At 36.4% G+C, this 72,089-nt stretch overlaps 2 protein-coding genes and 1 long non-coding RNA gene across 7 annotated transcripts in view; all 3 read left to right on the top strand.

Moving 5' to 3' along the window:
• LOC106883648 (uncharacterized) overlaps positions 1-6,231 on the top strand; it is a 654,180-nt gene extending 647,949 nt beyond the window's left edge. For all 5 annotated transcript variants that reach the window (XM_014934744.3, XM_089351157.1, XM_089351155.1 and 2 more), the window contains 2 exons: positions 4,379-4,444; positions 6,025-6,231. In XM_014934744.3, the coding sequence (XP_014790230.3) occupies positions 4,379-4,444; positions 6,025-6,099 (141 nt within the window). In that variant the 3' untranslated portion in view covers positions 6,100-6,231. The remainder of the gene's footprint in view (positions 1-4,378; positions 4,445-6,024) is intronic.
• Positions 6,232-38,919: 32,688 nt separating this feature from the next.
• LOC106883649 (putative cytosolic iron-sulfur protein assembly protein CIAO1) lies at positions 38,920-56,907 on the top strand. The gene is made up of 3 exons (XM_014934746.3): positions 38,920-38,999; positions 48,224-48,632; positions 55,641-56,907. Exons 2-3 carry the CDS (start codon positions 48,236-48,238, stop codon positions 56,249-56,251), a joined length of 1,008 nt encoding a protein of 335 aa, XP_014790232.1. The 5' UTR covers positions 38,920-38,999; positions 48,224-48,235; the 3' UTR covers positions 56,252-56,907.
• Positions 56,908-59,805: 2,898 nt separating this feature from the next.
• Positions 59,806-67,193, top strand: LOC128247618 (uncharacterized). The gene is made up of 3 exons (XR_008263986.2): positions 59,806-59,926; positions 61,937-62,114; positions 65,226-67,193. It is a non-coding gene; the product is annotated as an uncharacterized LOC128247618 (long non-coding RNA).
• Positions 67,194-72,089: the final 4,896 nt, after the last annotated feature.

Below are 72,089 nucleotides of genomic sequence, written 5' to 3'. Positions count from 1 at the left end.
ATAAAAAATAGTGCAGTTACTTTGTGAAGTGGCTTAAGAACTTTTGAATTCTACAAGTCAAACTTCTAAATAAGCTTCGTCTTGTGTAACTGCCCCTTGTTGCAGGTTAAAGGCTTTATTTCTATGGGAATTTTTCATTGCATTGATCACACCCAATTAACAATTCATACTTGTTTCATGAGAAAGAAATAGGAACACATTTCAAAATTCTGTACATCCTCAAAAGAACTATGAGCAATTCTAACCTTTCTGAGGTACTTGCCTTTATACCTCTTGTAGACAAAGACTCTCTCATTGACTTGGTCATTCATGGAATTCTTTAAAAGGACATTGGCATGACATTTCTGAATCGATTGTACATAACCTAATATTGCTGATTACGACTACAAGTGTATGATTCAGTTAATTTCAATGGGCCAATCAAGAAATATAGTGAACTAGAATTAAAACTATTTGTGAACTGAAGCCAGAATTAAAAGACTGTCCTAATGATCAAATATGTTTCCTCATACTCTATGACTGTTCGACAAGCATTCTTGGTATTCTTTTTCTGAACAAATATTTGTTTGTTAATATATGAGTTAATTCCCCACCACCAACCAAACTTAGAGATTTGCTCTCTGGCTGAACTAAAAATTAATCCATCAAAAATCTTCTCAAATCAATTTTAAATCTGCATTACAAGTTCCCTTAATCTAAGTTTATTTGTTGGAAATGAGTAGAATTCTCAGAAAAGACATTGTCAAGACAAGTGATCACCATTATACACTAATACATGTCATTAACAATAAAAGCAAAATGAGATTAGTGTTAGTCTAAAACTATTAGCAACTCAATGCTAACCTACAGTACATAACCACTGCATTGCATTCTATTCCAATGATGAAATATTTCAGTCTTTTTAGATATGTGGTCAATTGTTTGAAATTGAACATCTTAGTTTCTGTCTTACAAATGTTTTTTAAAGTTTTGTTCACATGCCACCGGCACAAGTGCCAGTAAGGCAAAGCTGGAAACAATCACACTCAAATGGTGTGTGTGTCTTTGTATCTGTGTTTGTTCCCCACCACTCCTTAACAATTGGTGTTTGTGTTTTTACATCCCCATGACTTAGCGGTTCAGCAAAAGTGACCAATAGAATAAGTACCAGGCTTAACAATAAAATAATTACTGGAGTCAATTCATTCAACTAAAAATTCTTCAAGGCAGTGCCCCAGCATCGCTGCAGTCTGATGACTGAAACAAACAAAAGATAAAGATATTCCAGCATGTTGATGATGTAATAACTCCACCAATTATTGAAACAATCATTACTAATTAATAAATATAGTAGTGCCAATTTTATTCTTCTTATCATTTAATTTTGTACTCAGCAATGGCTGCAGTATTCTTATAATTGGTGCGTTTTCTGGATTTTTGGTTTGTATAGAACATTTTTGGATTAACTGGATGTTATTTCATCTCTTTACATCCTGTTAGCTGGGAATTTGCATGGACTGCTGACTAAGATATTTGCCTTAATTTCCTGAATACCCTTGATTTTACAACCAACTCAGGGGTTTTGGGGTTCAAGAGACATAACTCTTAATAAATCCCTTGCTCAATTGTCTCCCATGACTTCATTTCATCTTTCTTTGCAGTTCCCACAAACCAGATGTGACATTTTTTTACTTTCAATAACACAGAACAGCCACTCCATACCTTCCATCTCTGAAGAGCATGTGGAGTTAGTTAACTCACCTGTTATCTAACACCTGGTTATCTAATACCCAATGTAAAACTGCTTGCTGTGGTCATCAGCTGAAATGGATCTATAGTACTGCATACTTTGATTTAATATCACTCACATGGCTTTAGTTATCCCAGGACTATAATAGAAGACATCTTCCCAAGATGACATGCAGTAGAACTGAACCTAAAATCATATGGCTGGAAAGCAAATATATTAACCACACAGCTTAAACCTAAGAATTTATTTCTTGGCACCATTATTAATCAGAGAAATAAAGTTTAATCAGTAAAAACAAAACACCAAAAGCCTGGTATGTTTAGAAAATGAGAAATGAGAAGTTGTGTTGTTCAGCCCTTCCTAATTTCCTTAGTGATATAAGTAAACCAAATGCCCAAACCTCAAGTTACTGGGAGAAGAATTCCAACAACTGCATGGGAGGAAAAGATTGTTGTGTTTAAGGATTGGTAGCAGTGAGTAGCAGCAACAGCAGTGATTTTTGTATTTTGGCATCTCTCCACACAGTAGTAGTAGTAGTAGTAGTAGTAGTAGTAGTAGTAGTAGTAGTAGTAGTAGTAGTTGGAGTAGTTGGAGTAGCAGCAGCAACAGTAGTTTTCTAATTTGTTTAAGGCTAAGATTAAATATATTTTTTCATTGAAATATATTTTCATTAATTTTTTTTTTTACTGCCAAAGAGCTAATTACAAAACTGTATCATTATTAAGAATGTAGTATAATGGGTTTAAATCTAAATATCTTTACTTTGAACATTTTTACTTTCTTTCATGTTCATAAATACTGGTTCTATCACCACTACCCAACACATCACCCTTGACAAAATGCCAATTTTTTGCAAGGAAATATGCAACTCTCTAAAATCAAACTTTTGTAAGTTAAACCCTGATAATATTATAACTCAGAATAGAGATAGCCAAAACAATAAACTCCCTAATAGCGCAGGCATGGTTGTGTGGTAAAGAAGTTTGCTTCCTAACCACATGGTTTCAAGTTCAGTCCCACTGCATGACACCTTGGACAAATATCTTCTACTGTAACCTCAGGTCAACCAAAACTTTGTGAGTTGATTTGGTAAATGGAAACTGAAAGAAGCCAATTGTGTGTGTGTGTGTGTGTGTGTGTGTGTGTGTGTGTGTCCACTATTGCTTGACAACCGTTGTTGGTTTGTCTATGTCCCTATAGCTTTGCAGTTCAGCAAAACAGACCGATAGAAAAAGTTCCAGACTTTAAAAATAAGTACTGAGATCAATTTGTTTGACTAACCCTTTAAAACGATACCCCAGTATGACCACAGTACCATGACTGAGACAAAGGGTAACAGATATAGTACTTTGTCTAACACTCATTTATGTTACTTCCTCATAACGATGTATTGATTAGTTTCTAACTTTAGCATAAAACATTTTTGAATGAATAAATATGGTAAAAGGAATTGGTTCCAGTACATTCCTATTACTCATACTCTTTTCATTGCCCCATGAATTAAGGAAGATGAAGTTGATTTTAGAAGGTTTGGATTCAGAATGAGGAGTAGGGCATGATTGCATGGTTAAGCAGTTCAGTTCCCTACCATTGCATAACACCTTGAGAAAATGTCTTCTACTAAGCATTGGACTAACCAAAGAAGATTTGGTAGATAGCAACTGAAAATTGAAAGAAACCTGTGTGTGTGCATGCGTGAGACCTCTTTCAACATCAGATGAATGTTGTGAGTGTCACTATCTTCTATGGAAACGTGTGGTCTAATGGAAATATTGCCTTTCTTGAAAATAGATGATGGTTGGCAATAAGAAGGGCATCTGGTTGCAGAGAGTCTGCCACAACAAACTTTGTCTGACCCATGTAAGCATGGTAAAAGTGGACATTAAAATGATAATGCTGCTTCTGTAAAAGGATATAATTACATATTGCAAAGCATCTAATTCAACACTTCTATTTCTGCCATCCATGTGTTCAAACATTTACATTTATTCATAGAATATCTGTTTGGTTACTGTGATGGTCTTGCTAATGTTGTCTATTCAATTCTGATATTGCAATGTTACCTAGTTTTCAACTTTATTCTTGGCAAAAGGAAAACTGGATAAATATCAGCTTAAAGTTGTTAGTCCAACACATTGATTAGTCAGCCATAATATATATCTTCTCAGTTATTTCAAATCTTAAATGTATATAAATATTTTCAATTCAACTAAGAGAGAGAGAGAGAGAGAGAGAGAGAGAGAGAGAAAGAAAGAAAGAAAGAAAGAAAGAAAATAAGACTTTTCTAGTTCAAAAGCAATAAACAATCTAAAAATAGAGAACAACTTGCTATACACATCCTGAAATATTTTTAGATAATCCTAAATATGTCAAACTATCAAAAATACTTGTTTCTGCTGGAAATTTTCTGTTCAGTTATTTTCTTCCTTAAGGTCTTTTGCTTTCTGGAGAAGAATTTCAAACTTTATCATATGATCTTATCTCTACCTACCCAGTAAAACCATTTTTAAACCTTGGGCTATAAGCATTTTACTTTGTGTTAACAGTACTAGAAATACAGGATTAAAGATTGCCAATTGATGATAATATCTCTAGCTTGTTTATTTTCTTAATTTCTTTATGTATGTATTTATTTCACTTTCTTCCCAGGATTCAGAGAAACGCTATCAAGAAACTGTGCAGACTTACCGTTTACACTTAATCAGTGCTATTCAGGTTTGCAAAACTCTTTATATTAGGTTGAAGAAAAAGTTTGTACGCCATGTTAAAATAATGCTTTTTTTATATATTTTTGTGGTGTGTGTGTTCATTCAGTTCATGTCATGTTCAATGATGACTCACTGTGTTCGTCAAAAACACACTTTGTTTCAACAAGACAATGCAAAGCCACATACCACTAGAAAGGCCAGCAACAAGATTGAAGAATTGGACGGTGTGGAAGTTCTGCTGCATCCAGCCTATAGTCCAGGCATTACTCCATCTGACTATGGTCTCTTCCAATCAATGCAGCACTTTATGAAATGTTGTCGATTTGATTCATTCGATGAAGTTGAAGAAGCCTGTCAAGAATTTTTTGATTCAAAGCCGAAGGATTGGTACTTTGGCCAAAATCCAAAAGCTTGCAGATCGTTAGCATAAGGTCTTGGAAAATGATGGGCTTTATTTTGAAGAATAGATGTTGTTGTTTTTGAATAAATTCTTGCATAAAAAAATCATTATTTTAATACGGTGCATGAACTTTTTCCTCAACGTAGCATTTAATTGGTTTCTTTAGTGTAATAAAATTTAGTGAAAGGCTTCAAGAGGCAAAATTTAATATTTTTATTATTAAATTGATAAGCATTATATATTGTGTAATGTCAATGTGAATACCCGTCAGAGTGTAAGTATCTTGAGAGAAAAGCTGAACATTAGAAGCATCAGTTGTGGCGTGCAAGAGAGACGATTGCGCTGGTATGGACATGTGGTGAGAATGGAGGAGGATAGCTGCGTGAAAAAGTGCCACACCCTAACAGTTGAGGGAACCCGTGGAAGAGGTAGGCCCAGGAAGACCTGGGCTGAGGTGGTGAGGCAAGACCTTCGTACATTGGGCCTCACCGAGGCGATGACTACGGACCGAGACCTTTGGAAATGGGCTGTGCGTGAGAAGACCCGGCAAGCCAAGTAAGATCGTTGCCAGTGCCCCTGGACTGGTTCTTGTGCGGGTGGCACATGAGATGCACCATTTTGAGCGTGGCCGTTGCCAGTACCGCCTGACTGGCTCCTGTAGGATTTTCGAGCGAGATCGTTGCCAGTGCCCCTGGACTGGCTTGTGCGGGTGGCACATAAAAGACACCATTTCGAGCGTGGCCGTTTTCGTGCGGGTGACACGTAAAAGCACCCACTACACTCTCTGAGTGGTTGGCGTTAGGAAGGGCATCCAGCTGTAGAAACTCTGCCAAATCAGACTGGAGCCTGGTGTTGCCATCCGGTTTCACCAGTCCTCAGTCAAATCGTCCAACCCATGCTAGCATGGAAAGCGGACGTTAAACGATGATGATGATGATGATGATTGTATATTTTAGTTCTTTCACTGTAAAGAAAATGTTATTTTCTCTCATTATCCTGAATATAAAGGTAAAGCAAACAATAATTATCCCAAACATATTCTGTATGACAGCTAAATATTAACTTGAAAGAACTGATTAATAGCAGGAGCATACATAATGATTGAAACTATAAATTATTAAGTTGATTTATTAAACTTTTTAATGAGATTATAAATTTGATATTAATTTGCTACTTTCTTTTTTTAGGGCCATATTGATCCTGATGTGAAGAATGGATTGTTTAGTATCATTGAAATGAGAAGTTTAGAAGAACACTGTTGATTTGATTATCATTTATTAGGGAACGTTGTTTTGAAGTTTCCTTTGTGGTCAACCAAACAATCAAATCTATTTCTTGCTTTGCCAACTTCATCAATAATCAACATTCTTCAAGTAAAAAATCACATATGCATATATATATATATATATATATTATTTTGTTTAAAAGAGTTCCAACACTGTCTGTTTTTTATGTTTTATTTATATTCCTGCAGAACTAATGTGGGGTATAGAATATGGAATATACAATATATAATATAATATACAATATATAATATAATATACAATATACAATATAAAATAAAATAAAATAAAAATGGATGGCACCATGAAAGAAAGTATTGAATGTAGATGAAATATTGAGTGTTCAATATAAAGGATCAAATATATAAATATATATATATAAATATATATAAATATATAAAGGCGACTCGAGTTTCAGGGCTATTTCCCTTCGTCATGGCCAGTATGACAGACTTTAACAGACTGTAATAAGTTGGCTGGTTTTCTGTCTTTTATACCAATTCCTTTGGACGGCAGCAGTAGGTGTTTGGCTATTTTTAGAATTGATGTCAAATCTATTTTTAGAAATGATGATATTTTAATTTATTGTTTTATATATGTGTGTGTGTATGTGTGTGTGTGTGTGTATGTATGTATGTACATATGATGTACATATGTGTGTGTGTGTGTGTGTGTGTGTATATGTATGTATGTACATATGATGTACATATGTGTGTGTGTGTATGTATGTATATATAGTTTAATGTACATAGTATGTAGTTATGAACTACTAATACTTTCATACATTAGAGACGTAGTCTAAACAGGTCTTTATAATATGCCTAGTGTCTCCAAATAATCTTCAGGCTCTGAGCACATGGCCTATACAAGACACAAATCAAGATGATTAAACAAGAGAATTCATGAGAAAAAATGAGAGGAAAGTGGTTGCAAAAAATGGAAGGGTGGAAAAAAAAACAGGAAAAGAAAGGAAAAAGAAAAAAAGGGAGAATTAGAATTATGTCCCCTTTGACCATAAAGCCATAATAAGACTAGTTAGTGTTGAATCAATAGAGAGGGGTCTAAAGTCTGCAATACAGCTGTTCAATCCAGAAAGAGTAGTGTCCTCCAATTCGCCAAAAGGAATTTGTCCATATGTTTACATTTGCCAAACATTTTTGATCTGGAACTCAGCAGTGTGGTGGAATTCTTAGATGTAAAAAGGATATGTGATCCTTCAGTTATGCATAACTTGCATTTCTTAGATCCATTAACATTCCACAACACTCCCTTCATTCTTTCCCTGTTTCTTAACTTCCATAATTGCCTTTGTTCCTACAAATTCCTATATTCTGTTCTTATTTAAACTCATTTAATGTGTATTCCTCTCTACTGCTCATTGACTCCACCAAATCACAATTTCCTGCTCCATATTAACTACCTATAGTTTATTTTCTTTAATAGCTCTATATTTTCCCACCAACCTACAACCATTTACATTCAAAATATTAACAACACCAACCTCATCCAATTATTCTTATTCCACAAACTTGGAGAACCTAAAACAACTTTAGGTATATCTCCCTTTTCATCCTCCTTTTCTTCCTTCTCACCCTAACAAATATTCAAAAATTTGTTGTTAATTCTACTTAGACAAATGTAAAATTACCAACTTTCCTTTGCATTATTGTATTACTAACATAAAATTTGAAATTAGCAAAAACTTTTCTATGACTTTGGAAACTATTCTCCACAATCTTGTGTTTCTTTCCAATTGAAACCAACTGGAAAATAATGATAGAAATCATATTTGCGAGTATCACTCTGTAATCATAATATATATATCTTATTTATCAAACTTTGTTCCTCACCTGTCATCCATTTTGATGTTTATTGTATTTACACTACATATGTGTGTGTGTATGTATGTATGAGTGTATGTGTATTTATGCATACATATATATATATATATATATATATATATATATATATATATATATATATATATATATATATACATATATATATATACACATATGTGCACACACATACACACGCACAGATATAAGTTGACTTTCAGGCTGTCATTCCAATAATCATTGAAACTTTAATAATTCAAACTCTGCATAAATTTACTAAAATATTTCTGTCCTTTATTTTTGTTTATTTTTCAACTATGAAAACAATCACTATATTTCTGTACTCTGACATATTCAATCTGTCATATTTTACTATCACCATTTTGGTAGAATTAGGTATTTTATTAATTTGATTTAATTTTCTAATTGAAAATAGACTTCTTCATATTTCTTTTTGAAATGATAATACCAATATGGAGGCGTTCATTTAGTAATAATAATGGAATAAGAAGTCAGTAAAAGTCTGATGTTGAACAAAATTTTTCTAGTTTTATTTCTATTGAGAAATTTAAACTTTTTCAATTCTAAAACATTTGATATTACCATTAGAAATATGAACTACTTTGTTTATTAAGCTTTACATAATAATTTTGTATAATTAATATATTTACTTTCAAATGTATACACAAATTTTCTGAGAAACTTGGTCTTTCTATGTATAACCATGGTCTTTTTCTTGTTAGTGTTAAACTGTTGCCATAAAACAACTATCATCTGTTGGAAGTCAACCATAATTTCTTCATTTCCACTTCCTTTAATAAATTGATTCCAAGTTTTGGCACAAGTCTGGCAAGTTCAGGTTAGGAGTAAGCTGATTACATCAGCCCCAGTGCTCAACTGGTACTTATTTTATTGACCCCAAAAGGATGAAAGACAAAGTCAACTCCAGCTGAATTTGAACTCAGAACATAAAGATGGAAGAAATGCCGCTAAGCATTTTGCCTCATGTGCTAACGATTCTCCCAGCTCACCACCGTACTTCCTGTGGTAAATTGCAAGAATTTTATCATCAAACTTTCTCAGGAAATTGTTTACATTTTAAATAAACAGAACATCAACAAATAAAAAAAAGTTGCTTGAATTATATTTATCATAATACATTAATATATAAAAATGTATTCCTATAAAAGCATTTTCGGATCTAGTTGGTTTGGATGCCAGCATTTCAAAAATTAAAGTTTATCGAAAATTTTAAAATTTGGCACTAAATTATACTTTTCCAAGCTGAATTGCTTGAAGTTATTTCACTTTTTCCAGAAAAATGTTTTTAAAAAGTTATAGAGGTTTAAAGTTTGATCATTTTCACCCAGTCAGGAAACAGGATTTGGAAGCTATCATTTTGTGTATTACTGCACGTTTTGTCATCAGCATCTTGAAAATAACACGTGTTGTCAATATTTGTAAACAACACATGTTTTGTAGTTTGAAGCATTCAATATGCATTTAATGCGATAGCACGAACTTAAAAGATTTATCCAACAAACATTATTTAGCTGTTATTTTTAGCACACCTCACAACCACCTCAATGTCAAAAAGAAACGAGTAAACAAGTAGTTTTAAGCATTCAATATGTATTTAAGGTAAATGCGATGAACAACACATTACATGCAATAAACACATTACAATTTTTCCCCACAAATGTTTACAATACAGTTTTAACAGAAAGATTTGGAAGAATTAGATGAAAGTTCTCTGGTAATTTTCTTTCATATTCTTTTACTTGTTTCAGTCATTTGACTGCGGCCATGCTGGAGCACCACCTTTAGTCGAGCAAATCGACCCCGGGACTTATTCTTTGTAAGTCTAGTACTTATTCTATCGGTCTCTTTTGCTGAACCGCTAAGTTACGAGGACATAAACACACCAGCATCGGTTGTCAAGCGATGTTGGGGGGACAAACACAGACACACAAACATATACACACACATACATATATATACATATACACATACATATATACGACGGGCTTCTTTCAGTTTCCATCTACCAAATCCACTCACAAGGCTTTGGTCAGCCCAAGGCTATAGTAAAGGACACTTGCCCAAGGTACCATGCAGTGAGAATGAACCCGGAGCCATGTGGTTGGTAAGCAAGCTACTTACCACACAGCTACTCATGTTTATGTTATTTTAAAAGATTTATCCAAAAAACATTATTTAGCTGTTATTTTTAGCACACCTCACAACCACTTCAGTGACAAAAAGAAATGAGTGAACAAGTAGTTTTGAGCATTCAATATGCATTTAATGCAAATGTGATGAACAACACATTACAAATCAAATATTTTAAAAAAATTTTGTTGACCAGTTCATAAATTCACATGCTTAATTGTCAACAGATTGGTAAAACAAGTGGTTTCAATATATTTGTCAACACGTGCTTTCTTACAGACAAAAGAGTTCTCATATTCCGCTTGTTACTATGGAAACGGGCATGAATGTGTCTGTGACTTACGATTGGCTAAAATTATCAAAATTTTCAAACTTTAATTGCTAATAACTCTTTATCTATTGATTTATAGTGAAAATGATTTTCACATCATTCATTAGTCAATAGAAGTGTATCATGACACTGAATATGAAATCAATTTGAACAGAATTGATGCTGGCAGCCAAACCAACTAGATCCGCATTTTCTGTTCTTCTGTAGAAGATATATACCACTTATTTAACATACATGTGCTTAAATCTCTACATCAACTGTATAATATATGTTCCACCATCATTATCATTTTAATATCCACTTATCCATGTTTGCATGTGTCAGATGAGATTTGTTGAAGCAACTTCTCTCCAAGAAGATACCCATCTTGATACCAACCCTCACCTGTTTCCAATCAAGGTAGTATTTTCTCCTGTCAGGAATGTTTTTTTCAAGGTACTGGAAGTAAACAACATCACATGTGTCAGTGATACAGCTATCAAATAATGTCAAAATGAGGGTACACACAGACATATACAATACATACATACACACATAAATACATACATACATACATACATACACACACATACAGACATACATACATACACACATACATACATACATACATACATACATACATACATACATACATACATACGTATGTGTGTGTGATTGGCTTTCAGTTTCTGTCTACCAAATCTACTGACAAGGATTTGGTTGGCCTGAAGCTTTAGTAGAAGACACTTGTTCAAAGTGCCATGCAGTGGAAGTGAACTGAAGACCACATAGTTGGAAAGTGATCTTCTTAACCACACAGCCACTCCTATACCTATACCAGTTAATTAAAATACACCATTTTGAGTCTGGCCGTTACCAGTACCGCCTGACTGGCCTTCGTGCCGGTGGCACGTAAAAGCACCCACTACACTCTCGGAGTAGTTGGCGTTAGGAAGAGCATCCAGCTGTAGAAACTGCCAAATCAGATTGGAGCCTGGTGTAGCCATCTGGTTTCACCAGTCCTCAGTCAAATCGTCCAACCCATGCTAGCATGGAAAGCGGACATTAAACGATGATGATGATGATGATATAAATTCAGGATAACCAAAAATATATTCATTTATTTTTTTGTAATGTGTTATATCATAAGAAAGAGTGAAAATGGTATTGAATAGATCACACTGGTTTTATGTTTCTCATTACTAAATGACAGACATCAGGCTAAGTGTATTCTGCCTGATAGTTAAAAATTTTCTTATTGAATTCAACAAGACTGTGAGCCAGAAAGTTTACGCTTGTTCTGTCAGGTTATAGATCTAACACCATCATCTCAGATATAAACCAATAAGATTCTTTATTCAATTAATTTTGTCACTTCCTATTTAAATCAATAAAGTTAAATTTCTGGTTTAGTTTGTAAAAAAAAGATATCTTTTTCAACCAGTCCACTGATATTTCCACACTACTTTGATTATCCTCCAATTATCAGATATATTAACACTTTGATTTTAAAAAAATGTGCAGCTGTCACAGTAACATTATAAACACTATTTTATTTCCAAGCATTACTGTTTCCCTTTTTGTTTATCAATTATAAGGTACACTTGTGTTAAGTTATTACAGAACTATTACTAGAGTTGTTTATGATTAAACTAATAATAAATCAATGTATTTCATTCAACTACATCCAAAAGCATCTGTACAGTAAAGGGAACACTTTACATTATCACATTTTTCAAGGACTAATATAGTTTATTATTATTATACATAGTAATAGTTTATAAATCCTATATCTAATCATATATAGGTATCCATTCACATACATACATACATACATATGGACATACATATATACATATATACATATATACATATATATATAGAGAGAGAGCAAAAGAGATTAATGGAGGGGATAATTATGATCCAGGCTATCACCTCATCAGCACCCCATGTCGGAAACTGGCTTGCATAGTATTCCAATAACCAAAGGAACATTAATTAAACTCCAACTGATTACAAAGGGAAGCACTTCACAAATCCAGTTGGCATAATGTATACCTCACAGAGTGTATAATAGAAATAATTTAAATGAGGAAAAGAGAAATTGAAATCGATGTTACAATTGTTTCCATAAACAAAGACTGTTCATTCCAAACCACATATAAAGTTATATAATTCATACAATATATACAAATAGTTTTATTGTATATGTTGCATATATTGTATGTATTGCTTAGCTTTATGTGTGGTAAGGAGTAAACAACGTTCGTTTACAGAAAATATTGTAACATCAATTTGAATTTTTCTTTTCCTCATTTAAATTATATATGTATATATATGCATGTGTGTGTGTGTGTGTGTGTGTGTGTGTGTGTGTGTGTGTAGGTATGCAGGTATTTTGAAAATACCTCACTGAATGACAACCATTACCCTGCATAATAGTTATGGGCTGCCCTTTAATAAGGTATAGCACCTCTTCACCCACCCTGTCAGAACATGGCAAAGTCATGAGACTGCAGCATGGTTGATTGTGAAGAAGTAGCAGAAGAGCTCAACTGAGCCAACAGTGCTTCTGACATTGATGCTGAGTAAAGGAATCCTGCAGTCAGGATCAACGGTCAGGATCACTGAGCTCTATCATGAGAGTAACTGCAGCGCATCCATAGGGGTGGTATCCATAGTTTTGTAATCAGCTAATGAAAGATTCACAATGACTCAAGCTCCCAATTCAAATTCCTAATAATAGAACTGGATGGTAACAGAAAGTCATAGAAGTCTGCAAAATCAACAAATAAATATATATATATATGTGTGTGTGTGTGTGTGTGTGTAAATAATACAAAATGGGACAAGAACACAAAACATCCAGACAGTTAGGTGATACAAGAAAGGGACAACAAAACATCCAGATAGACGATACAAAGAAAACAAGGACAGGTCATTTGGAGTTTTCTTTCATCAATTGAGATCCAGATTATCTTTGCAATTTCGGCTGGTTATACTCGATATTGCTCCGAGCTGGCCAGCCCTAAGGAAAAACTAAGCTAAGAGCATTAGATTCCTTGGAAGAAAGCAGCGAATGTATACAAAAACAAGGACGGAAAAAAACGAACAATGTTACACAAATACAATAAAAATAATAACAGGACATAACAACAGGTGTCTTTCGACTAAGGACAAATTAAATTAAGCTGGCGTATACCGGTGTTGGTGTGTTTACATCCCCATAAATTAGCAGTTTAGCAAAAGAGACTGATAGAATAAGTATTAGGCTTAAAAAATAAGTTCTGAGGTTGATTTGTTCAACTAAAACCCTTCAAGATGGTGTTCCAACATTGCCACAGTCAAATGACAGAAACAAATAAAAGAATATATATATATTTAATAACTGTTTCCAATCCACATGACTTAAAGATTCATGAGCATCTAGGATATATCCATCTCATCAGATGTTACGAAGCAGCATGGAAAGTTTGAGAGAAGTACATGATGGCTTGTAGGTTCTTAGGCTTCTATTGGTCAGATCACATGGTATTCATTCAACCAAATCAACACCAACTGTTGTCTTTATTTTTAGGCCCACATGTTTGGACAGAATGTTGACAGTGGGTACCACAGATGGTTGGATAGGATGCTCAGTCACCATTCAGTGGAGTATGAACACATTAGTGGCTGGAGTCATTACATGGGAGTAACCAAATTTTATGGCGTTAGCTTACATCTGAGGTTGTCTGACTAACAAGGATGGGCTGTAGTCTATATTGTCAGTACACTCTGTTCTGGTGTGGGGGAGAACTAGACTGAGGCCGGTAAATCTGGATTGTCAGCTGCCAGAGTCTGGAAGTTCATTAATATACTTCTAATTAGAGATTTATGTGGAGGCGCAATGGCCCAGTGGTTAGGGCAGTGGACTTGCGGTCATAGGATCGCGGTTTCAATTCCCAGACTGGGCGTTGTGAGTGTTTATTGAGCAAAAACACCTAAAGCTCCACGAGGTTCCGGCAGGGGATGGTGGCAAACCCTGCTGTACTCTTTCACCACAACTTTCTCTCACTTTTACTTCCTGTTTCTGTTGTGCCTGTAATTCAAAGGGTCAACTGTATCACGCTGAATATCCCCGAGAACTACATTAAGGGTACATGTGTCTGTGGAGTGCTCAGCCACTTGCACGTTAATTTCACGAGCAGACTGTTCCGTTGATCGGATCAACTGGAACCCTTGACATCGTAAGCTACAGAGTGCCAACAACAAACAATTAGAGATTTAAATGTACTGACATTATATATAGTAATGGTGTGTGTGTGTCTGAAGAAAGATTTTCTTAAATTAAAAATTATGAATGGAAAATTCAAAATATTACCTTTTTACAAGAATTCTAAATTGAAAAACTAAACTGGAAATAGTCAACAGATGGGGCAATGTCCATCAAATATAGTGGGTGGAGCATCATTTCCCATTCAAACTGCTCCAGTCTTTGGGATGTCATCCTCACTTTATATAGCCGATCATTATCCTGATGGAAGAACACGTTTCGTCTTGAAATCAAAGATGGTTGTTTTTCTTCTAGCACTGACTTAAGCCGCCACTCAAGCTGCTCACAGTAGATCTCCCTTGTTATCATTTGGTTTGGGTTTAAAAGTTCAAAGTGGACTAAACCTTTCATATCCCACCAAACAGATAACAACATCCTATGTTGGTGAAGACCTTCTTTAGCCTGGGGTGCCAGTGTTTCTCCTTTCCCTACCTACTGCCTTTAGCACTTGCTATTTTTATAGAGAACCCATTTCTCACCACCAGACACTATTCGGTCTAAAAAAGGTTCATTCGTGAGATGTGACAGCAAAGAAGGGCACACATTCACTCTCTGCACATGATTAGACTTGGAAAGTTTGTAAGGAACTCATTGACCCAATTTGCTGACTTTTCCAATGGCACACAGGTGTCAATGAATGGTTAACTAACCAAATCCAAGCTTCTCTGCTAGTTCCTCAACAGTTGCAATGGGATTTTGTTCCACCAGGGTTTGCAGGACATCCTCGTCGAGCTCTACAGATCTTTCAGGACAAAGCTTGTCATTTAGGCTGTAGTTTTCAGTTTGGAATTTCTGGAACCACCGTTGACACTGGCTTATGATTATTGTCCGATCCCCATATACTGCATTAACATTTCTCACACTTTCTGTTGCGTTGTTACCTTTATTGAACTCATAAAGCAAAATATGCCGAATATGCTCCTTTGCCACTTCCATTATAGCTTTGAAAAAATAACTCTTAAAATCAAACTGCACTCTTCAAAATTTGCACTGAGAATAAGTACAAGGTAAAATTACTAACTGCTTTTATAGCAAGTTGATGCAGGTAGTTTATCCCGTCCCCCTCTGACTTTTAGTTCATGCAATTGAAAATCCACATTACTTATGGGATGACCCAATATTTGGAGATGCCACTATGAAAGTTTGCTCAATAAAGAAAATGAATGGGAGAAAGAGAGTCTGCCGAATGTCAACCCAACAGAGGGACCAGCTATCTGAATTGACAGTACCTTGGAAGATAAAGCAATTAAGAGTATGAAGACAAGGAAAGCCCCTGGCCCATCAGGAATCACCGCAGAGATGCTCAAAATATCTGGCAGTGTTGGCTATAGCCTAGTCACCCGTATAGTTAACCAGGTGATAATTGACAGAGTCATACTCAATGACTGGTGTAGCAGCACCATAGTCAACTGCTACAAAGGTAAAGGTGACACTTTAGATACAAATAATTACAGAGGTATCAAGTTGTTGGATCAGGTAATGAAAGTCACGGAGAGGGTCATACGTCTTTGGTGGCATATTTTTACAATATTGTAAAAAATTATGAACATAGAAAAAATTATACATTAATCTCTATTTTTGTAAGTTGTATGTAGTATGTCGTTATTTTTGTTTGCAGTATGGATTACCCAAATATAAGCAAATTAACCAAATAGAAGCAACTGCTGCAATAATTATTAACTAGTAATTGAATGGTAAATGTGTATTTTTATATACCTCAGATCTGCCACCTCATTGTTTTTGTCAAGAGTTTCACCTCCAACCATTCGTTTGTTTGTCAGTCAACACATACACTGACACACCATTCTGCTGTGGTGGCCATAAAGACGGAAAGTTGCCATTGCATAATGTTGTTCGCATTGGGATGTAAATTATTGATTTATTTCAAGTATAATAGAAATAAGATGATCTGAGTGTTATCACATTAGAATTAAAAGTGAAAGTATGAAACAATATTATACCCTTATCACATTAGAATTAGAAGTGAAAGAATAAAAGTGAAACTATTATATCACATTACAATATAGATGTTATTCTTTCACTTTTGACATGTAATATTACCGAACCTGTGCCAATGTTATATTGTTTTAATCCAAATGAAAAAAATTACATGTTGACACTCACAGGCTCTGATACTATTACCTTGTAAAATTTGATATTTACACTTTCTAATCCTTTCGACACCAATCTGTTCAGACATCCCTTGGTTCTATAATATAAATTTGCTGTTTTAATCTATTTGATACACATCTGTCTCAGGCTTCGCTGTTTAAAATAATCTTAATTAAAATCTTTCATCAAAATTTTATGTTAATTTATATTCCAAACACCAGCTTAATAATAGCAAAGTTAATTTACTGAATTCTTCATTATTTTAAAAATTAGCTGAGACAAAAGCAACATATGTCAACAGAAATACAGTAACAAAAGAGTTAATGACCAAATTCACCTAACTCTAATATCATAGAGTTTAAGTTAGTATTAATATTTTGCTGTAAGCAGAGGCGATGCTATGGAATTGATGTAGATTTTGTAACCTTTGTCTCTTGTTTTTGTCTTCTTATTCATCAATATATTATTGGTGGTGTATTTTGGGTTTTTTCTTTTTGGTGGTGGGGTTTTAATCAGAAATAATTTGAGATAAAATGACCTTAAGGATATATTACTGGATTACCTAGCAATAATCATAAGTTCAAATTTACATCTGTTATTTCAATGTTTCACTATTCTTCCTTATTGCACATTTCCTCAATTCAATTAGCAGCCAATGCTTGAATTTCTGGAAACTGTCAATAAATCTAATCAGTCATAGCTATATGTTTTATCACAAAAGCCTTTAGAAGATATCTGTAATCACTTAAGCTCAAGTAGTTTACTGTATTTATCACATAAGTAAATAAAATTTTTCAGTAATATGAAAACATGCCTGTCCACTACTTAGCAATTCATAGATAGGATATCTGTAACTAAAACTACAAGTTCCATTAATTATTTAATCCTGCATTTTAAATGTACATTAATTATTTTTTACTCTATGCTTGCAGTTTTTCAGGTTTTTATTTTTCATTTTTTGCTTCTTTTGTATTTTTGCCTTGAAATGGGATATTTCTGTAATTTACAATAAGACATTTATTAGATATTTGCTTCCATATTACACAAGTAGATGAAACTAATTTGTGTTTGGGGGTTTCTCAGTTTACTTTTTGAAGTGCAAAATATTTAAAATATAAGTCTGTTAAAACAAAATTTTTCAAGTTTTTAAAAATGGAAGTAGAATTTAAGAAATACTGAATAAAATGGTATAAAAATCTAAAAATGAAAGCAATTAAGTCACTAAGTTAGATTAGTAGCCACCAACAGTTGAAATATAATACATTTGTAGAATAGAAAATGTCACCTAATTTCAGAGAAAGCAACAACAGTAACAACAATTACAACAACAAAGAGAAGGTTTTTGGAAGACAACAAAACTAATCTTGATGTGAGTAATGAATGATAAAATAAACATTTATAATTGACCAGACAGAAGTAAAGATATATTGAATGACTATTGTCTATTTTGGATAATTTCACTGGAAATCTTTTATGATAGATAAAAAATAAAATATTATTAAATATTTACAAAATTATGATCATATGCATCAGAATTTAAGTGAATCTAAAAATAAAGGAAAAATCTGGAAATATGCTTTTAAGGGAAGTGTGAACATATATAAACATGTGAGTGTAAGAGAAACAGAGAAACAAGGAGAAAGAGGGGCAGACAGAGAAAGAGACTGAAAGATAAAACATTCATTGAAGGTATTGTTAGAAAACAGTCTAAGAAATGATAGAATATAACATTTATAGCTGGTGTCCTATCTTTTAACTATTTGTAAAAACTTAAAAGCAATCAGTAAACAACTTTAATTCAATTATTCATTTTTTTCTTATTTTTGTCTGCCAGTTTTGATATAATGGTTTACATACACTTAGAAATATTTTATAGAAATGTTTTTCTGTCTCTACTTCTTTGTTTCCATGTGCCAAAACCTCAGTATAAGAGCTTCTACATAACAGCCAATTTCTCTTCAACAAATTCCCAACCATTCTTAATCTAGAGTCACTACATTTTAAATCCTAAATTTAAGAACAGTATGATTCATCATTAAAATGGAGCAGCTGCAGCTAGGGTTAATCTGATACTTTATTCAGTCAACCATTTTCATGCTCTCATTTGGCTCAAGTATAAACTAACGACAGCTGCAACCAAAATAAACAGTTTGGTTTCCATGGTGATGTTAATAGTGAGTTGCAAGGACACCCTTAAAGATTTCTTAACTCTATAGTGAGTAACAAATAAAATGTAACAAGTAGGGGTTACTAAGTGTAACTGGTAAGAAGTAACAGATAAGATGTAGTAAGTTATATGTAACACATAGAGATGTTGCAAATGAGAGAAGAGTTTGCGTGTTGCATTGTAATAAATGGATACATTGTAATAAATTGGCAAAAGATGAAATAAACCTATAGATTTTAATCAACAAAGTGTCACAACTGTGATAAGTTTGAAATAAATTTGTTTGTTAATTTTGATAGAAGGTTGGTGATAGGAAGGGCATCTAACCATAAAAAAAATCTACCTCGATGATGATGAAAATGATGATGATTACAGCCAACAGTCCAAAATTCCATGGATACAGCCACATTATGATTCACACATGATGATTCACATTTACAGAAGGTACCTTACAGTGGGATTGAACTCAAGATCACATGGTTGTAAAGTGAACTTAGCCACACAACCATGACCACACCGTACTAAACTATTGTATTGTTCATGTACTGTTAGCTTACAACTATCCTCTAAAATTGTTTCTGCATAGTCTCTTACCATCCATTATGGGCTCAATGAGATGATAATAGTTTCAGTCTCTTGTAGACTGGTGAGATCAATACAGTTAATGCCTATTGTGTGAAGGGAAATGTAGTTAAGAAAGGAGATCAGGGATCTACAGTTCTAAGTAAAAAGGATTAAACTAAGTCTTTTAGAGCTAGGTCCAGAATGATGTGAGGAGGAGAGGGAGGTGCATCCAATGGAACTGAGTGGAAGTGGTACAGAAGAAGTGAAAAACAGAGAATATTGCAGCATGATGGTAACAGCCAAAGAAACAGAGAGAAAACAGCATATCTCAGTGCTAGAGATTATAACATGCTTTACCAATCTGCTCAATGGCTTTTTATTTTTATATATGCAGTGTTTTTCTTTTATCTTTTAGTCAAAAGAAAAGAATTATGACTGTTTATAGAACCTCCAAGATTGGTGGGAGAGATGATGGCAGTTCCTCTCATACCAGAAATAGAATGAACTGTGTTAATGACACCCAAGGACCAGATGGAGGTTTTAAATTGAGTGATTGGTTAAGTGCACCACCCAAATAGACCAAGGCAGGAGTTAAATTCAAAATGTAAAGAGCCAGAATACCAGAAGGTGCTCTGTCTAATGCTCTAATGTTTTTATCTGTATGCCTCTCTAGATAGGTACTTATTTATCAACATTTGTAGGATGAAGACAAAGTTGACAAGGGCAAGAGTTGAACTCAGAATACCAGGGTGTCTAAATAACTGCTATAAGGTATTTCACTCAGCTCTAAAACAAACTTTGCCAATTTATCTCTTTCTCTAAAATGTGTTGCAACAGTATGCAGATGTGTACAGAAGCACCATACAGAAGTGTGCAGCAGCACCATGTGGATGTGTGTGTAATAGCAGCATCATGCTGATGTGTATGTGGTAGGAGCATGCAGATGTGTGCAGCAGTACCATGTAAATGTGTTGCAACAGTGCCATGTAGTGGCATCATGTAGCAAATCCATGTAGTGACACCATGTATGGCAGCAATATCATGAAAATGTGCTGGAGAAGTACCAAGCAAATGTGTGTAGAAGCGCCTTGCAGATGTGTAGTAGCCGCATTATACAAATACGTAGCGGCAGCAGCACCATGTAGATACGTGTCTAGCAGCAGCAACCCACAAATGTGTGTGTAACAGCAGCACTATGCTGATGTGTAGCAAAACCATGCAGATGTACAGCAGCAACACTTTGCAGATGTGTTACAACAGAATCATGCCTGTGTGTAGCAGCAACAGCAGCATGCAGATGTGGAAGCAGTTTCTTTATGTCTAGTAAGTATTTGTCCAAGACTTTTATTGAAGTTCTATAATAGAGTATTGATCTAAGTAATGCTGTATTTATATGAGGTCCTTCACCTCCAGACACCATAATAAACTGTATAGCCATCACAAGTTCACATGACCATTGACCTGAGTCACATGACAAAACAAGTATGTCAGAACTGCAATGCTACAGCAACATAAATACTATACACCTTAAATAGAATAACATGTTTTCTTTATCATTATCATCATAATTTTAACATCCACTTTTCCATGCCTGCATGGGTCAGACAGAATTTGTTGAGGCAGATTTTCTACAGCCAGATGCCCTTCCTGTTGCCAAACCTCACCTGTTTCAAAGTAAGATAATATTTACATTGCCAGACATGTTTTCACAGAAGATTGGAAAGACACTGCTTGTATGACAGTGAGTGACAATGGCAGACACACACACACACACACACACACAAGTATTCATACGTACATGCATACATACATGTGTGTATGTGTGTGGGTGTGCACACATGTGCATGCTTGCATGTGTGCATGTGCACATGCATGTATATGACAGGCTTCTTTCAGTCTCTGTCTGCTAAATCCATTCACAAGGCTTTGGTCAGCCTGAGGCTGTAGTAGAAGATGCTTGCCCAGAGTTCTAAACAGTGGGACTGAACCCAAAACCATGTGGTTGGGAAGCAAACTTCTCAAACACACAGCCACACTTATGACCACTCCTGCAACCAAATCCATGCCTGCACTTATTGTACAGAGAAAACAAGTGATCAGAATTAAAGAACCTTCAGGCCCTGAAAAGATATACTAGTCATTGGAATGTCGATTTGGCAATATTATATTATGTGAGGGATTATCATAAAATGGTAGACCTAGAAATTGTGATGTGTTTGAGGGTTTTGTTTGAATATTGCTCCCGTGTAGAAGACAATATTGTTCATATGTAATCTTGAAACTGTTGCAAGAGGCAAGGTTCTCTTGTCCCCACTGGAAGATATTTCATTGCATAAAAAAGAGCTTTGCAAAACGTTTTTTTTTAAATGAAATATTATATTTCCTTTTTGTTGAAATCAGCAGCTTTTTTTAATTTTAATTTTCTCCCAAGAGTATGGTGTATACACTACAGTATACATAGATCAGAATGGAGTTAAACTGTTAAAATATCCTCACTTATTCAAATTTCAAGGTTTGCCCCAATAAACTGTAAAAACCTCTGGTTAGCTACTTAAGTAAATAATAATGATTTCTTTTGACTCTGCATAATGTCAAAATAATTGGCTGAATCAATTACAGACTATTAACTGATATTTTATCAATCCTCTATGGAATGAACAGCTAAGTCAACCAACACAACCACCTAAGATTTGAAATCAAACTAAGTTAAGTAAATAAAATCAATTAACAAACTTGAAAAATCTAATTCTCTATCTCAACTCTATCTCAACCAGGCATAGCTGCATGGTCAAGAAGTTTGTTTACCAACCACGTGGTGTCAGGTTCAGTCCTATGGCATAGCAGCTACTGTAGCCCCAAGTAGACCTAAACCTAGTGGGAGGATTTGGCAGAAAGAAACTGAAGGGAGCCTGTTATATGTGTGTATTTCCATGTTTTGACATCACATCATCATTGTACACAAATGTCGCTGTTGTACAAGCAGTGCCCTTCATTTTCAGTCTGTCTTAAAAATATGCCCCAGCTGATTCACTGCTATAATTTTTAGGCACAGACATGGTTATGTGGCAAGAAGCTTGTTTCCCAACCACATGGTTCCTGGTTCAGTTCCACTCTCTTCTACTACAGACTCGGAGGTGCCTAAAGCCTTGTGAGTGTGTTTTGTAAATGGAAACTGAAAGAAGCCCATTGTGTGTATGTGTGTGTGTATTTACCCCCCTGGTATTGCTTGACAACCAGTGTTGGTGTGTTTATATCCCCATAACTTAGTGGTTCAGAGACCAATAAAATAAGTACCGGATGTCAAGAAAATAAGTACTAGGGTCAATTCATTCAACTAAAATTTCTTCAAGGCAGTGGCCCCAGCATGACCACAGTCTAATGATTGAAACAAGAAAAAGATTAATAGATAAAAGATGTCCAGTTATTGAAAATATTACCTTCCTTAGAAACAGGTTATGATTGGTGACAAGAAGGGCATCTACTGATAGTAATTTTGTCTCAATGAAGTCCATCTGACTAAATGATTGATTTGGAAGAAATAAAACTCTTAAAACAAGGTAAGTCTTATAAGATTTAGTTGCTGTGTTGGTTGGTTGGTTGGTTGGTCATCAGTCAGTCAGTAGGATGTTTAGTTGGTTGATTGATTGGTTGGTTGGTTGCTTTCTTGCTTAATTGATTGGTTGGTTAGTTGGTTGGTTGGTTGATTGGCTGGCTGGTAGTTTTGTTGATAGATTGGTCACTTGGTCAGTCAGTTGGTTGGTTGATTAGTTGCTTGCTTGCTTGCTTAATTGGTTGGTTGGTTGATAGATTAGTCAATTGGTCAATCAGTTGGTTGGTTAGTTGCTTGCTTGTTTGCTTAATTGGTTGGTTGGTCGGTTGATTAATAGATTGGTCAGTTGGTTGGTCAGTTGACTTGTTAGTCAGTTAGTTGTTTGGTTAGTTGGTTGGTTGCTTGCTTGCTTAATTGGTTGGTTGGCTGGTTGATAGATTGGTCAATTGGTCGGTCAGTTGGCCAGTCAGTCAGTCCGTTGGTAAGTTGCTTGCTTAATTGGTTGGTTGGTTGATTGGTTGGGTTGGTTAGTTAATAGATTGGTCAGTTGGTCAGTCAGTCTACTGGTTGGTTAGTTGCTTGCTTGTTTAATTGGTTGGTTGGTTGGTTGACTAGCTGTTTTACATTAATTTTAGGGCATACTGGTTAGGAAAAGAAACATTTAGATGCTAGCAGAGTCTTGGCACGTGTGACAGATGTCATTAATTAATTGACAAGAATACTTAGTAACAGGATTTAGAGGTGGAAAAAATAGTGGGAAGGATTCCTTGATGATGTTTAAACTGTATTTACCAAGGAATTAGAAATCATAATTGACAATGTGGGTGAGTGCAGAGTTGGTTAACCATATGTCAGATATAAAATTGTATGGAAAAGTTTGATAAACAGCAGTTAACAATTATTTGAAATTTAGTACATATAAAAATTGTAATAAATGTCAGTTTTAATCAACATTATAAAAAGCCAAGTCACATGTTCCTTTTCCTCTTTGCCAATTTTCCATTTTCTATTGCATTATGGGAATGTGAAGAGAAAGTAGTGGTTGTGCTAAGAACAGTGGAAGAGAGAAAAGATGGTGAAGCTGATAACAACAAAGATGATGACAACAATGACGACAACAATAACAATGCAAATAACAATGACAATGTGGTGGTGGTGGTGGTGGGATGGTAATGATGATGACAGTGACAATGATGATGATGATGATAACAATGACGATGGTGGTAGTGCTGGTAGTGGTGGTGATACCAATCCTAAGGCTGGGTTTGGATTCAGAACCTTTAGTACCAACACTGGGTTCCAACATTCTTCAACTATGAAAAATATTTACAAAATTCTGAAATATTTAAAATCAGTTCAGTTACAGTAGCTGAGTTACAGTGCTAGGATTGGTGATTAGGTTATCTGATAGTGCTGTGTGTGTGTGTGTGTGTGTGTGTGTGGTGTGTGTGTGTGTTTGTGTGTGTACCTCTTTGGTTTTCCTGTGTTTCACTTTGGTTCATTATAATGGAAATTTCATTCCACAGAAATATGTGGTATCCCTTTTCACACTATATATGTTCTGGTATTTCTGACTTCAATTTTTTTTTTTTTCCCCTCTGGTTCTGATCTTTTACATGAAAGATAGAGTTAATAGTCCAGAAATTTTAAATTACTTTTGCAATAACTCATCTCAAAAATTCACTCACTCACATATACATGTGCACACAACACACACATATAATACATACGTACATATATATATATATATATATATATATATATACACATACAAATAAACATAGATACGTATGTATATATATATATATATATATATATATATATATATTAATAAATCTCAGGGTAGCAAAAAAAAATTTTAGAAATTCTATTTACTACCAGTGGTCTGGTATATATATATATATATATATATAGTGTAGTATATTGCCACTTAAGTGTGGCTGACCCCTAGGGGTGGATGTTACTGTTGCTTTTAGCCCCAGGAGGACATCTCCTCCAGCTGGCTTATCGACACACGACTGTGTCCTGTTTGCCAAGGGAGTTATCCCTCTCACCGCGACCAGCAGCACGAACGTATCCGGATTTCAGGGTTATTTCCCTTCGTCGGCGTTCGACAGCTGATGACCTTGGTGAGAGAGACAAATCTGGCAAATCTTATATCTTCTTTTCCAGTGACATTCTTCACTGATATTGAAAAGGTGAAAACAAGCAATGTTAATTCTCTAAATGAAGTATTAACAGTAACTGCACGATAAAGTGTAGTATATTGCCACTTAAGTGTGGCTGACCCCTAGGGGTGGATGTTACTGTTGCTTTTAGCCCCAGGAGGACATCTCCTCCAGCTGGCTTATCGACACACGACTGTGTCCTGTTTGCCAAGGGAGTTATCCCTCTCACCGCGACCAGCAGCACGAACGTATCCGGATTTCAGGGTTATTTCCCTTCGTCGGCGTTCGACAGCTGATGACCTTGGTGAGAGAGACAAATCTGGCAAATCTTATATCTTCTTTTCCAGTGACATTCTTCACTGATATTGAAAAGGTGAAAACAAGCAATGTTAATTCTCTAAATGAAGTATTAACAGTAACTGCACGATAAAGTGTAGTATATTGCCACTTAAGTGTGGCTGACCCCTAGGGGTGGATGTTACTGTTGCTTTTAGCCCCAGGAGGACATCTCCTCCAGCTGGCTTATCGACACACGACTGTGTCCTGTTTGCCAGATTTGTCTCTCTCACCAAGGTCATCAGCTGTCGAACGCCGACGAAGGGAAATAACCCTGAAATCCGGATACGTTCGTGCTGCTGGTCGCGGTGAGAGGGATAACTCCCTTGGCAAACAGGACACAGTCGTGTGTCGATAAGCCAGCTGGAGGAGATGTCCTCCTGGGGCTAAAAGCAACAGTAACATCCACCCCTAGGGGTCAGCCACACTTAAGTGGCAATATACTACACTTTATCGTGCAGTTACTGTTAATACTTCATTTAGAGAATTAACATTGCTTATATATATATATATATATATAGGAAGGAATTCCAACCACGTTTCATGATTCGCTACCTCAACAGCTCCTTTATAGGATCCAGGGGCTAAAGACATCATCAGGAGGAACCACATCTGGTTTTGGCTTCTACTCCTCTACTGTTTTTGACGTGGCAGACCCCCCCCCCCTTTCAGAGGTGTCTTCAGCTCTAGTGTTGAGTGCATTTTTTCTTTCTCCTTTTTTCTTTGGCCTTTTGTTCTTTGGTTTCTTTGATGCAGCATCAATGAATGTCAGCAAGTGAGTGACCATCCTACCAAATTTCCCTTTATATACTTGCTGGTAGGCTCCACCAGCCAGCACCAGCTAATTGTCATGTGACACTATCTAAGCTTCAACTGACCAATGGAAAAACAGGATGCATAGTTTTAACCTGCCTTGTACCAGGTGGTGAGAGGTTAGAGTGTGACAGAGGGATAGAAACAGGTGTCTTGCTGTAGAGGTGATACATGGTTGCAGGGGGAGAGAACAAGACAGAGAGAGAGAGAGAGAGAGAGAGAGAGAGTAATCAAGAATGGGGGAGAGAGAGAGTGACAGTGTGAGAGTGTAAGAGAGAGAAGAGTGAAAGAGAGTAAGTGAGAGACAGTGGAAATGTGCTAGGGTATACCTTCAAGGTATAGAGATCAGAATATAAATGGAATGCTAGAGTATTGCCAAGAGTGCCTGAGTAGGGAGTAGGTAGCTCACATGAATGCAAAGAGATGGAAGGGGGAAGCAGTAACTGACACCATCTTATTTTATTTAATTTATGGAATATACTCCTCCCTTAATTCATGTTTCTGTACCTCACCTGGGTTATAATTTACTTAACACCTATTATAATTAAACACTAGTAAAACTAAATTCATGTATTTGCCTTACCAGATATCTTTACTCAGCATTTTTATTTATTTACTTTATTCTATTATTTATTACACTATTTATTATTATTATTTTATTCAAGCCATCCTTATAATTTGCTCTACTCTAACTGGATGAAAAGTTATATTTTATTTATTTATCTCTTCCCAGTAAACTTACACTTTTAGTAATATTGGTTTCAAATTTTGGCACAAGGCCGGAAAGCTTTTGGTGAGAGAGGGTCAGTTGATTACGTCGACCCCCAATGGTCAACTGGTACTTATTTTATCAACCCTGAAAGGATGGAAGTCAAAGTCACCTTGGCAGAATTTGAACTAAGAATGTAAAGACAGATGAAATGCCACTAAGCATTTTGCATGGCATACTAACAATTCTGCCAGCTCGCCACTTTTGTACTTTCAGCTCTCTAACATTATAACAACCCCCACTTCCACCTCACCCCTCTAGCCATCCAATAAACCTAGTCCACACTGGTGAGTCAACAATACAATTTGGTCCTTGCATTGCATCTGGCCTTCATCAATCCTTATCAATGGAGTTCCATGCTTACTCATCCCTTTGTGTATATATGTATGTTTTATGACTCTGTGTGTGCGTTTATGTATGTGTGTGTGTGTGTGTGTGTGTGTGTGTGTGTGTGTGTGTGTGGATATATGTACATATGGGTACGTATATGTATGTACACATGAACATGTATGCATGTGGATATGCATGCGTGTGTGTGTTTTAATATTTTACTTAAGCTTTGCAATACTAATAACCTGGTGTGGAACTCAATATATCTATGCTTCTGAACAGAGTATTAGTCATGTACAGAGGGGCAATAAGAAAATGAATTTGTGTACAGTATATTATGCCAGTATCTCATGTGACTTGATCAGAAGTTGAAGGTCTAAGCCAAATCAAGTCTCTATGCAACTATGTGATGTGCTAGAAATAGACTCCTTTCTCTATATTCCAATTTCAAATTCTAAAACAGTCATTGCTAGGCTAACCAATACATATAGCTGCTAATACACCAGAGTTAAATCAGTTATAGCACACAAACCTTTTAGAATGCACTTAAAAAGCTGTTATCCAAGTATTTGACAATGTAATAAAGTGACCATAGAGGATTAAATCCATAACAGTCGTAAAATGTAGAAATAATACATTTCTAAATCTCTCAGAGAGATTTATGCTGTAGTGATGCGATAAAGTAGTTGTATGCTGTCAACTTGATGTGACAGTCCCATGAAGGGAATAATACTACTACTATTTAGCCCTAGGAAGCAGCACCGCTTCCTGTCAGCCTTGACCCATTTCCTGTGTCCTTATGTTTACAAGGGGAAGACAAATACCTCCACTTAGCTAAGCTTGCATCTAGAGACATGTTTCTGAGTCTTTGCTCGTCATCAGTCCGGAGTAGCAATGGCCTGCTAGTTGGAGATGCTTGTCAAGCTCTCGTAAACATATAATAATTCTAGTGAAACACATTCACTGATTTCAAAAATAGAAATAATGCATTTCTAAATCTCTGAGAGATTTATGCAGTAGTGATGTGATAAAGTAGTTGTATGCTGTCAACTTAATGTGACAGTCCCATGAAGGGAATAATACTACTACTATTTAGCCCTAGGAAGCAGCACCGCTTCCTGTCAGCCTTGACACATTTCCTGTGTCCTTATGTTTACAAGAGGGAGACAAGCACCTCCACTTAGCTAAGCCTGCATCCAGAGACATGTTTAGGAGCAAAGACTCCTTATGTTTACAAGGGGGAGACAAGCATCTCCACTTAGCTAAGCCTGCATCCAGAGACATGTTTACGAGCAAAGACTCCTTATGTTTACAAGGGGGAGACAAGCACCTCCACTTAGCTAAGCCTACATCTAGAGACATGTTTACGAGCAAAGACTCAAAAACATGTCTTCATAGGACTGTCACATTAAGTTGACATCATACAACTACTTTAGTCATAAAATGGTTTCTAATTTAAGCATAAGGCCAGCTATTTTTGAGGGGGAAGGTGTTAGCTGATACCATCAACCCCTATACTTGATGGTACTTTATTTTTACCACCCTGAAAGGAGGAAAGGCAAAGTCGATCTTGGTGAGACTTGAACCCAGACTGTAAAGAGTTGGGGAAAAGTTTGCAAAGTATTTTTTTTCAGTGTTCCAACAATTCTGTTAGCTCACCACCTTTATAATATTTGTATAGTAATCTTTACTCTCCATTTTTCAAGGATGAACAGTAATGATTATTCTATAACTAATACATTGAGGTTGATTTACTCCAACAAACTCTACACTGCAAATGGCTCAATGGTTAGAACATTTGGCTCACAATTGTGGGATTGTTAGTTTGATACCTGGATCAGGCTGTGTGCTGTGTTCTTGAGCAATACACTTTATTTCACATTGCTCCAGTTCACTCAGCTGTAGAAATAAGTTGCACTGTCACTGGTGCCAAGCTGTATCAGCCTTTGCCTTTCTCTTGGACAACATCAGTGGTGTGGAGAGGAGAGGCTGGTATACAAGGGCAACTGCTGCTCTTCCATAAAACAACCTTGCCCAGACTTGTGCCTAGGAGGGAACTTTCTAGGTACAATCCCATAGTCATTTTTGATCGAAGAGGGTCTTTACCCTTTACCATTTTACTCCTAGCCTTGAGGCAATATAAGCTACCAATAACTAAGTTGGAAACTTCTCACATTTTAACAAAGGCTAGCATCAGTAAATTCGGTTCACCATGTCAAATATGATTGTAGGTTTTTTTGTTCGTTTTTTTATCATGCATTTTGTGACCAGTGGATGTGGACGGATGAATGTATGGATTTGAAATGGTTAAACAAAAAGAAAATAAAGTTGATAAACATCCTTTTAAGAATAAAAAGAAGTTTATTGAAATTTACCAATTCTTAATACATAAAAAATAAAATAAAAGATGGAAAATAGCAAATTATCTGATTTAACTGTTGAACTATTTTTTAACAGTTTGCTTCCATGATTTTTTTTCTTTTTTTTTTCTGCTTTTGGTTCCTTTATCTATTAGCAAAATTTTGTTTCATAACAGTACAAACTTTTATATTCATACACTATATATGTTCCGATATTTCTGTTCTCTCTCTCTCTCTCTCTGATCAGAGTAGTTGGGTGATCTTTAACCTTGATGTTATAAATACAATTCTTTAATATGTTCAACTTTGTAGTAGGCTATCTGCATGTGATAGTATTACTCCTGAAAACTATTCTGATCTTCAGATAATGTACAGATTTCTTTTGCATTTTATTGGGTAGGGTCACAATTAATTTGGGTCTTGTCCCTGCCTTATAATTGTGAATGAATATAGGTATCAAGTAATCATTTCTACTATAGCCACAAGGCCTGAAATTCTGGAGGAGGGGGTTTAGTCTGTTACATTGACCCCAATGCTTGACTGGTACTTATTTCATCAACTCCAAAAGAATGGAAAGCAGAGTTGACCTTGGCAGAATCTGAACTGAGAATGTAAAGACAGAAGAAATGCTGCAACACGTTTTGTCCTGTGTGCTAATGATTCTGCCAGCTTGCTGCCTAATAGATATCAACTATTAAGTTATATAGTAGTTTACTTCCTGTTATAAGCCAACTGGTGCAAGTAGTTTTTCTTTTATATTTATATTGCGTATATCTTTTAGTGTGTGTGTGTGTGTGTGTGTGTGTGTGTGTGTTTGTGTGTGCATGTGTGTGTGTGTGTGTTTTTATCTATATCACATATTTTTATTTATTATACATACAGGAAAAATATTTTCTTAACTTTTCAAAATAAGATTCAATAACAAATGCGAGAATGTAGAGGCTATTTTTTATACCTAGACGTTCTGACACCTGTTCCTGTTCATCAAATTTGTTCACAAAGGAATGGGAGTTTGTTGTTGTTTTCTTCTCTGTAGTGAGTTGCATAAAATTACATAGAGATCGCATGATCAAGTAGAGTTTAAGCATTCCTTTGGTGCATTCAAAAATAATGATGCCATCAATATACTTAAACAAAACCATAGGGTTTTAATGTCTGATTCAGAAGAGCTGTCTTCAAAACAATTCTTTGCAAATTTCAATCATTACCATTGTTGTCAACATCTAATTTAATTCAGAGGCTGACCTTTATATTTGAGAGTATTTCTGTTATCAGCAGACTCTGTATGATTCACAAAACACTCATCAGTGCACTATTTTAAGTTAATGTTCCCAATATGTGAGGGGTGTTCATTAAAGATTTCTCCTGGCCCACTTTTGGTTATTGCAGAAAATGGAACTTGTACAGGTATAATTATACATGTCTCATTGTAAATTGCAGATTTCCACTAGTATTCATTTGTCTGTTATGGCTGCTGAAGTGGACTAAGGTGTTATAATGGAGGCAGTTGAATGCAGATCAATGATCAGGTTCTTATACTTGAAAGGTCAAACACCAAAAGAGACTTTCAGTGAAATGACAGAAGTTTAAGGTGACAATGTGCCGTCATACAACATACTCAAGCACTAGCATCACCAGTTCAAATGTAGTCGGACATTGGTGGAAACTGCTCCTATTCCTGGATGACTACACCCTGCCATTGATGGCAACACTGTCTATAATGTGGAAGCCGCAATTTTGGAGGATCACCACATAACTCTATTCAGCAACTAGCCCAAGAAGTGAAGATAAGTATAGGGTCTGTGGAAAAAATCATTCACGACCATTTACACATATGGAAGTTGTCTGAACAATGGATTCCCCAGATGCTTACATCTTTTCAGAAGCAGGAATGTGTCAATTGCTCCCAGGCTCTTTTGGCAATTTGCTAAAAAAAACGAGGAGGACTTCTTTGGCAGACTTCTCACACAGGATGAAATGTGGAACCATCACTACGATCCTGGGACTAAAGTCCAACTGAAGCAATGGAAGCATGATAACTCACCACCTCCACAGTCTTTTGGGACCAGCACGGAATAGTGATGATGGATTTTCTGCCAAAGGGCACCACAATTAACAGTATTATGCTTCTCTGCTGCAGAAACTGCAGGACACCATCAAAGCAAAGAGGCATGGTATGCTAACCAAAAGAGTTCGCCTCCTCCAAGACAATGCCCCAGTACACAATGTGCATGTTGCCCAGACAAAAGCACACTCCTGCAGCTATGAAATCCTTCCTCTCCCAACCTAACACCATCTGACTTCCACCTCTTTCCAATCATGAAGTCTTTTTTTAAGGGGAAGCACTATTCAAATGAGGATGAACTTATTTTCAAGGTAAAATCTTGGCTCCAGACGCAACCTACCAACTTCTACAGACGAGGTCTCCACAGTAACATAAAGCAATGGTAGAAGTGTGTCACCATTGATGGTGGCTATGCAGAGAACTAACAATTATGCCAAGTTTCGTTTATCCCAGTCTTTGGGAAGTGGGTCAGGGGAAATCTTTAATGAACACCCCTCATAAAAATGTCTTTCATTTCAGCTTTAAAATGACTTCTCACAAGGCCTTTGTGAGATCCTTCTTTTTGTCAAAATGTAGATGTGTACAATTATACATAACACATTTGTGCACACTCAAACACGGAACAATCTTCACTCGGATACTGTCTCAGTGAAAACCTCTAGAAAATATGTGTGAAATACATAACACAGGAATAAGAATGATATCATTGGGCCATAGGACACATCTCTATCATTATGCTTCATCAGCTTTGGACACCAAATTCATCATTCATAGCCCATTAAAACTGTTGCTCTTATATTTAAACGACAAATGATAAATTTGCTGGTTTGTGCAAAGCTTTGTCAAGTTGGAATTAATTAATTTGAGACACATAAAGCAGTAATGATTAAAACAGAAGTGTGGACAATTATATTTAACATTTAAATTGTAGTTAAAATTAGGTCTTCGCTAGATAAATTTCCACCCAAACCATAATTTTATTTCAAGAATGATGCTTTGTTGTATCAGATAAATTATAAAATCCATTCTGGACAAACAAATTAACATTTGATGTGGAACTGTGCCTGATACCAGGACCTCTAAAGTTCAACTGTCTTGTCTAGAGCTAAATAGCAATTATATCTGTCTATTTTATCTTTATTATTATATATCAACTACAACTTGTACTTGCATCTATTTGATAAAACAATATCATTGCAAATCAAGTACTAAATCTATTCTTTTAAGTAAGAGAAAAATATAAAATTCAAGTTGTATTGTATATGCTATTTGAGTAAAGGGAAAGGTTACTGAACAAAGAAAATAAATTTTAAAATCTATTGGAGAACACCAAATTATTTGAGAAATATTCATGACTTGAAAAATATTTTCCGATGAAAGTTTTGGCTGAGTTGCAGTTCATATTGATTTTTTATATCAGTGATAGGTACAAATTAAAGATTGATAGTAAATAAACAATAATTCTAGAAGGATAAAAAAATAATCATAGTGTTTTCATATTATAATAATAGTATAGACTTATATTTGTTTTGTTTGGCCTTTTTGCTATCTTTCTGGGGGAAGGGAGGGTTTAAGTATAAAACAACCAAAGTGATATTTTGAGTCAAGCAAATTAGCTGGAACATTTCCTACTCTTAATGAAGGAATTAACAACTGCCAGACAACAGTAAGCAGCTTAATAACCAAGAAGTATATAGGAATATCAATACAGACGTTAGAAACAGTTTCTTATTAAAGCTGAGAACATACATTTAAATGGATTACACACACACACACAAACATACATATATATATATATATATCCTATCAAGAAAAAGCAGAAGAAATTAATAAACTATATTCCAATTCAAAACTAAAAGACGTTAATAAATATCTTACTTCTATCACTCAGTAATGCAATAACTATAGTTATATATATCATCATCGTCGTTTAACGTCCACTTTCCATGCTAGCATGGGTTGGACGGTTTGACTGAGGACAGGCAAGCCAGAAGGCTGTACCAGCCTTTTGTCTGATCTGGCAAAGTTTCTACAGCTGGATGCCATTCCTAACGCCAACCACTCTGAGAGTGCAGTGGGTGCTTTTTACATGCCACCAGCACGAGGGCCAGTCAGGCGGCACTGGCAATGACCACGCTCAAATGGTGCTTTTTACGTGTCACCGGCACGCTAGAATGGTGCTTTTTATGTCCCACCGGCATGGGTGCCAGTCAGGCGGTACTGGCATCGGCCATGTCAATGACTTCACTTGACTTAACAGGTCTTAGCACACACAGTTTATTGCCCGATGATTGAAGGGTACTCTTAAATGGGCTGGTTATGCTGCACTGGCATAGGCCACAGTTACGGTCTCACTTGGCTTGCTGGGTCTTCTCAAGCACAACATATCTCCAAGGGTCTCGGTCACTTGTCATCACCTCTGTGAGGCCCAACGTTTGAAAGTCATGCTTCACCACCTCATCCCAGGTCTTCCTGGGCCTACCACTTCCACAGGTTCCCTCTACTGCTAGGGTGTGGCACTTTTTCACACAGCTGTCATCATCTATATGCAACACATGACCATACCAGCACAGTTATCTCTCTTGCACACCACATCTGATGCTTCTTATGTCCAACTTTTCTCTCAGGGTGCTTACACTCTGTCATGCATGCACACTGACATTACACATCCAGCGGAGCATATTAGCTTTATTTGTTGCAATCTTACACGTGACCTCAGCAGTCATGGCCCATATTTCACTGCCATGTAACATGGCTGTTCGCATACATGCATTGTACAGTCTACCTTTTACTCTGAGCAAGAGGCCCTTTGAAACCAGCAGAGGTAGGAGCTCTCTGAACTTTGCCCAGGCTATTCTTATTCTAGCAGCTACACTTTATATAAATCAAAGTGTACAGCATTATATATCCATTACAACCGATATTACCAATTAGTTTCACACTAGGGATTCAATGGAGTGTTAGATAACAGTTCAGTTATGTAAGCCTGCACTCTTCAGATGTAGCTGTTATGGAATGAAACATGGCAACTGCTCTCTATTGTTGAAGGTGAATAGAAACATCCAGTTTGTGGTTGCAGTGAAAAAGATGATGGAACAAATAGAGCAGGGGATTCAGGGGATTAAGTTAAGAGTTATGACCCTTGTTATCAAATCATTATATTGGGGGTGGTTTTGTTGCAAGGGTTTTCTGGAAAAGAGTTTGTGGGAAATGTATGTGTCTTTAAGGTTGGTGTTCTTGTGGAAATGGAATGTGTGTAGTGGTATTATATATATCAATCCTTTGCAAGGTGGGGAGCATACAAATCTGTGTTCGTAAGTGTGTTTCCTTTCTTTTATGTTTTTGGTTAAATTCGTGGAGCATTTAGGTATGCAAGCAGTGTGTGCAGGGGTACGATATGGGGGTGGCTTATATTGGGAGTGGTGGAAAAGAGTCTATTGGGTGGGTGCAGCTGTGCTGGGACATGCGTGTTTGTTTGTAGGTGCACTCCCTGGTATTGGTAGAGAGCCAAAGTTGAAGGATTGATGATTATAGCCAGGATGGGGCATGCAAGTATGATAGGATGTACTTCCTTATATGTGGTCAAAGATTAAAAAATTTCACTTCTGCTATTCAGCTAAATGGCTTGGTGCTCTTTAAAATCATTCTTTTCTCAGCCAGGTATAATCTGTACTTCCTGCTGCTATTGAAGTATGCTTTACATTTCTCTAGAATCTTCTACTTTGTGCTGTACCTGATGGTATTTTCCTTCAATGACCATACATGCATGGCTAGGTTTGTGGTGTTACATCTCTCCAGGATGTTGAAGGAGGACTTGTGGTTGTTATAGCAGGTTCTGAAGGGGCCTTCAGTTACTCCCACATATTTTCACATGTTTGGTTGCCCATTTGGTCCTATTGCTATTTCATCTGCCTTGTATATGACAGTCTCCGTGTTACAGTGTCCATTCAGAGGACATGTTGTGTCACTCCTACATGAGCATCTTGCCTCTGTCTCAGGTGTGAGCCTATCCACTATAATCTTTTTTACATTAGGTACACAGCTAAAGGAAACTCGCAAGGTGTACCTATTAAATATTTTGCTGAACCTGTTTCTATGGTGGAAATGCTTGCCTACTTAGCTAAGGAATAATCTTACCTACTCAGGTTTTAACACTTAAAGAGAAGGGCAGTGTGAACCACAACACTTTCTAGTGGTGTTTTTTCTTGGAAGGGTTAGGGTCTGGTGTGTAACTAATTCTATCCTTGAAACCACTGGCAGCCAGAGCCTCATTGTAGTATGGGACAGCAGCATCAAAAATCTCTTTGCGTAAAGACAGGTTGGAGATTCTTCTGCTGATGCCCTTTACCAGTTCTTGAAAACTATGGCTGGATGACAGGAACCTGTGTTAATATATAGTAGCTTCTCATTTGGCTTCCTAAAGGATCTATAGGCACTGGACTCCAAGTCCAGAGTTGCATCAAGGAAATCCATCATTTTCAGGTTGGTTTCTATTGTGACCTTCAGTGCTGGTGAGGTCCTTTCTAAGGTTTTCTAGTATGTAGCCATTTAACCCTCTTGATATTGCCAGCATGTCATCCCTGTAGAGGCCAAAGCTAGTGGAAGGGAACTTTTTTTTTTAGTGCATATAGGACAAAAAAAAACCCAACAAGGTCACACACATCAGTGCTGTTGAAAGCGCCCATTGCCACATTGAAGGAGTCTTCTGGGTCAATTCGTTTGACCCAGGCCAACCTGTTACTGAAAAGTAAGGTTCTTCTGGCATGCATGATAATGCATGTGTCCTCATCACCAACTTCAGTGTAGGTCCTAACGAAGTCCAGCGCCTTGAAAAGGAGTTCCCTTGGTATAGACGGGTAGAAGTCCACTATATGGAATTGGGTAAACCTAGCTCTACCCCTTCCACTATCAGCTTCTTTCTTCACAATGTTTCTACCCTGTCTTCTATACCTAGTTAAACCACAATATCCTTGGTGTCATAGTTAAGGCTATCATAAGTTTGAGGGACAACCCTCCTGTATGTTTGTGTAATGCTGTTAAGTAGCTGTGCATATGTGTCATTATTTACTCTATATAGATTTTTAGTCTTATCAGAGAACAGAAGGGTCCTATCAGAAGATCTAAGTCTACAGATGTCTGCTCTAAGTTTACATTGGAAAGCATTAGAGGATTTAAGGAATTTCAGGTGGGGTATAATGTCTAAAAGGTCATTACAAGGGGGTATCAAAAAGTCTCCAGACTAGTCATGTTTAATAAAAAATTAAAAAAACTTATTTACATAAGTTTTAACATCTCCTTCAAAATAGTCACCTTGTGCAACAATACACTAGTCTCAGTATTCCTGCCACTTTTGGAATCCGGCCTGGAAGTTGTATTCCATAAGCGAGAGAAGGACCTTCTGCAGTTCAACCTGGATCTCAACAATGGTGTTAAAACGGTAACCTTTGAGCTGCATCCTTTTCTTGGGGAAGAGATGGAAGTCTGCAGATGCTAAATCTGGCAAAGAAGGCAGGTGAAGAAGCAATACCATGCTGGTTTTGGCAAGAAACTCACAAGTGAGGAGAGCTTTGTGGCAGGGTGCATTGTCATGAAGAATTCAATTCTTCGTGCTCCACAGATCCAGTCGCTTTCACCAAATGCCCTCCCTCAAACGCTTCAAAATGGCACAATAGAACTCTCAATTGACAGTCTGGCCCTGGGGAATGAATTTTCAATGCACAATACTGCAAATGTTGAAAAAAAACGATGAGCATGCTCTTGATTGAGCTGTGGGTCTGTCGTGCTTTCTTGAGTCATGGAGATAAAGGGCTCTTCCATTGTGATGATTGCTACTTCGTCTTAGGGTTGTGGTCATAGACCCAACTCTCATCACCGGTAATGATCTTCGACATAAAGGGTGAGTCATCAGCAGCACACTGACAGAGATCTTAGGCTTCAAAGCAATTTTCTTTCCACTCAATGGTCAGCAAGTGGGAGACATATTTAGCAGAGACGTGCTACCTGTTCGATTCAGACGTTAGGATTGCCTACAAACACCCATACGACAGACCAACAACATCAGTGATGTCTTTGATTGTTCTCCGACGATCCTCATGCACAAGCTGATGAATTCTCTCCACATTAAGGGGGTGACGCTCGTGGCAGGTTTTCCAGATCGCTCATCGTCTTCCATGGATGTTTTTCCACTTTTGAAGCGCCTGTGCCACTCGAGACATAGCGTACGACCCATTACCTCATTGCTGTAAACTTGCTCGATGTCTCTGTTACAGACTTCGCAAGCTTAACGCAAAATTCTACGTTGCCTCTTTGTTCCAACTTCTTGTTCATGACAAAATTGCAGACTACAGCATAAACGTGAACACAAAAGCACAAATTCCACAACTTGTGAAGTAAATACAGCAATGTCACTTGGCACACTGCCCCATGAAGGTCACTGCTAGCTCTCACTATGCTGTCATCTGTTGGCGCGCTACAAACCTGGTTCCGGAACTTTTTGATACCTCCTCGTATATATCAATTGAGAGGCTCTTGGGAATAATTATGCATAGTTCTAAACAGCAATCAATAAAAATAACGAATTAATACTAAAGCAGATTAAATGAGTGATTTCTTTTATCAACCAAGACAATGGCAAGAAAAATGGACAGAATTCCAAGTGGAACTGTTTGCTACGAGAGAGTAGTTAGGGTAGTAGAGTCTACTAGCGGAAGTGGTGTACTTCGGTATTGTATCACTCCGCAACTTTAAAAAAGTAATCCCATATTTAAATCGATTTTTCTGATCGTGATTAATACAAGTAGCGAACTGAAAGGAAAATATCGAAATAACTTTAGACTATAAAAAAAGTATCTGGTTGTGTATTTGATATATCTATCAGTATTCTTTTTATATATATGCGCTGTGAAATTATATAATAACAAGCGTGAACATTTTGACTTCGGACTGTTTCACCATAAATGACGAAGTATTTTTTAATGTAGCTTCTGGACGAATTTTACAATTTCTTCGAACAAGTATGTCTTTTCCTTTAAATATTTTCCCTCTTCGTTAAATAAACTACGTTTGTTTATGTAGTTGTGAATCCGTAACAACGTGAAACCAGTAAACATGAATATGTTTTCTTTTACTTTCTTCCAAATTCGATATCTTTGAATATTAATTGATAAACATCGATTTTAAAAGTTTCCTTCTTCCCACTCCTTTTTATTGCCCTTCTCTGCAATAAGATGTTCAGGCAATTTTTTAAACCTAAAGCTAATACATATTTCGAATACTATGTTTCCTTAGTTTCACAGACAGACATTCCTCAAAGTGGTGGTGGTGCTTGCCGTTTAATCAATGAACGAACGTTGACCGCTAAATTTAATGCGTCGAAACATGAAATTTATTAATAAGAGTCTTCGTCATACACAGTGTCCTCGAAATATTTTTGTGTAGCCAATTCACTTATATTTAATAATATTTTTATTTCGTGAAATTATTTTTTAACATCGATAAAAAAGAATTTCTTTGAATTAACCAAGGGCGTCGGTGTGGTATTTTAAGGGAGGTAACTCTATGATGTATAAATACAGTTAAGAATATTGCATTACACGTGGTGCTGTAAGGGCCACAGCACTTGCATCTCCATAGAAGTAAGTTGTTACATCACATGTAGAGAAGTAGTAATCACGTTTCACAAATGTGCAGTAGGTCACAGTACTCTCATCTCACTCGTGTTACTATAGGAATCTCAGTAGTCACATCCGAGGCCGTCTTAGTAACAATAGGACCTTGGACATTCAATGCACTGGAACCTATAGTGTTTATATATTTGTAGCAAGTCAAAGCATAGATCAAAATTGGGGCCCCTAGACCTGTAACCAGTGAGGCACCCTGGCAACAGCCCAATGTGCCCATACCTTAAGACAGCGCTGGTCACATCTCATAGTGCAGTTGATGTTACACAGTGGCGGACTGGGTCTAAAAATATTGGTTGCCAGGAGACTACGGGGCCCAACCGCAACTACAATGCTATCATTTAATTTTTTTTTTTTTTTTTGTTAGAAGTATTTTTTCAACTGTCTACAAACATCCAGGCTAAAATAATGGGATCTTTGGGGTTTGACGGGCAACATTTTTTTTGTAGTGTTTTTGGTACCGAAACACTTTCAAACTTCGAATATTTGTATATTTTGTGGTATAGAACAGATGAAAAAATTTGTATTCGAAGTTATTTTATGTAAAAAATTTGTTAGGAAGGTTAAGAGAAGTTGTTGTTTTATATGACACATTCTACCAGTGTCCCAAGTTTGAAAGTGTTTCGTTAAGAAAACAAATGTTGCCCGTCAAACCCCAAAGATCCAAATAATGCATTCTTCCAGGAGTGAATAAAAAATTCTCAAACTTGAGGGGATGGGCCCCCATATATGGGTTCTAATGGCGCAGGCGCCCACTTGCCATTGGGCATGCTGGCATCCTGGCCAGTCCTCCAATGATGTTACATGTCATAGAAGTTAGCACTGTTGAGACAAGGAGATACTCAATATTATCAGCCCCAGCACTTGATTGATACTTTATTTTATCAACCCTTAAAGGTTGAACTCAGAATATAAAGAGCCAGAATAAATGCTGAAGGCATTTTTCCAGCACTCAAGTTTGCCACCTTGCCAAATGATGATTTCTAACATGGCACTAAATTGTAGGGAAGGGGTATCATCTTCCAGGTTAAAAGAAGGTGGAGTGATCTTCAGGATAGACTTGGCTGATAGTTATGTCTGTTCTAAGCATGACATCAGCTGTTTGACAAAACTCTATTACCAGTCAACAATGAATACATGCAGAATGGTTTTGTTACTCTACTCACATCTCACTTCCATACCTCCAGAGATTGAGGTTTCTGGAAGTTATTTATAATCCCTGGGCTTCCAGAACAAACCAGATGGTTGATTTTCATCAGTGCCCAGAGTTTCTCTAAAAATGTTGATAATCTCTCTCACCACTAGTCTTCTATGTGAAGATTCCACCAACCACATTGCCTGACTGGTTGAGTGCTGACAATCCAGATGCCAGCCACCCAGTTTTGTTTTTGACTTGATCCAGAATTGCAGTTCCATCAACAAGATGAACTGAGCAAGAATGTACTTGACAAAAGGTAACTACAGCTGCTTACTGTCTTTGAATTTCTGAAGATGTTACACCTTCAGTACATTATCAGCCATGGTATATCAGTCGCTCCATGCAGAGGTGTTGGCAATAAATGGACGGTCTGTGCCTCTTGTACAAGAAACAAAAGAGCAGACATCCTGTTTAGATAAAGACTAGGGCAAGTTATAATGGTCAACCAGAAATATATAACAGAGGAGATACAGTTCTATATTTAAGAGATGAGGAATTATTTACATTATTTACATTTGACGGATATTTGTCCTCATCTTGTTTGTTGTTAACACAACGTTTCGGCTGATATACCCTCCAGCCTTCGTCAGGTGTCTTGGGGAAATTTTGAACCTGGGTTCTCATTCCTAACGATGTTACTATTATTATATTATTATTATTATTACTATTATTAATCAGGTCACTGCCGTGAATCGAACTCGGAATCTTGGGGTTAGTAGCCCGCGCTCTTAACCACTACACCATATGCCCATGGGCAATTAGGGAGTGAATTTTAGGGCTTATAAATCTATTATTTTTCTATCCTTCCTCATAATTGCCCACGGGCATATGGCGTAGTGGTTAAGAGCGCGGGCTACTAACCCCAAGATTCCGAGTTCGATTCACGGCAGCGACCTGATTAATAATAGTAATAATAATAATAATAATATAATAATAGTAACATCGTTAGGAATGAGAACCCAGGTTCAAAATTTCCCCAAGACACCTGACGAAGGCTGGAGGGTATATCAGCCGAAACGTTATGTTAACAACAAACAAGATGAGGACAAATATCCGTCAAATGTAAATAATGTAAACAGAGGAGATATTCACCACTTTTACCCAACTTTTTAGGAATAGCTTTCTCTCAACCAAAAACTATCCCTGTTTGTAATCATTTTACTTCTTATCCACCTGAAGGTCTGAACAAAACCAGATCCCAAACAACTTAATTGGTCCATCAATATAGCTCCTCACAACACTGGCTAGCAGCATGGACTTACCTTTCCAAGTGTCCAAGCTGCAAGCCCACTGACTTATCTCAGTTAATTTTTGCTCTTGCTTTGTATTTCTCTAGAACAATGTCAACATCTTAATACCCATAATGTCTGACTCCATTACAATGATATCCATATATGCTAACGCTGCTTGCTCACCTACATTCCAGTTCATATGGGATGTCCCACAAAACCTTCAGTTTCCACAGTGGCTTGAGATTCAGTACATACAGAAAAGATGAAAGGGAATGCTCATAATTTGACAGAGCATGTTATTCAAAATAGTTCTGATAGATGGACATTTAGTCTGACCAATGCCAGTTGCAGCAGACATCTGCCAAGGCCTTAACAAACAAGTTTGGTGTGTATATATGAAGTTCGGTGTCAAACATGTGACATGTAACACCTACAGCACTATGAGATGTGATTAGTACTATCTAAAGACACGGGCACACAGGGCAGTTGCCTGAGAGCCTCGCTGGTCACAGGTCTAGGGGCTTAATTTGCCTTGTTCACAACCACTTACCACTAACTGTGTCTCAGATACTGTTATTGGTTTTTCAGAACATTTTATTTCTTCTGTCAAGCAGACCATTGATGTAGACACTAAAAGTCCTTTCCATCTCCAATCCATCACTGTCATTATTTGTCCTACACAGTTGAGTAAAATACCACTGGAAACCTCAGTCCCTCAAAAGACTGAATTTTAGTATTGTTTTCACTTTGCCCCACTGCATGGCTTTCATTCTCTCTTGTCTTAAAGTACATGCCTTAATTCTGACGATGCCAATTTTCACATGGTAGAAAAGATGGTCATTCTTATATACCCTTTCTACTTCATTTACTAACTCCCTCTCTTTGAACCTATTTTCTCTAGTACTACTTCTTTGTTAGATCCTATCAATTCTATCCTAACTGTTCTCTTCAGAACAATCCACCACTGATTGTTGACAACCCAGCTTCCAGTAACCAGGTCTCTGTTTGTGCAACCTAGCTAGATCAACTGCAAGATATAAATTTGTGATTTGAGTAGCCAACCAGTTGAAATTGTACACTTTCTCAGTCAACTCTGCTCACTTAGCAGATATTCTATCTAGATACATTCTGGTTGAATTAATGCAGTTGCTTCCATTTTCACACTGATATGATCACGAAATCCAATTGACAAGTTTTTTGGGGTTTTTTTTAAACTTTCTCTGCTCATTGACTAATACCACACAATCCCAGTGTGTGTCTAGAACACAATTCTCATTTCTTACTGGGAATTGTTTCTAGATACCTGAAGAAATTTGGCAACCTTGCTTCAATCTGGGCATTGACAGCTACAAGTCTAATGACAATACTTTCTCTGTTGTTTGCATCTAGTTACACCAACTTAAACCATCTAAATCTGTGAAGTTTGTCCATGCTTCAAGATATAAAACTTTCTAAAACAACACTGCCACTCTCCCGCCAAATCCAAACCCTCTTTGAGGGTGTGCTGGAAGATTCCCGGCATTAAGGGTATCATGAAAGGCCTGTTTGGAGGCCCAACTTTCCAATTTCTTTTACAGGGCCAAGAACTACTGAAGGACCGCTGCAATAAGCGTGTGAATCTGAGACGAGAATACGTTGAATAAAATCATAATTAAATGATCCTCCTATATTTTCTTTTATCCAAAGCCAGAAACTTTTCAGCATCCTCTTGTAAGAGATGTATATATTTCAGTTATCAAAAATGGATGCAAGTGTGTGTTCCAGAAATTTTGGTCCTACTGATGTCCTTTACATCCATATCTAATGAAATGAGGTTGTTGAGCAAGTGACATTACTTCCAAGCAAATACAACACCACATTCTTTCATACACATATAGCTATATTGATCATAGATAAGAAATGAGAGGGGTCATAAAGAAGGGCAGGCAATGGGGGAGCATGTGTAATTCCTTGAAAACTCCCTCTGAGAGGCTTTTTTCTCTGTTCCAGAAAATTTCCATATTTCCAGAGGATTTTTCCTTAAGTCTATAGATTTCTTTTGTTCATTGTTTTCATATCATTCATTATTTTTCACTTTTTTCTCAGTAAGATGGGGCTGTCTGTAATTTTTCTTTCGTTAGTTGTCTGTTAGTAGTATTGTTGCCATTGTTTTTCTGGGTGGTCATTTCTGTTTTATTGTTTGTGTGGTTGCAAGTTTGATTTTTATGGTGTGCATATGTAGCTGGTTGATAGGTTCTCTGTTGCCATGTCAAACCTTCTAGCCTTCAGCTTTATAATCATCAATTCTTTTTCCCTCTTTTTTCCTTCTTCACCTTATTTCTGAAGAGCTTGGTGGTAGAAGGATTAGGTGAGTCTGCACATGTGATATGTATGCATTTCATTAAGTAAAGGAGGGGCACTATTTGAAGGCTTTTTTTTTTTTTTTGGTTGTTATGTGGATTTTGATATTGTTAGAGGGGGGGGGGGGTTCTGTTGTTGCTGCTGCTACTGTTGTTATTGTGGAGCTGGTCCTTTGTGCCATCAGTTAATGGAAGAAAGATGTCCAGCTGGGCCTTTTCACTTCCACCACTACAAAAGAAGTAATTGCAGTTTGGCAGCTCAGTTAGGTTTGAGATATTTTTGATCTTACATGATTCATTTGAAGTAAGAGCTCCATTCATTTCCTGAACCAGATCTTGTATATTGTGTGCCTCCAGAAAAGTTGCTTCATCCTCCTCATCATTAACAACTGCTGCTACAAATCCCTAGGTGTACATCTATCACCCTCACCTTCACCTCTTGTTAATCAATATACAACAGAATGAGCATGAATTCCTTACTCTTAAGAGCTGTAGAGTAGCTCCATGCTTCACTGTCAGAGAAATTTGACCTTTACTGTTTCATATCACCAATTGCAAGGGATGAAATTTCTAACTTTTGTTGAAAGTCCCAAATCTGAGAGGATGGGAATATTCAGTTATACTGGCCCCATTACTTGTCTGAGAAAAAACTGCACCAAGTATTTTCAAAGTACAATGTTATGAAGCCTCTTACTACATATAGTGTCTACAAATGCAACAACAAATTTCTACTTCTGTTCAGTCAATACCAGCTCGATTCAGTACCTTTTTCAATAATTAGCATTCAGCATTTTCTTCAAAATTTTTGTGACACATCTAAACAATTAGACATGATCACAAGATTATTTGAGCAGATTACTCATGTTTCACTGCTGTATAACATCATCTCCCTATTTCTCACATATGATACTGCTGCTCTCTACACTCCCTTTCTTTTATACTGTCACTTATCACCACCTTCTTTCTAACCCACTCCTATTTCCTTCACCTTCCTTCCCCCCACTGAACTGATACTCATTAACCATACTTCCACCCTTGTTCCCTATTCACTACATTTACTTCTGTCCTTATTTTTAACCATCTGTCGCCCTACTTTCACACTCTCACAAACTTACCTATCTACACACTCTTTCCAATCCTCTGCCCCTATTCTTACTTATACTCACCTTCTTGTACTTTGAAAGTCTACCATGATACCTCATCACCACCATCTCTTTTTCTTCTCTTTCCAGCTAGGATAGCCATGTAACTCCTCTAGAGTAGGATATCTGTTCTTGTTCCTCTATCATACTTAATCTCTCAACATTTGGCACAAAGCCATCTCCCTCAATTCTGCATCCCAGTGCTACTACCATGTAAAATGTCCCCAGTTCATTCTTGAAAGTGGTTGGTGTTAGGAAGGACATCCAGCTGTAGAAATGATACCAAAGCAGTGCAATCCATTGGAGCATGATGCAGTCCTCATATAAAACATCTTTTTCTTTTGGTCTTCTTAACAAAAAAACGTACATCGCAAGTTATTTCATGTTAAAGTTGTCGTATTTCTGTAATTTCAACCAATGACTCACGTCCATTCAGCCAAATACATTAAGTGCTGACTACGTAAACAAACGATTCTCAAATGATTCTGGCTGTGATAAAATTATTATTTCCTTATCAAAAAATGGCTGAAGCATATTGGCAGTAGGATTAGGGTTAGGCAGTAGCTAATAAACCTTTCATACAGTTCAGGCAGATGTTAACGAAATAAACACGCGTGAAAGAAAATGAAAAAAGCAAATGTTGTACACATACAGTTCAGGCAGATGTTAACGAAATTATAAATGGAGATTAAATACGCTTTACACCGCTTAAACTGCCAAAGGAGTAAGTTTAAACAGCTGAATACTTGTCAGTGATTGGTTGAAATTATCAAAATAAGACAATTTTTTACATGAAATAAATTCGAATACAGAATTTTTTTTCTGTTCTATAACACAAAATAGATAAGTATACGAAGTTTGAAAGTCTTTCGGTACCAAAAACACTACATAAAACATTAATGAAAACTGGTGCCCCCGTTTTGAACAAGATCCTTTGTGTCTTCTATACAGAGAAAAACCTTTGATAACAAGAGTAGCAGTTTCATAAATATTTATCATCCCACTAACTTTTGAGGATTTAGCCGTTATACATTCATAATGTTTGTTTGTAGCATTAAGGTTTATGTCATTTTGTAACAGAATTTGTATATTATCAGTTCATGGTTGCTGTTATTTTGATTAACCTTAGGTTATACCTGGTTAAGGAGATCTATAATCAAACACATTCTAACCATGATCATCCCACCTTTTTTTGTATCAGGGACTACATTGCTGAATTCATCTTTCTTTAAGATGATGGGCTGTGATTTGAGGGAGATTTAGTTGCTGTTTCTAACAGGTTATGTGACCACAAAGGGACTCCCTTATTCATGGTTGTCGAGTCATCCAATTTGATTGAGTGCAGGACTAGTATTTTAATACTAGTCCCTTATTTTTGTCTGCTAGAGTTTTCATTGCATATTTTTTACACCCTTTTCTGTGAACTACATTCTACCAGATTAAAAGTAAAATTTGTTGTGATGGCTAAAATATTTATAGTACACCAGTGTCATTAGATTTCCAATATTCTACAAGATTATGGAGAAATATTGTTTTGTTTGGAAAGAAATGAGAGTTAGCAACAGGAAACCTTTTTCTGAAAAAAATTTTTCAACCCATGCAGACATAGAAAAGTGGACGTTAAAATAATGATAATGATTTGTGGATATATAGATATATATTATACGTGTGTGTGCATGAATGGTGATATTATAGGTGGTTATTATGCATTTTCAAAGGCTTGTGGAATAAAACGATAACTCCCTTGTTTGAAAAACAGGTATGGGTTAATGACAGGAAGATCATCTGCCCATAAAATCCAACCTCAAATACCTCCCCATCCAATCTATGCTAGCATGGAAAAACTGACATTAAATGAAAAAAATGATGGGATTCTGCAGTTTCCATCTAAGTTCCACTGACAAAATATAAGTCAACACAAGGCTACAGAAGACATATCCAAGGATCATGTTTTGTGACAGAAACTCTAGTCATAAAGTTAAGATGTGAATTATAGGAGCAGACATAACCTCCATCTAGATTTTGTTTTAACAAAGTACAGTAGAAATGGGATGCTGTAATATTTCTGCTTTCCCTAAAGATATAACTAGCATAAGTGCAGTGAAATGGCTTTAGATAAGAATCAAAAGTGAATTACAGATTTGTATAGTTACTGGTTTAAAGTCTGGGGTACAGGTCTGCTTGAGTACAGTTAGGTGCCAGTTATCTCAGTCCATTGTCAGGACCAATGTGTATATATGTATATCTGATAGAAAGGGGCTGGTACCTTATTAATTGGAATAGTAGAAAGAAACTTTGTTGATTAAATCCTAAATGAATGACATTTACCTCCACACTTCTCAATATTATACTTAACTGTAAGGTAGTGAGCTGGCAGAATTGTTAGCATGTCAAGCAAAATGCTTAGTGGTATTTCATCAGTCTTTACATTCTGGGTTCAAATTCTGCCAAGGTCAACTTTGCCTTTCATTCTTTCAGGGTCAATAAAATAAGTACCAGTTGAGCACTAGGGGTCGATCTAATCAACCTATCCCTCCCCCGAAATTAATGGCCTTGTGCCAAAATTTGAAAGCAGTATTATATTTAACTTATTTTATAGCCATTGTTTCTTTATTTTTGTTTTTTGGTGTGTTTTTTTTCTTTTCAGGTTGCCATAAACATGTCTGTTTTGATGGAAGAAATCACCTCTTTAAGTGGACATGAAGAACAAGTATGGTGTGTCGCCTGGGACCCAGATGGCAGGCTGCTGGCATCCTGCGGAAGTGATAAATGTATACGAATATGGGGCCTGGAAGGTGAACGATGGGTCTGCAAGTCTGTTTTAACTGACGGTCATACTCGTACTATCCGTTGTGTAGCTTGGTCACCTTGTGGTAACTATATTGCAAGTGCAAGCTTTGATGCAACATGTGGCATATGGAGTCGTAAAAATGGAGAATTTGAACTTTTAGCAACTTTAGAAGGTCATGAAAATGAAGTAAAATGTATTGCATGGTCTCAGAATGGCAACTTCCTTGCTAGCTGCAGCCGAGACAAAAGTGTTTGGATATGGGAAGGTAAGATAGATAAAACAATATAAACCTGCCGTCCATTGCCCCCGCCCCCCTTTTTTTTTCATTGATTCATGAAAGTTTAGTAGTTAACTCTTTTGATAAACCCTCCTGTAATCACCCTGAGATCTAAAATTAAAACTTCTTTTTTAAAGGGATTTAAATTAGAACCTTCCATCAAAATTTCTTGTTACTTTATTTTTCCAAACACTAGTTTAATAAGGCAGTTATTTTGGATAAAATTCTTCATTATATTCAAAATTAATTGAAACTAAAGCAATGTATTTCAACAGAAAAATGTAACAAAAGGGTTAATTAGCTTCCAATGACATCCCATCCATCTTTTTAATATAATGTGCATTTGATTGATGGCGAAATACATTCTCACAAACAACCTTCTAGCCCTGTTCCATGTTTGAGTGTGGTCTTCATCTACTTAGCCTCTACTTCTCTGAATTTAAATCCACTTCATGCTTCCTGTCATCTTCATTGCTTCACCATTTAAACTGGTCATATCTGGCCCATATATTCTATGTGTTTTATGTTAAAATTGACCAGATCTAGCCTCTAACACTTATCGTACAATGTCATTCTAAAATTAAACTTCAAAATCTCAAAGTTAGATAAAACATGATTAATTCAAAACAATGTGAATATATAAACATTACTGTTGATTGAGTAATCTGAATGTTAAAGTGTTAAACAGGTTTTCTGTCTCTAAATGCATCCTTCTAGAGTTTTCTGGTAAGTTTTAATGAAACACTGACTTCAACCATTTTGGTTCTACTTTGTAAGGAGAATCACAAAAGGTTCTGCATACTGACTTCTTCATCCAAATTAATTAGTTTACATAAAAAGATAAAATCTGTTCAATGAAATTAAATATACATCAACCACTTTGTTACTGTATTTCTGCTAAAATACACTGCCTTTCATTCAATTAATGTTAAAAGTAATGAAAAATCTAATAAAATAACTTTCTCGTTACTAACCTGATGTTTGGAATATAAATTGACATGAAATTTTGCTGAAGGGTTTTAATTTAGATCACTTTAAAGTAGGAAGTTGTGTCATAGATTCAGAAATGATTTCAGATTGGTTTTTATCAAAAGGATTAAAATGAAGAATTATAGAAATAGTATAAGTTATATTAGTCTGAACAATGAAATGAGTTGAGTAGACATAAAAGAAATAAATCTAGTTCTATAATATCAATTTCTATAAACTTTAAAATTGTTTCTCACAGAATGCAAATGGTATACTCTTGTCCAACCCTACTTTGTATGATATTTCTAAACCACCCCCTCTACTGTTCAGTTGAACTTGCTTATAGAATATTGACCATAGAATTTAATATTGCCATCATTTTGGTGTTAATTAGTGTTAGTGGTATCTACTCCATTAACACCTCAGTCATTACAACTTCTTCATTCCTTTGATCTCAGATTTCACTAATTTTACAATAGTATTGATTCTGTAATGAGAATCAATTGATCACCATAGATGGTGTAATAGGCATTTCAGTTTTAACTGTGTAGTTTTAGCAATTTCTGAATTTTGCTTTTCAGCAACTAAACACTTCTTTGTTAGGTCCTAAATTATTGTTACATTCCACACTTGCTGGGTGTATATATTTAAGACTTGATAAGTTAAAACTTGGACATTTTCTCTGCTTTACTCCATGTCAACCAAATGATTTATCAATGTTTTTAAGTAATTACTAACATAATACTGTGTGATAATCACTGTTTTTTCATTCTATTTCACAATCAAAACTTATCATATTTAACTTACTGATTGATATATGTTTGATAGGTTAATGTCACTAGCTTTCTTGTTTTTGTCAACGAAATCCCAAGTGTTTTATTTCATTGCTATAATATATTATAGATTTATTATATAATGGGATTGAAGGTTTGTGATACATATGGAGTATCTCCTCCCATTATAATTATTTCTGTAGGCTTAAGGATCTGGAACACAAAGAAATTTACAAGTGGAGTGCAATTCAGTAGTCATTTATTTTTTTAGTTCTCGTTCATGTGGCTCACTCCCAGTGACCATCTTTATGGCAGTGCATGGTTCATTATAGCTCCATTCATGTGAGGTTCATTAACTCTGGAGATAACAGGTGAAGTTAGAGCAAGATAAGAGTCTGCTGTGAGCTGCCAGCTTCGCAGTGTTTCTCAGCGTGAGAAGGAAGAAAGAGAAAGAATGTCTTAATTCTCCTGCTTAAATAGTCATTGCCGACCAGAGTCTCACTGTCGTCTCACACATGGCACATGGTTGCAGGCAAGATCTCATTCCTGTCTCGGACATGGTAATGGCTACCAGCAAGATCTCATACAAAATGGCACTGGCTTCTTGTGCCTCGCTACAATTAATAACCAACACTGTGTATTAGTACACACAGTGTGTTAGTATCATTGTAAATAATACATCTCTACAATATTTATATAGGCTGTTGGATTAAGAATCTTGCTCCCAACCATGTTATCTTGGGTTTAGTACCATCGCATGGCACCTCAGGTAAGTGTCTTCTACTACAGCCTTGTGAGTAGAATTAGTAGATGAAAACTGAAAGAAACCCATTCGTGTGTGTGTATTTTTATTGTGTACCCATGTCTAGACATCCTGTTCTGGTTGTAAATGAGCATCATCATCACATAATCAAGGTTGTTCATTTCCATTCTTCTGTGAAGACATGTCCAGGTATAGGAAAATGTTACCTTGCATGGCAACACGAAGGGCATAGGAGATCTGCCTCAGCAAATTCCTTCTGACTCATGCAAGCATGGAAAAGTGGACATTGAATGATATTGTATACATGTATTGTTCACTGGTTAAATCTATAGATATGTTATACAGTACATTATCACATTTTTTTCTATAGTCTTGTTCTTTCTCTAATCAATTTCAGAAAGATTCTGTCTCTACTATATTGAATATCTTTATTCTCCTGTCTACTTATATATCTTCTAATGTTGTATAAAATTTGGGTGCTACAGATCTTCACTTCCATGCAGTCTTCCTATAAATCAAAGGTTTCCAATTTTTTATCATCCTTTAATCTAAATTCATCTACCAATAATCTTCATTAACCCTGTGATGCTAGGAATGATACAGATTGAAATCTGGGAATGAATATTACTTGTTTAAAGACTTTTTTTTTAATTCCTTAAATCCTTCCCATCAAAGGATTAAGATTTCTAACATATTTTATCCAAGATTCAGTTTGTATTCCATATTTTCATTTGTCTTCAGTCTTGATAGAACTAAATCAGACTGGAGTTCAGCCCTACCTAACTGCTATCAACTTGCTGTTGATTCATTTTCTAAAGTTTACAACAGATAAAATCATTTAAATCACAAGTCCAGCACCAAATATCTCCCACTTTTAATTCTTTCAATATGAACAATACCAAATCCAAGAAAAATAAACAGTACTTAACATTAATTTTACTTTATTCAGCTCATTTTTTTTTTGTCTATAACACTACAGTTTGAACTTTCAAATTGTCTTCATAAACCCTATTTTTACATATACAAACCCAAACCCTTTATTTCTAGTGCAAGGCTTCAATAATCACTATATAATGTTTATACATATATAATGTTTATATATTTTTATACATATATAATGTTTATATAATGTTTATATATTTTTTGGAAAGTACATATAGAACTAAATTAACCATTTTGTCTTTTGGCATGTCCATACCCCCCACCCACACACACACACACACATCTTCCTGACATCTCCCCGTTCCCCCATCTCTGCTCACCTCCCACTGAATTCCTCTCCCTTCTTTTTTCCCCTCTCTTTCATGAACCTACTTGCACACAATTTGTCCCTGTCGTATCTCTTCCCCACAACACCTCCTCCTAATAACACCCCCTCCCTATATAATGTTTATATTTGTACACACACTGTTTGATTGAAACATTTGGAGTGACTAGTCTTGTGGGACCTTGGGAAGGTGTTTTTTACTATATCTCTGGAACAACAAAATCCTTGTTAGTGGATTTGGCAAATAGAAACTGAAAGAAGTTCATCATGTGTGTATAAATACGTGTGTGTACTCTTGTCTTCACAGCACATGGATGATCAAAAACAAGCATCACTGTCATACAGTGTCCCTCATTTGCAATCTTCTCTAAAATCATATCTGGCTATGGAGAAATATTACCTTGCTTGGAAACAGGTGAGGGTTAGCATCAGAAAGGGCTACTAGCCAAAGAAAATCTGCTTCAACAAATTTTGTCTGACCCATGAAAACATGAACATTGATGATGATGACTTAAGGTGCCTGCCCACTCTTCTGCCTAATTAATGGGCTTTAATCTTAATACTGACACAAATGTGTTATTCTGTTAAACTTGGCGTCAAATATTGATTTTCTTCAGAAATTCATTACTAATTCCATTTCATTAAGTAATTAGTTTAGGAAAACTCCATTATTACATAACCATTCCAAGAATTTGAGGAAAATCTCTGGAGTTCTTAGCCGATCCCAAATCTAGGAAAACAAACCAGTGAGGGAATCCCTATGTGCTTGCTCTACCTAATGAAAATAGCATAGTTTCTAAACTGTTAATACAGAATAATTTTAGCTACAAAAAATTGGCAGAAACAACCAGGCACTAGACTTCATGTTGCGAGGAGGTTGAAATATCAAACAAGGTCATCTTAGTCTTTCATATCTAAATACTAACAATATGCTAGTTAAAAGAGACTCTAGCAATATGCTGGAAGTAAATCAATTGACTTCACTCATTGCTTTGCAAATAATGGTCTTGTGTTTAGTCAAAAGAAATCAATATTAACGAATCATTTATTCAATTATTACAACAACACATTGGATGTTTCTCTCACTAATGTATTTAGGAAGGGTGTCATATGACAAAGTGGATAATTCATTTATTTGGTTTCTCATAACATTTCATTTCTGTTGCTTAGTCTCAGGTCAAGAGGGACTAATCTGTCTCTGAATAAAGCAGACCTACAAAGACTTTCCAACTATGACCATCCCATATTTTTTTGGAAAGTACATATAGAACTAAATTAACCATTTTGTCTTTTGGCATGTCCATACCCCCCACCCACCCACTCACACACACATCTTCCTGACATCTCCCCATTCCCCCATCTCTGCTCACCTCCCACTGAATTCCTCTCCCTTCTTTTTTCTCCTCTCTTTCATGAACCTACTTGCACACAATTTGTCCCTGTCGTATCTCTTCCCCACAACACCTCCTCCTAATAACACCCCCTCCCTCTACCTGTGCTCACTCACTACATTCCCTCCCTGCTTCCATCTCCCAGTCTCCTTTCATGATCTTTCGAACTTTCCAGGCCATTCCTTCTCTCCGATCACTATATACAACTTACTGTAAAGTTTGGTGCAGTTTACTGATTTGCCAGTTCCTATCAAACCATCCAACCTATGCTGGCATGAAAAATGGACATTAAATGATGATAAAGATGATATTTTTGAGATGATAGTGTTTTCATAAAGATATAGATGTTTAACTCTTTAGTATTTAAACCAGCCAAATCTAGCTCCAATATTCTACCTGTTTTATGTTCAGATTGGCCAGATCTGGCCTCTCATACCTACCCTACAATATAATTCTAAAAATTAAGTTACCTCATCAAAATCTCAAAGCTACAAGATAATGCAAGATTAACTCCAAACTATGTGAGTAAATAAGCATTATTTTTGACAGAATGTTAATGCTAAAGAGTTGAAGATATGAATGGAAGGGCAAATTGGATAATTCAGTCCTACATACACTCTCCAAAAAATATGGGATGGCCATGGTTGGAATACTTTTCTTTGTAGGTCTGTTTTAGTCCCGGTTGACCTGGAACTGTACAACAGAAAAGTTATGAAAACCCAAATAAATGAATTGTCCTCTTTGTCATATGACATCCTTCTTAAATACATTTAGTGAAAGAAATATCCAGTGTGTTCTGGTAATAATTGAATGACTGCTTTGTTAATATTGATTTCAAATTTAAGATGAAAGTCAAAGTCAGCCTCAGCAGAATTTGAACTCAAAATGTAAAGATGGACAAAATGCCGCTAAGCATTTTGCCCAGCATGCTAACTATTCTACCAGCTCACCACCTTAAATGCTTTGTTAATATTGCTTGCCATTCACTAAACTCAAAATCATTACTTGTAAATCAGTGAGTAAAGTCTATTTACTTCCAGCATATTGCTTGTATAGTGGAGGCGCAATGGCCCAGTGGTTAGGGCAGCAGACTCGTGGTCATAGGATCACGGTTTCAATTCCCAGACCGGGCGTTGTGAGTGTTTATTGAGCGAAAACACCTAAAGCTCCACGAGGCTCCAACAGGGGATGGTGGCGAACCCTGCTGTACTCTTTTTCACCACAACTTTCTCTCACTCTTACTTCCTGTTTCTGTTGTGCCTATAATTCAAAGGGTCAGCCTTGTCACACTGTGTCACGCTGAATATTCCAGAGAACTACGTTAAGGGTACACGTGTCTGTGGAGTGCTCAGCCACTTGCACGTTAATTTCACAAGCAGGCTGTTCCGTTGATCGGATCAACTGGAACCCTTGACGTCGTAAGCGACGGAGTGCCAACAACAATTGCTTGTATATATATAACAACTTTGCAGATATGAAAGATTAAGATGATCCTGCTTGATATTTCAACCTCTTTGCAACATGAAGTCTAGTGCTCAGTTGTTTCTAACAACTTTTTGCAGTTAAAATCCTTGTGTGTCAATACAGTCTAGAAATGCAAACAAGCAAAAACAACACAGCCTTAGACCTATTTCCTTACATTATGCTTTACCATAAGAATTAGTCAAGCACTCGGGTCGATGTAATCGACTTACCTGCTCCCCTGAAATTGCTGGCCTTGTGTCGAAATTTGAAATTGATATTAATGCAAAATGTTTTATTTATTAATTATTTCAATTTTGTTAAAAAAAAGGTTTAATCTTTCTTTTTTTCTTTTTGTTAACAAACTTGTAGTCACCCAAGATGAAGACTATGAATGTGCCAGTGTGATGAACTGCCACAACCAAGATGTGAAACACATTACTTGGCACCCATTTCAAGATATTGTTGTATCCAGTAGCTATGATGACACTATCAAATTTATTAAAGAAAGTACTGATGATTGGCAAGTATCTGTCTCTTTGGATTGTCATCAATCTACCGTATGGATGAGTTGCTTTGACAAAACAGGTGACCGACTTGTTTCATGCAGTGATGATAAAACTATTCGCATATGGCAGTGCTACCAGTCAGACAATAAACTAGGTTTACCAACAAATGATGATGGTTATGCATGGAAATGTGTATGTACTCTGTCAGGTTACCATTCTAGAACAATATATTCTGTGGATTGGTGCCATCTTACTGGTGATATTGCAACATCTTGTGGAGATGACTGCATTCGAGTGTTTCGTGAAGAACCCAACTCAGATAAGGACCAACCTTCTTTTACACTGACTTCCATTGTGAAATCAGCTCACTTGCAAGATGTAAATTGTGTATCATGGAACCCTAAAATACCTGGTTTGTTAGCATCTTGTAGTGATGATGGTTTGATAAAACTTTGGAATTTACCTCAAGAATGATCAAAATTACCTTTAAAAAAAAAAGGCTTTTTTTTTTCTCAGTTTTAAATTCCAATTACATGTAGGAAAAAATTCTATATTTTATCTAAACACACGTTCATTCACCCATAGTGGAGACAAAACAATATGAGATAAAATGTGGTACTTGAAGTCACTGTGTCTTTGGACAAGACACTTAATTCCACCTACTTCAATTCACTTAATTACTAGGAATAATCGTACCAGAACTTGGAATAGGTACATGTGATAAACTGGGATGAACTGATTTAATGGCATAAAACTGAAATTAAATCCATCCCTGACCTCCCCTAAAATCATTGACACACACAGATAAACACATTGAGGCTGTTGAAGACAAGGATAGGCGCACTTAATGCTATAAAAGTGAAGTTACGTCCATTCCTGACCTTTCCTATAATCATTGACACACACATAAACACATTAGGTTGCTGATACATATTCAATACACCATTTGACTAATTGCAAGCTATTTTTTTAAATTTGATATATTTTATAAAAATTTGGATTAAACTGCAAAATTCCTAAATTTCTAATTGTTATATTGTTGAAGCAATTTAATGCATTAGTCTATTGAGAGTTGATCTTGTGTGTGTATTTGTTGTTTCGTTTCTCCACTAAAGCTGTTACACAATTTTTATGATTTGTTGGTTTTGTTCCTAATCACCTTTAAATATTTTGTCTTTCAGTGTGTATTTTTGAAATGTGTGACTTTTTTGTATTCTGGTTTATAATATTTTTTTTTACATTCGTGATATTAAGGTGCAGGAGTGGCTCTATAGTTAAGAAACTTGTTTTCCAACCATGTGGTTTCAGGTTCAGCCCCTCTGTGTGACACCTTGGACAGAAACTGAAGGAAGCCCATTGTGTGTGTGTGTGTGTGTGTGGACCCCTGTCTTGACACCACATAATGGTTATAACAAGCCTCAACATCATACAAGTGATGTTGCTCATTTCCAATCTTATGTGAAAACATATTTGGTCTAGGAGAAATCTAATCTTGCTTGAAAATGTGTGAGGATTGGTAACAGAAAGAATGTCCAGCTATAGAGAATCTGCCTCAACAAGTTCTATCTGACCCATGCAGGCATAGAAAAGTGGACATTAAAATGATGTTGAGTGGGAGAATGATGATTGCTTTGTCCAATTTTATGACTTGTTGATTTTAATTAATTTCTTTAAAATATTTTTGTCTTTATATACCTATTTTTCAAATGTTGAGTTTTTCTATTTTCTGGTGCCACATTAAAAGCACCCAGTACACTCTGTGGAGTGGTTGGCATTAGGAAGGTCATCCAGCCATAGAAACCATGCCGGAACAAACAATGGAGCCTGGTGTAGCTCCTGTCAAACCATCAAACCCATGCCAGCATGGAAAATGGACAAATTATGATGAGGATGATTGTTTTTTATAATGTTCACTTTGTACTTTTGTCTTTTCCTTGGGAGCAAGACTAAATTGTGAAGAGAAGAGGGACTAGTCGATTGGTTTTTAACCAGGAAACATTCAGACCCTTGATCCTAAAGGGATGAAAAAAAATCAACTTCAGCAAGATTCAATTCTATAAGGACCCAACAAAATATTTTAAAGCATTTTGGTTTAATACTCTACCATCAGCACCGAAAAAAAGCAGCCAAATTTCCCTCAAATCATACCCTGCTAGAAAAGAAAAAGGTGAGCTGATTACAACTAAAGGGCCTTTAATCATAAGTCTGCCTGACCTGAGATTAACAACAACAAACATATGTTATGGAGACTTTAGATATTTGGCACCATTTATTTATGGGCACTTGTGCCAGCCCCACATAAGGAGCACTCAGCACATTGTAAAATGGTTGGCATTAGGAAGGGCATCCAGCCGAAAAAACCATGCCAAACACAAATGGAGCCTGGATAGCTCTCCAGATGACCAGCTCATGTCAAACCATCCAACCCATTCCAGCATGGAAAACGGATATTAATTGATGATGATGATGATGCAGAATTTCTGATGCTGTTGTTTGAAACCATTTGTGCTACTGTCTATCTTCAAATTTCACCCTACCAATATAAAAATGGATAAAGTACTCTTGAATATAAAAAGACAGCTAGGAAGACAAGATGGTCATGGCTAGAATACTGTTTAAACACAGTGAAATGATCAAAGAAACACATGGTTAGCCACTATAAGTAGTGAAAATTTATAAAAGTTGTAGCTCTTCATGAAATAAATCTAGGTGAGAAGGTATTTTCCATCCTAAATCACATACAATCATACAACATCATTTATCAACACTTCACATGATTACTTAGCAATTAGGTACAGGGATGTCTAAGTAGTTAAGAAGTTTGCTTTGCCACATGACTCCAAGTTCAATTCCTCTATATGGTGATAAAGCCTCAAGTTGACATATACATGAAGGGCTTTTGCTGAATTATAGTCAACCAATCTCCATTCACAAGTTGTTAGTCAACTTGAGACATTACCTATATATATATATATATATATATATATATATATATATATATATATATATATATATATATAGGTAAGCATAAAGGTAAAGACCCCCTTCAGTCACAAATCATCTTGGGATTGCACCTAGAAAGTTCCCCTCCAAGGCACAAGTTCAAGCAAGACTGTTTGTGGAAGACCAGCAGTCGCCCATGCATACCCTCTCCACACCATTGATGTTGTCCAAGAAAAAGGCAAAGGCTGATACAGCTTGGCGCCAGTGACATCACAACTCATTTCTACAGCTGAGTGAACTGGAGCAATGTGAAATAAAGTGTCTTGCTCTAGAACACAACACACAGCCTGATCCAGGAATCAAACTAACAATCTCACAATTGTAAGCCCAATACTCTAGCCACTGAGCCATGCACCTTCTTTCATATATACACACACATAACTGATAGATGTAATGAATGCAGTAATTAGTTTTGATAGGAGAAAATTTTGTGGGACAGTGTGTTATGCACCAAATAAATCAACAAGTAAAAAACATCATTTCTTACTGATTTTATTTACCTGTCATAATTTGTCGTTAGGAATAGTATACAAAGATTGTAGCACTCTGCTGTTTTACAGTGGTAAGAGGATGTGAGTAACAAGGCTCACTCACTTTTGGTAATATTTATGTCAGTTGTAGGTGTCAGGAAGGGATAAGTGTGCTAGAAAGAAAAAGACATGCAGCATCTAAGAGTTAAAATGAACTGTCTGAAAATATTTGAAGAGGGTTTGAATTTATACGTGTTTGAAAGCTGGATGTTGGTCAGGATAACAAAAGGTGTTTATGTATGTTGAAGTGAATGTAACCTAAGATGTTCAGGAAAACAATAAGACTTATCTAAGTTGAATGTAGTATGACAGTTGGCTCTCATAAAATTCCAAGTGCTAACGCTGAGAACAATGGAGAGGAGATTGCAAAAAAAATCTAGACTAAGGTTTTAATTCTTGGCTTAGAACCCAAGAAATCGATCCATTTCATGTCTTGCACTGATGTAGTACTTTTTCAATAAAATCCTTTGTGATGTTGTTCTGAACCTACTTACAGCTACTTTCTTGTATCTCATCATGAAAAAAGGCAGTGAACCAGTGATTAGGTCTTTGGAATTTGTAACCAGTGGTTCACTGAATGAAGATATCATAAATCATAATAAAAACAATAAAAAGTGTAAGTATTGCTATTATCTTCCATCTGAAAGTCACATCTCTATACAGAATATAATAATCAGTATTTTAATAATCCAGCATTTCTTAATGTAAAGGAAACAATTTAATTTAAATATTTGGTAATATAAAACCAACATAAAAAAAAAAGGATTGTGGAGCTAAAAAAAATGTTCTCATCAGACATGACTTTCATAGTGTGATAGTTGACGAAACCTATTTATAACAGAGAAGTTTTTAAATCTGTTGTTGCAAACACAGAACTTCTTAAATCTGTAGCCACAATACAGGGCTCCTTAAATCTGTTTGTAGCTGTAACACTTCTTAAATTTGTTTGTAGCCACAACACAGAATTCTTAAATCCGTTTGTAGCAGCAATACAGAACTACTTGAATCCCCAATAACTCCCTGATTGTGAAACTTGTTTAGTATAACAGTTTATACATTCAAATATTTATTGAAGAATTTCATTATGTATACTACTTTTAGCTTACAGCTGCTCTGTGTATTAAATAAATTTCTTTGAAATTCAATAAAAACTTTGAACTTTTCCTCTACCTTTCAGTTTAGGACAATGTACAGTTGAATAATGACTGTAAACAGGCTCCAGTATATATATTCCCACTTATTGAATATCTGCCCTTGTTATTCATTTATTGTTATTACATTGGTAGCTAAAATTGGGAATTGATGATTATTTGAATGATAGTTTTGACTGGCAACCAGATTTGTTTTTGGTATGGAAACCAAACCTCCTTTGTGATGATTGCCAGTTAATATTCTTTCAAAAAGGAGATCATGCTCATATCTGTGTTGATATCTTGCCATTAAAAAAAAAAAACCTTCATAATGGCACAAGGTTTAAATTGCACAGCAATGTTATAATTGAGCTAGTTTTTATGCAGCAACATATTTAATTGAAAATTAATTTTCAATTGATCATCAATATACTTAAATACTATCAACACTTTTATAATTATTTCTGCCCTCTGATTAGTTGACCAACATCATTTGATAGCCGTCCACCTTCCTTTATATTTTAGAATTAATACAATTAACTTTGATGCCTTGTTGATTTGTGCAAGCTTTAATGAATTGCTGCACACTTCTTTGATGATGTCTTTACATGCAATCAATTCATCACATATCAGCACCACATCTTTTTGGGAAAGACAAAGACTTCATCACATACTGAGCTATCATTGTGTAAACCAAGCTGTTTAGAATTTTTTTTTCTCTTTCTAATGATAGTACTGCTGTACTCAGAAAGACCCATCTGTCACAGCCAGTGCCATATAAAAAGTACTTGTGCTGGTGCCACATAAAAAGCACCTAGTAAAACTCTGGAGTGGTTGATGTTAGGAACAGCATCCAGCTGTAGAAACCATGCAAGAACAGACAATGGAGCTCAGTGCAGCCCCTTGCCTTACCAGATCCGGTCAAACCATCCAACCCATGCCAGCATGGAAAATGGACATTAAATGATGATGATAATAGTAATACAGTAATTTACTGAAAAGGAAAACCCATTTAAAAGTGCTTGGCACTTGCTTGTTATTATCCAGAATTTCCTATGAAACAATATGAAAACTTATGACTTTGTATAAATATATATACAATATCTCTACTATTCTTCAGATTTCAATTTGCTCTTTCTCAAAGAATGTATTCTTTCTGTTAGATAATTCTTTGCAATGGCATCACCAACCTTACCATTCTCTACAATTTTACATTGATTCACTCATTTCATGACCACATCTATCACATATTCTCTGGGAATACAGCAGTCTTATTTCTTGACAGTTAAGTCTATATTAATCTTATTCTATTCTATAATTCATTATAGCACCCAAACAAAACACTGCCTGCTAATGCACTAGTAATTAATAAAATTCTTAATTAATTCTCAGTCAGTTATAATTTAAAATGACAATCTACTTTGCATGTACTTTTAGCTTTCATTGCTGTCTTTCTCTGCTTGACTTACATGGATACTTTCTATCTCCTCTTTTAGCTTTTTCTAAGGCGTTATAGTGGACCTGAATACTGCATACAACAAGCTCATTATTATTATCAAAAAAGCAGTGAGCTAGTAGAATTGTTAGCATGCCAGACATTTCATCTGTCTTTACGTTCTGAGTTCAAATTCTGCTGGAGTCGACTTTGCCTTTCATCCTTTTGGGGTCGATAAAGTAAGTACCAGTTTTGTATGGGGGGCAATGTATAAAACTTGCTGGCCCTATGCCAAAATTTGAAACAATTATTATTATTATGAAAGTAGTGAGCTGAGTGTTGTTAGCATGCTGGGCAAAATGCTTAGTAGTATTTCTTCTAGCTTTACGTTCTGAGTTCATATTCTGCAACGGTCAGCTTTACCTTTCATCGTTGATAAAATAAGTACCAGTTGAGCATTGGAGTCGATGTAATTGACTCTCCCCATCCCCCCAAATTTCAAGCCTTTTGTCTATATGAGAAAGAATTATTATTATTATTTTTTTCTTAAGCTGACAAATTGATAGTGGCATTTCTTCCAGCTTTATGTTCTGGGTTCAGGGTTAATAAAATAAGCACCAGTTGAGCACAGATGCCAATGTAATCACTAGCTCTAGTCATTACCAAATTTCTGGCATTGTGCCTATAGTAGAAAGGATTATTACTATTAAGGTGATGGACTGGCAGAATCGTTAGTGCATATATGGCTCTTTACATTCAGAGTTCAAATACCACTGAGATTAACTTTGTCTTTCATCTTCTCAAGGTTGATAGAATAAAGTACCACTCAAGTACTGGTGTTGTTGTAATCAACTAACCCCTACCCCAAATTTCCAGCCTTATTTCTATATTAGATAGAATTATTATATTTTGTCTCTTCGAAAGGGCTAATGAAAACAATAACATGTAACGCTGAAGGAATAACAAAGAAACGCCAAGTGTTGAATTATACAACTTTGTTCCAGTCTTGTCATAAGTGAAGGTAACTTCATGTCAAGGGAGATAACTGTGTAAATGCTGAGTTCCTACTTGACATTTACTTGAAGCTATTTTACAGCACTTTTTCTGCAACCCATATTTTTACTTTTCTCTCTCCATATTGTAGTCAAACTAACGACACACCCAACATATATTTTGGTTCTTCTCCTGTCTAAGAATCAAAGCATACATGGAAAAAAACGCAGAGTAAGAAGCCACTATTTTAGCCTAAATAAACTATATATACATGTACGGTTATATGTATGTGTATATATATATATAATCATTTTAACGTACATTTTTTTATGCTTGCATGGGTCAGATAAATTTGTTGAGGCAGATTTTCAACAACTGAAGGGTGGGGGGTAGCAGGGAACTGTACCAGGTAGCCAAAACGGAGGCCAGGCAGCAGTTATACATAGCCAAGGGCAAAGTGGAAAAGAAGTTTGCCAATGTCCAGCGACATGAGGACCAAAGAACTGAGGTATTTCGGATTGCAAAAGAGTGTGTGATAGAAAATTGTCGGCATGGATGATGGTGCACTTGCTTTTATTGATTCTGAAAAGAAAGAGGCTTGGAGAAGCCACAATGAAAGACCGCTGAATGTGGAGAATGAATATGAGGAGGAGAGCCTGCCAAATGTTGACCCAGTAGAGGGACCAGCTATCCGAATAGAGAGCTCCCTGGTAGATAAAGCAATTAAGGGTATGAAGTCAGGAAAGGACCCTGCCCATCAGGAATCACTGCTGAGATACTTAAAACATCTGGTGATGTGGGCTATGGCCTAGTCACCCACATTGTAAACCAGGTTGTTCATGATGGCATAGCAGCACCATAGTCAACTACTACAAGGGTAAAGGTGATGCTCTAGATAGAAATAACTACAGGGGTATCAAACTGCTGGATCAGGTGATGAAGGTCACAGAGGGTCATAGCCCATCTCATTAGAGAGGGAGTCTGCTTAGATGAGATGCAGTTTGGTTTTGTGCCAAGTAGAAGCACTACTGATGCCATATTCCTGGTTCGACAACTACAGGAGAAATACCTAGCTAAAGATAAACCCCTATACTTAGCTTTTGGACTTGGAGAATGCCTTTGACAGAGTCACCCGATCCCTTATCTGGTGGGTGATGCGGAAACTGGAGATTGATGAATGGTTAATAAGGGCTGCAGAGAGGCCGTTAGTAAGGTTAGGATTGGCAATGAGTATAGTGAAGAATTCCGAGTAGAAGTAGGGGGTCCACCAAGGTTCAGCCCTCAGTTCCCTTTTATTCATCATAGTCCTCCAGGCAATAGCAGAGGAATTCAAGACAGGTTGCCCCAGGGAGCTCCTCTATGCTTATGATCTAGCCCTCATAGCAGAATCACTACCAGAACTAGAAAAGAAATTCTGGGTGTGGAAGCAAGGTTTAGAATCAAAAGGCCTTAGAGTCAATGTAGCAAAGACCAAAGTTCTAGTAAGTAGGAAGGCGAACTCATCACACACACCCTCAGGTAGGTGGCCTGCTTTATCTGTAGAAAAGGTGTAGGTAGAAACTCCATAAGATGTACCCAGTGTAAGCTATGGACACATAAGAAGTGCAGCAACATCAAAGGAAGATTAACCAAGAAGATAGCTTTCGTGTGCGGTAGATGCACAGGGGCAATAACACAGATGCTTAGAAAACAGATTTCATCACACTCCAGGGAGAGAAACTGGAAGTAGTTGATAGCTTCCACTTATTAGGTGACCAAGTTAGCAGTGGGGGTGGATGCTCAGAGAGTGTTACCACTAGAATAAGAATAACCTGGGCAAAGTTTAGAAAGCTTCTACCCCTACTGGTGACAAAGGGACTTTTTTTCTCTCCTTGTTTCTTTCTGTGTTCCTTTTTGTGGAAGAGCGTAGGCTTGAAACATTAAAGACTTTTTCACTTCCCGAGCGTTATACTAATACATCTGTTTGTTTTCTACACCACTTGTCTTCGTCTTTTGTTTTTTTTTGTGAATTCTCCCTATATATGGATATGTATGTGTGTGTGTGTATATATAAATATATATATATATATTTGTATTTGGTTTGCAAGATTCTTTATGTGAATTCATGTGTTGAAGCATATTTTATTGTGTTATGGAGACTGATTCTGTTATCATCCCTTATTAATTAACACACTCACCAGTTCAATTTCCACTCATTTACATATTTATTTTTTCTAAAATTTCGCTACTTCTTGCAACCTCTTCAATAGTCGTCCACACATATTGGATATGTTTATCCTTATTGTATATTTTTCAAATAGAAAGTAAAATGTGGTAATAGTCTAGTTTTCCTCTATTTTACCAATTTTTGCTTTCAGGCACCTTGAGCAAGTATCCTTTGCTGTAGCCATGGTCCAACCAAAGCTTTGAGTGGATTTGGTATATGGAAACTGAAAGAAGCCCATCATGTATATGCATGTATGTGTGTCACTGTCAATCAAACAGTGTCATTCATTTCCAATATTCTGCAGAAAACATGGAGAAATATTACATTGTTTGAAGACAAGTGAGGGTTAGGAACAAGAAGGGCATGCAGCCGTAGAAAATCTACCTCAATAAACGTTCAACTCATGCAAACATGCAAAACATTAAAACGATGATGAACTCTATCGACTTTAATACAGTGTCTGTATTAAGGTCAATACTTCATCAAAACAATCAAATCAGATTTTAGCAAGGAGAGGTCATAGAATGCCAAGATAGTTCAGTTGTTGTGAAGAATGTAAAATCTAACATTTCTGGCGGCTCTTGCCCTTCAGCATAAAATAAGGATAGAGGTGTTGTTAACCTGGCTCTAGGCAATGAACAATGAGAGAAGATGCAGTGAAGGGCCTCATTAGTGTCCTCTCAGATTATGGATGTTAACAGGTCTTAGACCGTTTAGGATTTGTTTAATAGCATAGATGACCAAATCAATATGGTGCAACCCTGTAACAAGAGGTGATGCATTGGTTCTTTCAAATAAATTACATCACTTACTGAAGATTAAGAATGGTGTAAGCAGTAGTAGAACTGTAAAATTAATGAGTGTTTTGTGAGCTTCTGTGCTAAGTTTGATTTCACTTGATAGTGCGGCTCCTAGAACAATGGCTTCTGTGAAATGAACTTCAAAAGCAAGATAATATTCAGTAGAGCCACTACCAACCAAAGAAAGGATATTACAAATCAGCACACTGCTTGTTTATATTTATTGCAGTTTTATGGCTGTTATGATAAAGACATTTGATTCATGGGAAATAAAGTTGATGTTGTGAATAGTGTTTTAGCATTTGTGTAGTTAAATCTTTTTCTCTATTGAGAAAAGATAAACTACTTTTGCCATGTCCCTTATACATATTTGTATTTATATTTCAATTCAAGTATTTCATTAAACTGAATATATATATATACATATACATACAGTAATCCCTCGCCATATTGCAGTTTATTTAAGCTTATGTTGATTAAGCCCATCCCCATTAGCTTCCCCCTCTATTTTCATTTCTTTTTCTGTCTTATGTCACCACATATCACATTCTAAGGTCACTGGAACACTTTTGCTGGCTAGCATATGGTTTGTGGCATTCTCGTACCACCCATATCACTAGTATTATTATTCTTATTTCTATTTTCATTTCATCACCATCTGTGGTAGTGTTTTGCATTTATAATAAAATAAATATATACGAATTATAAAAATAAAAAAATATCCAGTATTGTTTCTACTTCGTGGATTTTCACCTATCGCAGGGTAGTTTGGAATGTAACACCTGCGATAGTCGAGGGATTACTGTGTGTTTGTATATATATTGATAGAAAAGGTAAGACAACAAAAGAAAGAAAGAGACCTCGATATTACCCATGCTAGCATGGAAAGCGGACGTTAAACAATGATGATGATGTTCCCGTACCATCTCCATTTGCAATGCCAGTTTACATGAAAATTCTAAATGAAAAATCATGTAATATTTTCAGTTTTAGATATTGGAGTATATATACATTTGTAACTAATAATTTGTTGTTGGCACTCCGTCGCTTACGACGTCGAGTATTCCAGTTGATCTGTGACAAGGCTGACCCTTTGAATTACAGGCGCAACAGAAACAGGAAGTAAGAGTGAGAGAAGGTTGTGGTGAAAGAGTACAGCAGGGTTCGCCACCATCCCCTGCCGGAGCCTCATGGAGCTTTAGGTGTTTTCGCTCAAGAAACACTCACAACGCTCGGTCTGGGAATCGAAACCTCGAGTCTGCTGCCCTAACCACTGGGCCATTGCGCCTCCTGTAACTAATAATTAAAGATGTGTTAAAGAATTTTCTTTGTCTCCTTCTTTTCATTGGCTTATATATATATATTTCTAGTAGAGTATTTCCAGAGAAGCATTCAACCCAAGTTCTCGGCTATCAACAGTGTCCCTGTTTTTCTGTAGTCCCCTTTATAGGGTTGATATATCTATATTACTAGCTAAGTATTAATTTTCTTGTAACTATACCAGTGCTTTTAAACATTCTGAAATTTTAAATTTCAAATTTATTTTTTCTATAGTTTCTCTATTTTATTTGTCTTCAATTCACTTAAGCTATATTAGCTCAAAACTAACATATTTTATGAATTTCTTGACTACTTTTCAGTTAAATTCTAAATTCTAGGTTTCTGCTTTAACTCTTTAGAACACGCCCATCCCCATTAGCTTCCCCCTTTTTTTCATTTCTTTTTCTGTCACCACATATCACATTCTAAGGTCACTGGAACACTTTTGCTGGCTAGCATGTGGTTTGTGGCATTCTCATACCACCCTTTTAACTAGTATTATTATTCTTATTTTTTTTTCATTTCATCACCATCTTCTCACTATAAGTACTCTGGCAATCGTTGTTGTTATTGTTATCAATTTCATCTGTCTTTTGTCTGTTTAATGCCACTAGTGGTAAACTGAAATAATTTTTCACCCATCAAATGAAATTTGACACCAGTGACAATGTAGTTCTGACCAACCATTCTGAGAATCTTTCGTCCAAATACACTGATTAACTATATATTGTCTTTTCCTCATTTCTTCATAGCCTTAGCCTCCTCCCACTCTTCATTCTTCTTCATATTCTTCCCCTTCATCCTTCTTGCATGATCTCTACTAATTATTCACCCACTAACCATACTTTTATTTACTTTTTGTTTCCTCCTAGTATAAACAAAAACAGAATGTCTGGAAGATGCATGATGGATGAGCACATCTTTTATGCAAGTCTGAGGAAGTGCTACTCTAATGTCTAAAGCCACAAATATTATGTAAATTTTCACTTCAAATATTGTGTAAACTGATGTTACAAGCAGGGTTGGTACAGAAACAGTTGTAACTAATCATTAAAGATGTGTTAAAGTATTTCATTGTTTTACTATTTGGATCACACACACACACACACACTTGCTCACTCGCTCACTCACTCACTCACTCACAGTGTCTCATTAGTGGAAGGAGCTAGACTAATCTTTGAACAAAGGGAATTTATAAAAGGTTACTGGGAGTGTTATGGAAATGAGATGTAGGGAATTCTTGCCAGGGCAGAAGGGGTTACAAACATAAACAGAATGCTTTGAGAAAATCATTTCTGTAGTGGTGGGTGAGCCTTCTCGAGCACAGCCAATCATTAATCATCTCAATCATTTGTCATCTCCACAAGGCCCAACATCTTCAGATCAGCTTTCACTATTTCATCTCATGTCTTCCTTGGCCCTCTTTCAGAAATTCTCTTCATTTTGAGCAGCCAGCATGTTCCTCACTCTTGCACATTACTAGATTCATTCCTCTCTAGTCTTTGCGTTGCCTCTGTATTCAGTGCCCATATTTTTACTGCCATGCGGTATTGCTGCTCATACACTGGCATTATACAATCTACCTTTCATTTGGAAACTTTTTGTTGCCAACAGAGGTTATAGCTCTCTGAGTTTCCTCCATCTTATTCTATAAACAATACTTTCAGAGCATCCTCCTCCACTGCTAATTAGGTCACCTAGATAACAATCTGTCTACTACCTCCAGGGAGCCTCCTATGCATTCAAGAAAATCTACTTCCTTCATCTCTTTGATATTCATTGTTCCTGTGCACTTTCCACATACAAAGACTATCTTCTCCATTAGCCTGCTTGTGTGTCCATAGTTTGCATTGCACTTGGTATACCTTATGAATTTCCACTTACATCTTTGCTACATATCAAGCAGGGTCATTTACCTGAAGTGGGGAGAGTCCTGTCTGTTTTCCTACTTACTAGAACTTTGATTCTAGGTTTTGCTTCCCCACTTGGAATTTCTTTTCTAATTCTATTATAGATTCCACTATGAGAATGAGGTTGTCAGCATCTAGTAGTTCCTAGGGGCAACCAGTCTTAAACTCTTCTGTTATGAGCTGGAGGACAATGATGAATAAGACATAGGTTGAGAACCAATCCCTGGTGAACTCTTACTTGGATTCTGAATTCATCACTAAACTCATGACTTGTATGACTTTCACAATGTCTACTCCTAACATCCTCAGAGACCACCAGATCATAGAATAAGGGATTCTGTCAAAGGCTTTCTCCAAGTCAACAAATGCCGAGTACAATGGTTTAATCTTAGCTAAATGCTTTTCCTGTTGTCTTACTAAGAAAATGCGTCTGTAGTGCTTTTCCTTGACACAAAACCAAACTGCATCTCATCTAGTCTAATTCTATTCCTAATTAACTGGGCTATAACTCTCTCCATTACTTTCATGACCTGATCCAGTAGTTTAATATGTTTGAAGTTACTTTTAGCTTTGTAACAGCTGACTATAATGCTGTTAAACCAATCATTGAGTATAACATACAAGTGACTAGACTGTAACCTACTTTGCTAGATATTTTCTGTGGTAATTCCTGGTGAACCAGGGGCTTTCTCTGTCTTTATATCCTTAATTGCTGTATCTATCATGCTGCTGGTCCCTGTGCTGGATCAACATTTGGAAGACTCTTTCTCCCATGGACTTTCCACATTTAATAGCCTTTCACAGTAACACTTTGATGCCTCTCTCTTTTCAGAATCACTAAATGTAAGCATGTCTTTATCCATCCATACACACTTCTCTTCCACTATATCTTAATTCTCTATTATATACTATCTTGCAATTTGGACTATCTCACATAAGATATTGACAAATCTCTTACTTTCTGCTTGTGCCCTTGCTAAATAAACCAGTCACCTAGCTTCCCTTCAAGCTACCTCCATATTTCCACTCTTTTCAAACCTGTCTCTTCTCTTTTATTGCTCTGTCTACCTCACTGTTCCACCATGTCACTCATAATAGATTGTCTTTTTAGAACTTCCAGTTGTCCTCACTGTTTTATGTCTGTGCTTCCTCCTCTTTTTCATCAAATGCTCCAATTAGAACATCTCTAAATCTTTGATTGTTCAAGGAATCCTTAAGCTTCCATTTCCCCCTTTTCTAAATTGGCTTGCCTATCTGAGTCCTCACCCTAAACCTAAAATCACTAACATTTTGAGTTGTGCATTTTTCACCAGATGACTTCATATTTACAAGTATCTGCCTCTCTCTATTTCTGGTGATAGGAAATTAAGTGGCTGGCTGGCCAGTCCCCTGAAGTTGCAGATCAGTAAATCATTTGCATTACTGAACTTGAACAGCCTGGTTCCCTATTCATTTCTAACTACAAAGCTGTATCCTCCATGCACACCATGAAATTCATTGGCGTGTTGGCTAACATGTCCACTGAAGTCACCAACCACAATAATAAAGTCATTGTCTTGCATCAAGGTAATCTGTAAAAGGAAGTCATAGGCTTTCTGTTCATCTACCAGCTCAACATATGGGGCATGTGCAGATAGTATTAGCTTAACAAGCTTATCACACACACTGACTACTTTGATCACTTTATCAACCCATTTCCCTGCTAAAAGTATACCTACACCCAGAAGAATTTGCATCTGTTCCTTGCTATGAACAGTCTAGCTGAGGCTCCCCTCCATTATATCCTTTGTACATCACACATCTACATGCCTCTGCTCTAGCATTTCAATAATCTTACCAGATTTACCTTTTGTTTCACCAACATTGATTGTTGCTGCTCTAAGAGTGAACAGGTCAGTTGCAGACTGCCTTCAGCATTTGGAAAAAATGCTTTTTGCAAGCACTTGACTGGTGGCCATTGTTCTTTGTACATGTCAGTGGAACATGGATTTGCTACTTCATGAATTGACATTTCTTTCAGTCCCACAAAGTCTTCATGGATAAGCAGCTGAATGCAAGGAGGTGGAGCATGGAAATTTGTTTTAACTATCAGACAGTTAAAAATTCCCATGCCCTATCTATATTATTAGTAGTAACAGTCATAGTAATGATAAATAGCTTTAATTTCTGTCAGTTATCATGTAGCCCATGATTTTTTAAAATATATTTTTGAAGAGGCATGCTTTTCAATCAATTTCCCTTCCTTCTGCCCATCACCACTGCACGTTTGCATGTGCACTTGTATTGGTATATCTTTATAAAGGTAATACATAGATGACTACATAGTGATCTGTGCAGTTTTATATATGGGTATATATTGTATGTTTCCCTCATGAAGGTGTGTAGCTTAGTGGTTAAGGCATTCAGCTTATTATCGAAAGGTTGTGAGTTCAATTCCTGGCAACGTGGTGTGTCCTTGAGCAAGATACTTTATTTCACGTTGCTCCAGCTCACTCGGCTGGCAAAAATTAGTACCAGTATTTCAAAGGGCCAGCCTTGTCACACTGAATCTCCCTGAGAACTATGTTAAGGGTGCATGTGTCTGTAGAGTGCTCACCCACTTACACATTAATTTCATGAGCAAGCTGTTCCATTGGTAGTATCAGCTGAGACCCTCGTCGTCATAACCGATGGAGTGCTCCTATTTATTTATGTTTCCCTCACACTCCACCAGCTCTGATCAACCATTACTCCAAATTGCTCTCCAGATCCACACATGACCACTGTCAGGAAATACAGCAAATCTGGACTCATCAGAGAATATGACAGTGTCCCAAAATGCTAGTGGCCTCTCCACCATCTCACTGGCCCCATCTTTTCTCTGCTTGATGTTGGCTGGTCAAAGAAGTGGCTTCCTTCTTGCTGCTCTACTATAGTAACCAAGTTTGTGGAGATACCTGACAGCTGTTCTGGGACTGACATCAACTTGTTCTGCTCTCTCAGAAG

Source organism: Octopus bimaculoides, chromosome 4 (genome assembly GCF_046866305.1).
Source record: "Octopus bimaculoides isolate indiv1 chromosome 4, ASM4686630v1, whole genome shotgun sequence".
Taxonomy (NCBI): Eukaryota; Metazoa; Mollusca; class Cephalopoda; order Octopoda; family Octopodidae; genus Octopus; species Octopus bimaculoides.
Note: the sequence above shows the minus strand (reverse complement) of the source record. Positions and strands in the feature narration are given on the sequence as shown.

Coding starts and splice junctions, on each gene's coding strand:
- LOC106883649 (XM_014934746.3), top strand. CDS start 48,236: ATGTCTGTTTTGATGGAAGAAATCACCTCTTTAAGTGGACATGAAGAA. Junction 48,633..55,640: donor AAGTGTTTGGATATGGGAAG/GTAAGATAGATA, acceptor ACAAACTTGTAG/TCACCCAAGATGAAGACTAT.